General features: G+C 42.9%; 3 protein-coding genes across 12 annotated transcripts; all 3 read right to left on the bottom strand.

Annotated features, from left to right (window-relative positions):
- Positions 1 to 4,042: 4,042 nt before the first annotated feature.
- LOC129822975 (SPRY domain-containing SOCS box protein 3-like) lies at positions 4,043 to 21,358 on the bottom strand. 10 transcript variants are annotated; one of them, XM_055881642.1, is made up of 7 exons: positions 21,265 to 21,358; positions 12,905 to 13,043; positions 12,306 to 12,564; positions 11,921 to 12,108; positions 11,475 to 11,577; positions 8,051 to 8,176; positions 4,043 to 6,953 (listed from the first exon to the last, which is right to left on the bottom strand). In XM_055881642.1, exons 2-7 carry the CDS (start codon positions 13,028 to 13,030, stop codon positions 6,544 to 6,546), a joined length of 1,212 nt encoding a protein of 403 aa, XP_055737617.1. In that variant the 5' UTR covers positions 13,031 to 13,043; positions 21,265 to 21,358; the 3' UTR covers positions 4,043 to 6,543. The 10 variants fall into 10 exon arrangements, with proteins under 10 accessions (XP_055737617.1, XP_055737632.1, XP_055737599.1 ...); XM_055881657.1 differs by having other exon boundaries at positions 21,261 to 21,353; XM_055881624.1 differs by lacking the exon at positions 21,265 to 21,358 and adding an exon at positions 20,906 to 21,254.
- A 1,050-nt stretch (positions 21,359 to 22,408) lies between these two features.
- On the bottom strand, positions 22,409 to 39,031 carry atp6v0ca (ATPase H+ transporting V0 subunit ca). Its single transcript, XM_055881847.1, has 3 exons — positions 38,558 to 39,031; positions 23,797 to 23,980; positions 22,409 to 23,461 (listed from the first exon to the last, which is right to left on the bottom strand). Exons 1-3 carry the CDS (start codon positions 38,628 to 38,630, stop codon positions 23,257 to 23,259), a joined length of 462 nt encoding a protein of 153 aa, XP_055737822.1. The 5' UTR covers positions 38,631 to 39,031; the 3' UTR covers positions 22,409 to 23,256.
- A 19,896-nt stretch (positions 39,032 to 58,927) lies between these two features.
- LOC129823073 (noggin-2-like) lies at positions 58,928 to 60,615 on the bottom strand. The gene has a single exon (XM_055881803.1). It carries the CDS (start codon positions 59,940 to 59,942, stop codon positions 59,322 to 59,324), a length of 621 nt encoding a protein of 206 aa, XP_055737778.1. The 5' UTR covers positions 59,943 to 60,615; the 3' UTR covers positions 58,928 to 59,321.
- Positions 60,616 to 63,719: the final 3,104 nt, after the last annotated feature.

Here is a 63,719-nt window from a genome sequence, read left to right as displayed (position 1 = left end):
AGCATGCCCCATTCAAAAAATGCAGAGCTAAGAACAGATACAGCCCTTGGTTCACTCCAGACTTGACTGCCTTTGACCAGCACAAAAACATCCTGTGGCGTACTACATTAGCACCGAATAGCCCCGCGATATGCAATTTTTCAGGGAAGTTAGGAACCAATATACACAGGCAGTTAGGAAAGCAAAGGCTAGCTTTTTCAAACAGAAATTTGCATTCTGTAGCACAAATTCCAAAAGGTTTTAAGACACTGTAAAGTCCATGGAGAATAAGAGCACCTCCTCCCAGCTGCCCACTGCACTGAGGCTATGAAACACTGTCACCACCGATAAATTGACGATAATCGAGAATTTCAATAAGCATTTTTCTATGGCTGGCCTTGCTTTCCACTTGGCTACCCCTACCCCAGCCAACAGCCCTGCACCCCCGCTTCTGCTTCACCCAAATCCAGATAGTTGATGTTCTGAAAGAGCTGCAAAATCTGGACCCCTACAAATCAGCTGGGCTAGACAATCTGGAACCTCTCTTTCTAAAATGATCCGCCGCAATTGTTGCAACCCCTATTACTAGCCTGTTCAACCTCTCTTTCGTATCGTCTGAGATCCCTAAAGATTGGAAAGCTGCCGTGGTCATCCCCCTCTTCAAAGGGAGAGACACTCTAGACCCAACCTGTTATAGACCTATATCCATCCTGCCCTGCCTTTCTAAAATCTTCGAAAGCCAAGTTAATAAACAGATCACCGACCATTTCGAATCCCACTGTACCTTCTCCGCTATGCAATCTGGTTTCCGAGCTGGTCATGGGTGCACCTCAGCCACGCTCAAGGTACTAAACGATATCATAACCGCCATCGATAAAAGACAGTACTGTGCAAAGACCTTCATCGACCTGGCCAAGGCTTTCGACTGTCAATCATCGCATTCTTATCGGCAGACTCAACAGCCTTGGTTTCTCAAATGACTGCCTCGCCTGGTTCACCAACTACTTCTCAGACAGAGTTCAGTGTGTCAAATCGAAGACCTGTTGTCCGGACCTCTGGCAGTCTCTATGAGGCTGCCACAGGATTCAATGCTCGGGCCGACTCTTTTCTTTGTATATATTAATGTCGTTGCTCTTGCTGCTGGTGATTCTCTGATCCAACTCTACGCAGACGACACCATTCTGTATACTTGTGGCCCTTCTTTAGACAGTGTTAACTTCTTATGGCTGCAGGGGCAGTATTGAGTAGCTTGGATGAAAGGTGCACAGAGGTGCCCATAGTAAACTGCCTGCTCCTCAGTCCCAGTTGCTAATATATGCATATTATTCTTATTGGATAGAAAACACTCTGAAGTTTCTAAAACTGTTTGAATTATGTCTGTGAGTATAACAGAACTCATATGGCAGGCAAAAACCTGAGAAGTTCCACTTCCTGTTTGAATTGTTTCTGACGTGGCAGATTTTCAACCAAGCTCTCTTTGAAATTACAGCGAGATATTGATGAGTTTTCACTTCCTACGGCTTCCACTAGATGTCAACAGTCAATAGAACTTTGTCTGATGACTCTAATGTGAAGGGGGGCTGAAGGAGACGGGAATTAGTAATCACTGCCATGAGGTGACCACGCATTGAACATGCACCTTCACATGAGAAGGACCTCCGTTCCACCGCTCTTCTGAAGTCAATCTAATTCTCCGGTTGGAACGTTATTCAAGATGTATGTTAACAACATTCTAAAGATTGATTCAGTACATCATTTGACATGTTTCTACTGACTGTTACGGAACTTTTGGACATTTTGTATTTCGTCACGTTATAGTGGATGCGCTTTGTGACTTTGGAATTGTTTACCGCTAACGCGCTAACCAAAGTAGCTAATTGGACATAAATAACGGATATTATCGAACAAATCAAGCATTTGTTGTGGACCTGGGATTCCTAGGACTGCATTCTAATGAAGTTCATCAAAGGTAAGGAAACATTTATCATGTATTTTCTGGTTTCTGTTGACCCCAACATGGCGGCTAATTGTGGCTATTGTTCTGAGCTCCGTCTTGCATGATTTGCTTTTTCCGTAATAAAAAAAAAAAATCTGACACAGCAGTTGAATTAAGGAGAGGTATATCTATAATTCCATGTGTCTAACTTGTATTATCATCTACATTTATGATGAGTATTTCTGTTGAAACGATGTGGCTATGCAAAATCACTTGATGTTTTTGGAAATAGTGAATGTAACGCGCCAATGTAAACTCAGATTTTTTGTTATAAATATGAACTTTATTAAACAAAACATGCATGTATTGTGTAACATGAAGTCCTATGAGTGTCATCTGATGAAGATAATCAAAGGTTAGTGATTAATTTTATCTATATTTCTGCTTTTTGTGAAAGCTATCTTTCGCTGGAAAAATGGCTGTGCTTATTGTGGTTTGGTGGTGACCTAACATAATCGTTTGTAGTGCTTTCGCTGAAAAGCATATTTGAAATCGGACACTTTGGTGGGATTAACAACAAGATTACCTTTAAAATGATAATATACACGTGTGTTTGAGGAATTTTAATTATGAGATTTCTGTTGTTTGAATTTGGCGCCCTGCACTTTCACTGGCTGCTGTCTGATCCCGGTAGCGGGATGCAGCCATAAGAAGTTACAAACCTCCAGACGAGCTTCAATGCCATACAACACTCCTTCCGTGGCCTCCAACTGCTCTTAAATGCTAGTAAAACTAAATGCATGCTTTTCAACTGATCGCTGCCTGCACCCGCCCGCCGACTAGCATCACTACTCTGCACGGTTCTGACTTAGAATATGTGGACAACTACAAATACCCAGGTGTCTGGTTAGACTGTAAACTCTCCTTCCAGACTCACATTAAGCATCTCCAATCCAAAATTAAATCTAGAATCAGCTTCCTATTTCGCAACAAAAGCCTCCTTTCACTCATGCTGCTAAACTTACCGTCGTAAAACGGACTATCCTACCAATCCTTAACTTCGGCGATGTCATTTACAAAATAACCTCCAACACTCTACTCAGCAAATTAGATGTAGTCTATCACAGTGACATCCGTTTTGTCACCAACCCCCCATATACTACCCACCACTGCGACCTGTATGCTCTCGTTGGCTGGCCCTTGCTTTATATTCGTCGCCAAACCCACTGGCTCCAGGTCATCTATAAGTCTTTGCTAGGTAAAGCTCCGCCTTATCTCAGCTCACTGGTCACCATAGCAACACCCACCCATAGTACACAGCAGGTATATTTCACTGGTAATCCCCAACACTTCCTTTCGCCGCCTTTCCTTCCAGTTCTCTGCGGCCAATGACTGGAACGAATTGCAAAAATCACTGAAGCTGGAGACTTAAATCTCCTTCACTAGCTTTAAGCATCAGCTGTTAGAGCAGCTTACCGATCACTGCACCTGTACACAGCCCATCTGTAAATAGCCCACCCAACTACCTCCTTCCCCAAATTACTTATTTTTGCTCTTTTTGCACCCCAGTATCTCTACTTGCACATCATCATCTATCACTCCAGGGTTAATGCTAAATTGTATTTATTTCACCGCTATGGCCTATTTATTGTCTTACCTCCCTAATCTTACTACATTTGCACACACTGTCCATAGATTGTTCTATTGTGTTATTGACTGTACGTTTGTTTATCCCATGTGTAACTCTGTTGTTGTTGTCGCACTGCTTTGCTTTATCTTGTCCAGGTCGCAGTTGTAAATGAGAACTTGTTCTCAACTGACCTGTCTGTTTAAATAAAGGAAGAAAAAAAAATAACTTTGATAGATCAGATTTGCTGAATGTACACCAATCTGGGCAATGGAACGGTCTGAGTTCCATTGACTCCTTTTCCGCATCTATGGTCATCTGTTGTCATGTCACCTGCTAGGTTGGGAAGCGACCTCTGCTTAGACTACAAATATGAATACCAGTAGAATGTTTTTGTCAATATGATTTTCAGATCACAAAAATATATTTTTTGGCCAGAGCTGCCTCAGCTGATACTGCTGTCTGTACTCTGAAAGTGGCATTTGTTTTGATTTGCAAAGAAAGGTTTATTTGTATTTTATTTGATGTTGATATGCCAAGGTATTTGCATTGTGCCATTGTAGGTTCTTTAGACCAACAGACATTCGCAAACATTACTTACTTAATCCTGGAGGAACATTGGTGTGCAAACATAAGATTTATATTGTTATTGCAACCTAACAGAGAAGAGAATACTGAATGTAAATGATTATTAAAGATTAAACATTTGCTGGAACCAGTGGGGAAAAAAGGCAAAAAGCACCGATAATGTTTTGAAGAAAAAAAAAAACTTGCCAATACAGCGATAGTTCTGTGCATATTTCACCTATTCATCTTAGTTTTAGTCAAAGGCCATGCTTTAGATATACATTATTGGAGAGAAAGATTAAGACAGATCAAGATAAGAATAAAGGCCTATACATACAGTATGAACATTACACAGCATAGAAGATCCATTTATATATCCTGTTTATACAGTGCATTGGGAAACTATTTAGACTCCTTCACTTTTTCCACAGTTTGTAACATTACAGCCTTATTCTAAAATGTATTTAAAAAACACAATACCACATAATGACAAAGCGCAAAAAGTTGTTTTAGAAAATGTATTCAAAATAAAAAACAGAAATACCTTGTATACATAAGTATTCAGACCCTATGCTAGGAGACTCGAAATTGAGCTCAGGTGCATCCTGTTTCCATTGATCATCTTTGAGATGTTTCTACAACTTGATTGGAGTCCACCTGTGGTAAATTCAATAAATTGGACATGATGTGGAAAGGCACATTTATATTATATTATATATTTAAAGGTCCCACAGTTGACAGTGCATATCAGAGCAAAAACCAAGCCATGAGGTCGAAGGAATTGGATTGTGTCGAGGCACAGATCTGGGGAAGGGTACCAAAACATTTCTGCAGCATTGAAGGTCCCCAAGAACACAGTGGCCTCCGCCATTCTTAAATGGAAGAAGTTTGGAACCACCAAGACCCAAGAACCCTGATAGAGCTCAAGAGTTCCTCTGTGGAGATGAGATAACCTTCCAGAAGGACAACCATCTCTGCAGCACTCCACCAATCAGGCCTTTATGTATGGTGGTGGCAGCATTCTGGAGGGATGTTTTTCAGCGGCAGGGACTGGGAGAGTAGTCAGAATTGAGGGAAAGATAAACAAAGCAAAGTATAGAGTGATCCTTGATAAAAACCTTCTCCAGGGTCTGAATACTTATGTAAATGTGATAGCAAATGTATTATTATTATTATTTTTTAAAGTTAACATTTCTAAAAACCTGTTTTTGCTTTGTCATTATGGGGTATTGTGTATAGATTGATGAGAAAAAATAACAATTTAATCAATTTTAGAATAAGGCTACTGTGGAAAAAGTCAAGGGGTCTGAATAGTTTCCAAATGCACAGTATATACAAGTGCTTTGATGCATAAAATAAACATTGTACACTGAAAAATAATAACACAGATATATTTATTATAATATGTGGACACCCCTTTGCCTTTATTCAGTACACTGTCTGCAGCCTAACCATTGGATGCACAGGGTGACAACTAAATCAAATGTCCGTCTGACTAACAGACATGAGTCTACCATCAAGCAGAAGGAGATCATAACAGGGAGGTCAGTATAAGAACGGTGCATGACAACTCACAGCTCAACATAGAGGGTGTGTATAACAGTCATCCCTCCCCCAACCAATATCTAATACGACAGCAGTATTGAGTGAAAAATGAATCAGAACCCCCCCCTAAAACATTTGTTAAAAAAAATAATAAAAATGTCTGGTGTCGATTTGACAAAAATAATTCAGGGGAATACATTGTCAAGCTGATCTAAATAAAAGAAAGAATAAAAGTTTGTTCCTGCTCCGAAACAAATGTGTTGATTAACAACAAAATAACTGTTTCACTGAGTATTCATAACTGTCAAACTGATGACTTGAACTGTGTATTACCTGCAGAGCAAGAACATATAAATGTAACAAATAAATGTCTTGGAGACGACATTTTGACAACTCTCTGGACTCAACTTTTGTTCTTCGGTCAGCTAAAACAGAAACTTAAAATATGGCCCTACAGGCCACTCCTATAGCAATCCAACCAGCTTTTCATGTACAAGGAGAATGCATGGTGACAATTCACATAATGCTGCACTTGGTCTCTTTTCATTGATTCCATGTCATTGTTGTTGTTGCATATACTGTTAATGTACACTGAAGTTTGGCCATCGATCTTTGTTTGATCTTGATTAAAATGTTTCCACAACACTGTCCCCAGGTCCTGGGTTCACCCATTAACGGTAACGTGTGTGCGTGCGTATGTGTGTAAGGGATTATAACTTGAGTGTGTCTCAGGGAGGGGACAGGGATTCAGTCCAGTACATGGCTGCATCCAAATGGCACCCTATTGACAAGAGTCCTATCGGCCTTTGACTAGTAATGCACTATATAGGGAATAGGGTGTCATTTAGGACCCCAACGTGTTTATATTGGGGGTCACGTCGGATACCCGTCACGTCCAACGACATCTCTTCCTCTGACACGCCTCAGGGTCCGACGAACACCCCTCAGAGTCATCGCTTTCAGAGGACAAGGCCCCGGCCAAGGGGGGCGTAGGGGGTGAGTCAGACCCCAAGCCCCCCACCCTCCCTTCCTCCCCCTCTGGGGCCCCCAGGAGGCCGTTGTTGAGGCTGAGGACCCAGCCCAGCTTATTGTGCAGCAGGTGGCGCAGGCCAGGGGGCAGCGGCAGTACGCTCAGGGTGTCTGGGCACTCAGGGAGGAGCTGGCGGAGGCGGGCACAGCACAGGTACTGCAGGGAAGTGGGCGTGAAGCAGGAGCGGATCATTTTCATGCTGCTCTTGGCTGCTGTGGAACACACCATGGGGTAGAAACGCTTGTTCTGTAGCGCCGTAGCCGCAACGCCTGCAGAATAGAATACACACTTTACTGTCCAGTTTAGAATGGAAATGGTTCCATTTGCTGTCACATCACCCAACGTCACACACAAGCAAAAGGCTAGGCACAGCACAGGGGTAACTAGATGGGTACATGCAGAGGGGGAATATGAGAAATCCTAGGTACGTTCCATGTTAATTTGTTCTAGAAGTGATTTATAGGGCCAGTTTTCCCATCCCAGATCAAGCCTAGTCCTGGACTAGAAATCACTTTGAATGGAAACTTTCCATAGAGCATGCATTGTAGCCCAGGACTAAGCTTAAATCAGTGTCTGGGATACTGGCCCCTAATGCCCATCTAGTTACATGCTGCCTAACCACCCATCTAACATGCAGTGTTGGGGAAGCTACCCTGAAAATATAGTTTATCAAGCTACCAATTACTTCACACTGGAGAAAGTTAAGCTACCCTTAAAGAAAAACTTCACCCAAAAACGATCTTTACCGGAAGTATTTCTGTAACTTTTGCTGACATGCAAAACATTTTGGATCTAAATCAACAATGGACTAATTAAGAAAATACCAAAAGATAGTTTGGGTGTAATTCTCCCTTAAGAAAAATATAAACGTCCCTTTTTCAGGACCCTGTCTTTCAAAGATAATTTGTAAAAATCCAAATAACTTCACAGATCTTCATTGTAAAGGGTTTAAACACTGTTTCCCATGCTTGTTCAATGAGGCATAAACAAGTAATGAACATGGACCTGTGGAACGGTCATTAAGACACTAACAGCTTAAGACACTAGGCAATTAAGGTCACAGTTATGAAAAATTAGGACACGAAAGAGGCCTTTCTACTGACTCTGAAAAACACCAAAAGAAAGATGCCCAGGGTCCCTGCTCATCTGCGTGAACGTGTCTTAGGCATGCTGCAATTGGTAGGTTGATAAACAATATTTTCAGGGTAGCTTCCCCAACACTGCATGTTAGATGGGTGGTTAGGCGTTACCAAGATTTGAATTTAGTTCAACTAGCACCAAGCTACTGCAAAACGTAATTAAATTACTATGTGTAGATCACTACTCACCCCACCTGGTCCCCTTTACCTGTGACCCCTGTAATTACCTATGCACTTGCGGTTCTTAAAGAAGGTGAGTGTTCCGTGCCATGTGTCCAGGTGCACTCCGATGATTGAGCCCTGGCCGAAACGTGAAGAGAAGTTCACCTTGTCTCCTTCATGATGCAACAGACCTAGAAGAAGATGACCATATTAGTATTATAAGGGAAAAACAAAACAGGCTCACACACAAAATTATTTAATGTTTCAAAATGTCTTTATCCAGATGAAGGGTACTATTATGGAATCCCCTATGGCTCCTAATTGTGGTAATTTGTATGTGGGTTACAGTCCATTCTCAACCCTCTCAAAAAAAAATCGTTTTTTTTTGCCCAACATTATTTGGAAATGGTACATTGATATCTTGGTTCCATTCTGGAATTTTCCATTCCAGTTAGCTCATCAAATGCCAACTAGCGTTAGAGCAATGACTGGAAGTCTATGGGAACAGCTTACCGACCTACCTTCATACTGGATGGTCATGGCTTAACAGCTTTTGTCAAATTGACATCAAAAGTGATGTTTTTGCATTTTAGTTAACCCTTTTCATAACCTTAACACAAATCTCCTAACCTGCTACAAAAAGTCAAATCTGACAGAAGCTGTATTCCTTCTAGTCAAAACCATACTGGACGAAGAGACATAAAAATTATATCCACAAGTTAATCTGACTCTGGATAAGTAGATAAAAGGTCTTCATTGCCAAAATCCGAAGTATCCCTTAAACTCTTGTTCGGAGCACCAAAGATTCATTATGCAATCTTACACACATCAAATCAGTTTACTTGATATTTTGATTATTTGTGAGGTTAATGTTCTATACACAGACCTTTACAAGAAACCCACTGATCATAACAGTTTGCTGAAGGCTGATAGCTGTCACCTGCTTCCTTTGAAAAACTGTTTGCCTTATAGGCAATTTTGCAGAATCAAAAGAATTTAAAACAACTCATTGAAGTAGAAATCTTCATTCAAATCTAGGTTTGTGATCGCTGTTCTAATGTCCAGAAGCTCTTTTCGGTCATAGGAAATGGAAGAAACATTATGTACAAAGAATAGTAGAGTTTGTCAGGAGCCTGTAAAAAGGCTGCTGTCCATTGCAGTGCCGTTCTTATTCCGGGAGCTAATTACTTACCGAGACTGATCTCTGAATGTGCCAATGTTTTTGAATGATTCCTTTAATTTGTTCCGAGCATTTTGAGTAGCGCTTAGGGAGAATGCAATAATTTTTATTTTTGCGAGACTGTCCTTGAAAGAGATCATGTCTCTTTGTTTTTTATTTTCTCGATGGCAGTATTGATCTGACAATTTTTGTATCCCCTTCATAGAATTTTGTTTATCTCAGGACATACTGTTCAACCGGGACCAGGCCATAATCCCTGAGACTCAGAAAAGGCGGTGGCGGCATGCCGACTCCCTGACGAAACTACGTTGGCGAGTACATAAAATGCCTCTACCCGCCGTTCTATTGGCAAATGTACAATCAATGAAAAACAAACTGGACGAGCTCCGTTGGAGACTATCCCATCAATGGGACCTGAAGAACTGTAATATCCTATGTTTCTCAGTCCTGGCTGAACAAGGCCAGGGATAATATACATCTAGCAGTTTTTTTGTGTCGGCTGGACAGAACGGCAGCATCGGGTAAACTCAAAGGGTAGGTGTGTGTCTTTGTTAACAGCTGGTGCACAATCTCTAATATTAAAGAAGTCTCGAGGTTCTGCTCGCTTGAGTTAGAATACTTCATGATAAGCTGTAGACCAGTGTTCCCCAACTGGCGGCCCGCGGTGGTTTTATGTGGACCCTAAAGTATTTTTTTGTTGGACAGAGTAAAAAGATCAAGAAATCAGCACTAAATTATTTTAATTTACTAAATCTGTTCCCAAGTATTCCCAAGCAGAATAGAGAAAGACACGTGATCGTATACAAATGTAAGGAAGGTTTGAAATGATTGTTTTAGTCAAACATACAGTACCAGTGAAAAGTTTGGACACCTACTCATTCAAGGGTTTTTCTTTATTTTTACTATTTTCTACATTGTAGAATAATAGTGAAGACATCAAGACTATGAAATAACACATATGGAATCATGTAGTAACCAAAAAAAAGTTAAATAAAAATAGTAGCCACCCTTTACCTTGACAGCTTTGCACACTCTTGGCATTCGCTCAAACCAGCTTCACCTAGAATGCTTTTCCAACAGTCTTGAAGGAGTTCCCACATGTGCTGAGCACTTGTTGGCTGCTTTTCCTTCCCTCTCCGGTCCAACTCATCCCAAACCATCTCAATTGGGTTGAGGTCGGGTGATTGTGGAGGCCAGGTCATCTGACGCAGCACTCCATCACTCTCCTTCTTGGTCAAAGAGCCCTTACACAGCCTGGAGGTGTGTTGGGTCATTGTCCTGTTGAAAAACAAGTGATCGTCCCACTAAGCGCAAATCAGATGGGTTGGTGTATCGCTGCAGAATGATGCGGAAGCCCTGCTGGTTAAGTGTGCCTTCATTTCTAAATTAAGTGTCCAAATACCTCCGTTTTATTCACGTGTTTAGGTCACTATTCCAAAGGCACAATGCGCAAGCGCAAAATCCAGACGAAGAGTCAAAAGAGTTCCATTACAGTTTGTAGAAACATTTACAATCAATCCTTAGGGTCTATTTATAATAAATCTCAATAATATTCCAACCGGACAATAGCGTATTCATTACAGAGGAAAAAGAAGGAACGGCGCGCCTTTCGTGACCACGCAGTAAACAACTCATTGGCCTCAGCCTAGTCCACTTGTTGAAACAGCTCTTATTCGACCCCCTTCCACAATAGAAGCCTCAAACAACTTTCTAAAGACTGTTGACATCTGCTGGAAGCCTTGGGAAGTGCAATCTGGCCCCATAGACACAGCATATTGGATAGGCAATCACTTAAATGAAACTACAAACCTCAGATTTCCCACTTCCTGGTTGGATTTGTCTCAGGTTTTTGCCTGCCATATGAGTTCTGTTATACTCACAGACATTATTTTAACAGTTTTGGAAACTTTAGAGTGTTTTCTATCCAAATATACTACTTATATGCATATCATAGCTTCTGGGCCTGGGTAACAAGCAGTTTACGCTGGGCACCTTATTCATCCAAGCTACTCAATACTGCCCCTCTTTCCCAAAGAAGTTAAAGAAAACAAAAAAACAGGCAACACTGGGTGATGATTTCACTGTGTATATTTCGTAATCAGGGGCATGGGTTCAAATAGTATTTGTTATTTTGAGCTATGCTTGATTGAGCTTGCCTGGTACAAATACGATAGCTCCAAAAGTGAAAACCCTGTCCAGCAGAGGAGGCACCACTCAATCAAACGCTGAACATATCTGAAAGAAACGAATACTATATGAACCCAGGAATGTTTGTGATAAGTACTATCTGATGGATTATATGGTTTTACCAGTGTAGGACAGACCCCAGCTGTCATCATCTTTCCCCAACAGGCTGCAGAAGGTATGTCTGTACTTATCCAGGTTCACGTCACAGGTTCCGATGCCTACCATCTACACAACATCAAAAGTCTTCATTCAACATGTTCACCTTAATCACATATAAAAATAGAACAGTAATCAACATGCTCACCATCATACAAAAGGTTCACAAAATAAGCTTTAGGAAAGAGAAACCACAAAACTTCCTAAGGTCTTACAAGCCTAAGCCCCAACCCCCAGCAGTGGAGGCTGGTGAAGAGAGAAATTAGAGGACAGGCTCATAGTAATTGCTGGAATGGAATGAAAACAGCTCCATTCATTCCATTAAATATGCCCGTTCTCCTATTTAAAGTGACACCAGCCTCCACTGATCATTATAATCCTGTCTCCTGAGTAATGATGGGTGGAGCCTCACCATATCTGTCCCGTACACTGGTGATGTCATCTTGATCTCCCAGAAGTGCTGGCCATCTGCCAGCTCCTTGGAACCTCTGATGGCTGCTGTGCCGCAGCTGTACTCCGTGTGGAAGTTGACTTTGCGGTTGTCGCAGGTCATTAACGTGGCCGTGGAGCGGTTACTGTCGTCCCACACCCAGTCGAAGTCTGCAATGTCAAGAGGTCAATGACAGTTGACCTGCAACATCTCAGACACTTAGATATTTTAATAAGCAAATAATGGTGAGAGTTTAACTTTGGGAACGTCCTGATACAGCCTGGGCATGAAACAGATGAAAGCCCTCAGAAACCGTGTGAAATACCTGAAGGGACTACCTGAACTTGACCGATAAAAAAAGACCCACTTTCCACTTCAAAACGTTTTGCTATGGTGTGCCCTTCTGAACACCACCTTAGTTTCTCCTCCCTGCCCCTCCCATTCTCACCCTGGTCTTCCTCTCCACAGTGGCAGTCTTTGACACGGTGGAAGCCCCGGAGACGTGGGTTGTAGCTGGGCTCGGCCTGGGAGTCGCAGGTGCAGTACGACTCTCCGGTAACGGGCACGGCACTGGGGACCGGTGGCACCATGAGCCGGTAGTCTGGCTCAGAGTCTGAGTCACTGTACTGCAGAGGGTACAAACACTATTTACAAACAGTACCTAACAGTGCTCAAATATGTCAGCTGTGCTTGACTCCACATTTCTGGCACAATGGAACCATCTACGTCAGAGGTGTCAAACTCATTCCATGGAAGGCCAATTGTTTGCGGATTTCCGCTCCTCCCTTGTACTTGATTGGTCAACTAGCCTTAGGTCCGTGATTAGTTAGGAACTCCCCTCACCTGGTTATCTAGGTCTTAATTAGACACAAATTGAAAGGAAATAACAAAAACCAGAAGACAATCTGCCCTCCATGCAATGAGTTTCACACCCCTAGTCTACGTCCGTCACAAAATGACCCTTACCTGTAAGCGTTCGTAGCCCCACTCCTGACTCTCTGAGGCCAGTACCAACACTCGGGAATCAGCGTCTCGCCGTATTCCACTCCATACGTAACGCCATGCCCGGCTGTTCCTGCTCCGCCTTGACATTGCAGCAGGACACCTGGGGGAGGGAGGAGTCAGGAGAGTTGGATGGACAAAGTTTGTGTCCAAAATGGCACCCTATTCAGTGCATTACTTTTGACCAGCCCTATGAGCTCGAGGAGTTGACATTTTTATAAAGTAGGCAAAAATGTAAAATGCAGTGCATTTGCTAAGTATTCAGACCACTTCACCTTTTCCACATTTTGTTACGTTACAGCCTTATTCTAAAATTGAATAAATCGTTTCCCCCCTCATCAATCTACACACAATACCCCACATTGACAAAGCAAAAACAGTTTGAAATATCACATTTACATAAGTATTCAGACCATTTACTCAGTACTTTGAGAGCGCCGACGCTCGGTCTGAACATTAACACGCATCGCTTGTGGTATGGTTTTGGAAGCATAAGGACTTTATATTTCATATCAGCGAGAAATAATTTTCAAAAAACAAAAAGGATAAATTGATACACACACGCCTTTATAGGGTTAGTGTTTCCACACCGCCATCTCCATGTTACAGTGTGTTACGGAAGACAGAGGGACCACCTGTGCTAATTAGCTCTCTAGCATGCTCCTAACACCTGTGTGTAATGGAAGAAGGCCGCAAGTAACGTGTTGTCACTGAAAAACACTGGAGGCTGCAACTGTGATAAAGCCGGTTAAAAGTGTATACTTTGCATTTGTGAAATTATATTGATGCGTTATGAAGGTAAAGGGCTTTATGTTTCTCGAACCATATCGCAATTTAGAATAAATTCAGGTTTAGATAAGAGTATTTGGCTGTTTTGGCTGCCAGAGCCAGTCTACCTCTTAAGATACTCTGAAGGTCCTTGGACCTTAAGGAGTAACGGTAGGCTCCTTAACCTCAAAGTCTAAGCCAGGGATCATCAAATAGATTCAGCCGTGGGCCGATTTTATCTTGAGTGGATTTGTAGACTGCAAAATTTTGCTGCTTAGCTAACCAACAATCGTAACCATGTGAGACAACAGGTGCTCATTGTGCAAATGTATTTATGTTTTTGACAAACATTGGAGACAAAATACAGTTTACATGTTGTCAACAATCTAAGCCAACCCTGTCTGTTTTGCCTCATAGTTGCGCACGTGTTGGTTTTGTTGCTAAACAACCAACCTGTCTATTAGTTTGTAGGCCAAACCGTTTGGATGCTACAGACGCATGTTTTTGTGAGATGACCGATTTTCTGGATTTCTCCTGGTCTGACAAACAGTGATGTAGCTCTGCCACATTCCACAGCAGATGCAGAAAGCCGACATAGGCGGATGTGGCGGATTGAGTCCATGTAAAAAAAAAAAAAAAACATTTCTATCTTAGACGGATTTTGATGGGGACATTTTTATTATGTTAGACTGATGCACGGGTGCATCAATCGACTAGGGGGGGTAACAGTACATCTAGGGCTAACTGATGCCTAGCCACACCAAAAATTATGCATAAATTAACATTTCCCATTCAGTCCTTTTACCATTTAAAACAAATTGTCACAGTTCCGGTTTGCTAAAGGGGCACCAATGCAACGGATAGAATAATGAGCCAGATATTTCATCGGCTGTATAAATATGAAGCATCCAGTTGCCGTCTCCCCTCACTACCAAATATGGTGATGAGAGGAAGTTCAGTGGCCAGCAGTGTGAGAAGATGGCGCGAGATGGATTTTGGCCATCATTCTGCTAATTTTCTCATCGATTAAACATTTGATCACCATACAGTTTTGTTTCCAAAACTAAAATCTTTAACAGAATATACTTTTTTGTAGACTTCAACCTTTGCCAAAGTTTAAAAAAATTGCATGGTTTAGAAGTTCAAGAGCGAATTTACTTATTGCACACGCACTTCCGAGTATGCCGTTCCCCAACATAAATGTGCAAATAAAATGCTAGAACGCGGCAATAGGATCTCATTAGCTTGTGCTTGGCTCTGCCCACCTCCTTGCTTGTTCTGCCCACTATAACTCTTTTACTCCCATTGGAAAACTAGTGGTGCACGACTCCAGGATTTTGAGTCGAAAGTAGTCGACTCTCGCTCGAATCCCCAAATTATTGCAGTCCTACTAGGAAGACGACATTTGCGTTCTAGAGGACTGACATGAGCATGATGCTGCCCACTTGCCTATAAAAGGCCCATTTTATTTGAAGATAGGTGATGTGTAGGAACTAGAAAATTTCTGTGATATGTATCTGTGTGCAGCCTAGACGGATCCCATGGGATGATGTGGCGCACTACACTGATAAACTTGTTCTTTGCCATGTTATAGCCCTATTCGGTCGGGTATTACTGGAGAGATTGTTTCATCTTCCGGCATTTCTCTTAAAAATATATATTTATTTCGCTGTGACCTATTGCTGACTGTTAGGCAATGAGTCAGGCTGATGCTGAGTGAGTGATTGGTGGGGAGGGCCAGAGGATGTTTGTTTGTTGAGAGAGCACTACAGTCATGTGAGCGAGAGCAGCACGTTGTGCCAACTTTTTACCAGTTATAGGTAGGCCTGTAGATTGTCATTATGGAGACAGCTATTTCTAACCCTTTATTCATAATCATAATAATATGCTAGAATGCACATCAAGAAATAATGGAGACAAAGTGTAACAGATGTCAAATATATTTTCACCGAAAATCCCTCATTTATTTTAAAGCTATTTTGAGATGCATTACACTAACTTTCAAGAGTGAACCATTTTATTGTATTTATTTTCTAAATTGTGATGTCATCAACAGGAGCCATGATTGTACTCCTCAGTTTGCTCAAAGGGTGATGAGGAGAGGTATGTGTTTATTTCTGTCTTTTGAATGTACATGTTAGCAAATGTTCACAAATGAACAACATGCAATACATTTTGTGTTGTTGCACTACTGTCGGTAGGAATATACACTGCTCAAAAAAATAAAAGGGAACACTTAAACAACACAATGTAACTCCAAGTCAATCACACTTCTGTGAAATCAAACTGTCCACTTAGGAAGCAACACTGATTGACAATACATTTCACATGCTGTTGTGCAAATGGAATAGACAAAAGGTGGCAATTATAGGCAATTAGCAAGACACCCCCAATAAAGGAGTGGTTCTGCAGGTGGTGACCACAGACCACTTCTCAGTTCCTATGCTTCCTGGCTGATGTTTTGGTCACTTTTGAATGCTGGCGGTGCTTTCACTCTAGTGGTAGCATGAGACGGAGTCTACAACCCACACAAGTGGCTCAGGTAGTGCAGCTCATCCAGGATGGCACATCAATGCGAGCTGTGGCAAGAAGGTTTGCTGTGTCTGTCAGCGTGGTCTCCAGAGCATGGAGGCGCTACCAGGAGACAGGCCAGTACATCAGGAGACGTGGAGGAGGCCGTAGGAGGGCAACAACCCAGCAGCAGGACCGCTATCTCCGCCTTTGTGCAAGGAGAAGCACTGCCAGAGCCCTGCAAAATGACCTCCAGCAGTAGGCAGTGGGTAGTTATTAAAGTGACTATGCATAGATAATAAGAGTGTAGCAGCAGCGTAAAAATGAGGGGGAAATGCAAATAGTCTGGGTAGACATTTGATTAGATGTTCAGGAGTCTTATGGCTTGGTGGTAGAAGCTGTTTAGAAGCCTCTTTGTACCTAGACTTGGCGCTCCGGTACCGTTTGCCGTGCGGTAGCAGAGAGAACAGTCTATGACTTGGGTGGCTGGAGTCTTTGACAATTTTTAGGGTCATCCTCTGACACCGTCAAGTATAGAGGTCCTGGATGGCAGGAAGCTTGGCCGCGGTGATGTACTGGGCTGTACGCACTACCCTCTGAAGTACCTTGCGGTTGGAGGCTGAGCAGTTGCCATACCAGGCAGTGATGCAAACCGTCAGGATGCTCTCGATGGTGCAGCTGTAAAACCTTTTGAGGATCTGAGGACCCATGCCAAATCTTTTCAGTCTCCTGAGGGGGAATAGGTTTTGTTGTGCCCTCTCCATGACTGTCTTGGTGCGCTTGGACCATGTTAGTTTGTTGGTGATGTGGATGCCAAGGAACTTGAAGCTCTCAATCTGCTTCACTACAGCTCCGTCGATGAGAATGGGGGCGTGCTCAGTCCCCCTTTTCCTGTAGTCCACAATCATCTCCTTTGTCTTGATCACGTTGAGAAGTTGTTGTCCTTGCACCACACGGTCAGGTCTCTGACCACCTCTCTATAGGCTGTCTCATCATTGTCGGTGATCAGGCCTACAACTTATTTGTCATCTGCAAACTTTAATGATGGTTTTCGGAGTCGTGGTTGGCCATGCAGTCATGAGTGAACAGGGAGTACAGGAGGGGACTGAGCGCGCACCCGAGGGGCCCCCGTGTTGAGGATCTGTGTGACGGATGTGTTGTTACCTACCCTTAGCACCTGGGGGCTACCCATCAGGAAGTCCAGGATCCAGTTGCAGAGGGAGGTGTTTAGTCCCAGGGTCCTTAGCTTAGTGGGTCTAGGGTTTCTGGGATAATGGTGTTGATGTGAGCCATGACCAGCCTTTCAAAGCATTTCATGGCTACAGACGTGAGTGCTTACGGGTCGGAAGTCATTTAGGCAGGTTACCTTAGTGCTCTTGGGCACAGGGACTATGGTAGTCTGCTTGAACCATGTTGGTATTACAGACAGACAGGGAGAGGTTGAAAATGTCAGTGAAGACACTTGCAAGTTGGTCAGCGCATGCTCGGAGTACACGTCCTGGTAATCCGTCTGGCACTGCGGCCTTATGAATGTTGTCCTGTTTAAAGATCTTACTCACATCGGCTGCGGAGAGCGTGATCACACAGTCATCCGGAATAGCTGATGCTCTTATGCATGTTTCAGTGTTACTTGCCTCGAAGCGAGCATAGAAGTTATTTAGCTCGTCTGGTAAGCTAGTGTCACTGGGCAGCTTTCAACGGTGCTTCCCTTTGTAGTCTGTAATAGTTTGCAAGCCATGCCAGATCCGACGAGCGTTGGAGCCGGTGTAGTATGATTCGATCTTAATCATGTATTGACGCTTTGCCTGTTTGATGGTTCGTCGGAGGGCATAGTGTGATTTCTTATAAGCTTCCGGGTTAGAGTCCCGCTCCCTGAAAGCGGCAGCTCTACCCTTTAGCTCAGTGCGAATGTTGCCTGTAATCCATGGCTTCTGGTTGGGGTATGTACGTACAGTCACTGTGGGGACGACATCATCGATGCACATATTGATGAAGCCAGTGACTGATGTGGTGTACTCCTCAATGCCATTGGAAGAATCCCGGAACATATTCCAGTCTGTGCTAGCAAAACGGTCCTGTAGTTTAGCATCTGCTTCATCTGCTTTCATTTTTGCTTATAAGCAGGAATCAGGAGGATAGAATTATGGTCATATTTGCCAAATGGAGGGCGAGGGAGAGCTTTGTACGCGTCTGTGTGTGCAGTAAAGGTGGTCTAGAATTTTTTCCCCATCTGGTTGCACATTTAACATGCTGATAGAAATGAGGTAAAATGGATTTGAGTTTCCCTGCATTAAAGTCCCAGGCCACTAGGAGCGCCGCCTCTGGATGAGCGTTTTCCTGTTTGCTTGAATTTGTGCCAGCATCAGTCTGTTGTGGTAAGTAGACAGCTACGAAAAATACCAGAACACAACGCAAAAAGGTACCAGTACAGAACCTGTTACAAAAGCAGTGGAAAACCCACTAGAGCGCATTACATAAATTAGCTCGGAGGTGGTTTAAACTCCATTCTAACGTTGACTACTTAAAGAAATGGGTATCAAGCGAAGTGCTTTATGCATGCTCAGTTCTTGGGTCTCGGGAGCTACCCGAGTGGAAATTTGAAATGGAAGTTATGAAACTCCCTCATGTGGTTCTTTTTATGGGGACAAGTCCTCATTGAAACTAACTTTGGCTAAATGTGGAGAAATACAAATTTGCCTCTGTTGGCCATCAAGTAGCCTATTCATATATATGTGATCGTAGGCTACCATTTGATACAATAAATATGCTGAAATTAAATGACAATATCACTAGAGTCATTGCAAATCAATTTGTGCCACCTGGACCTGGCAAAGCAATTTAATAAATAGCCTATGACTTCAGTTTGTTGTTGTAGCCTTGTGTTATTATGAACACATTAGATTGACGGTAACAGTTGTCAGATTAGGCTACAGGTAAAACAAATCAAAATGAAACACTGGCTTTTGTTGACATGCATATTCAGTTCATATGAATATTATTAATATTTAACTGAGTAAATGAAATTATGACCCCATCCTCAGTAGCCTATTCCAGCAGGCTATCGGGAAACAAGCACTTATGACGAAATCGCCTCGCTATTCATTAATTAGTCTTAATTTGAATTTAGCAAGCTGCTAAATCGTTCAGTTTACAGCTTGCCTACATCTTGTCTAGGATACTGTAGACTATCTGAAATTAGATGTAGGCCTATATGGGGCTATAGGATACCAGCCTTTAGCTAAGCAAACTGTCATTGCAAATGGGCCATTAATAATGGTTTGCAGTCTTAATATTTGGCACATAAAAGCACAATTTCCAGAAAATAGCCTAACAGTTGTTTTATGTTCATCCAAGTGTTTCTTGCTCAGAGATTGAGATGCTGTCTAACTTTCATCACTCAAACTCTCCTGTCGGATTTATCTATAGTTATGCACATGCGCAAAGGTTCAAGGCCTGAATGCTGATTGGCTGAAAGCTGTGGTATATCGTGGTTTGGTATGACAAAACATTACTTTTTACTGTTCTAATTAGTGGTAACCAGTTTATAATAGCCATAAGGCACACCGGGGGGTTGTGGTATATGGCCAATATACCATGGCTAACGGCTGTCTGCAGGCACTCCGCGTTGTTTTGTGCATGAGAATAACCCTTAGCCATGGTATATTGGCCATATACCATACCCCTTGTGCCTTATGACATAAAAGGAATTTGAATATGTGGCAAGAGAAAATATAATTAACCCTTATTAAACTCGGCAGATTATTTTCCATCAATGGATGTCGATTTGACTGCTATGATTTAGCAATATCATAATTTCCGATAATTATTTTGAGGAAACCCGAATTATGCTTCTAACGTCGTTATACGTTACTATGATAATCCTCCTTAATTGTCTCGATAACGTTATGGAAAATTGATTATTTAAGAGATTTGGCAACTCTTCTCTTGCTGGGGTGGAAAAAATGTGGGTTAGTTTTCCAAGCCTTTTGGGTGGGATTTGAGTGGTAATTGGGCTAACATTTTAGCTTCACCTGGCAACCCTGCCTACTGTACACTTAACACACCTTCAATTGTCATGCACATATTTTAGCTAGCTATATTTTACTTACCTAGTTGCTGTGCATAAGATATCTGATCAAATTAAGTGACTAGAACACACAAATGTAGGCTAGGCTACTGATTAGATCATGCAATCAATCATCTCGTGCATTTCGTCGGGTACGTTTTGGGCCTAACGTTAGCTGGCTCGCGGAACAGCCATAGCGTGCTGCAACATTTTGTCAATTTAACTAACGTTAACCGGCTAGCTGTGCCTCCTTGGTCAAGAACTACACATTTACATCATGGCAAAACAACATGTTTTTGTTGACGTTAGCTAGCTAGCTAGTTTGCTGGCTAGTTAGCGTGATTGCTAATGTACCTGTACTGTAACGTTACCAGCTTGCCAGTCGTCCGTTTCCCGTTTTACACTTAAAAAGAATCCCTCAATCTTCGTTAAACATCACAGGACTGAATACGCCAATATCTTAATCAAACATTTGCAGCTCAGTACTTTCTTTACTAGCATGCTAGTCGGCCAACAGAGTAATGAGAGTTTCTCAGCCTAGAGTCGCAACATCGCGAGACTTCCGGGAAAACTTGCAAAACAAACCAGGCCTGGGTTTGAGATTTCAATGAGATACGTACATTTTTTTCCCTTAGTTGACATTTTTTTCCCTTAGTTGTCAATCTTCTCAAAATCTAAAGGCACAACCTGGATTAGAGACAATGTTTTAAGTACTTCCAACATGTTATTATTCCAACCTCGTGAGAGTGAGAAACTGACACGTGTTCATTTTCATCACAAATTACTTTATATCTATATCTTTGATTTGACGGCCTGTACATTCGCAGTTTGGCGCGAGACGACCGTTAGACGGAATGCCGTGTTCCTTCGCATGCCAAAGTCGCCATGACATCCCTACAAGTGTGATCCGGGATTTCTATTGGAGAAGCAGTTTTTGCCCAACTTCATACCTAAAATTTTACCTAACTACCCTACCTACGTCAAAATAGACCAGAGGCTGTCGTGTCCAATGGGAATAAATTAATCCGAGTGGAACAGGCAAAGAGATGGGCAGAGCCAAGCACCAGCTAGTGAAATCCTATTGGCGCGTTCTGGCATGTATTTCCATTTTTCCGTTAGGGGACGCCCACTCTGAAGTGCGCGTGTGCAGCAACTCGATTTGCCTTTGCACTTCTAAAAAAACAATTTTTTGAAACTTGAAAAGGGTCAAGCCTACAAAACGCAGTCCACTCTTACATATTTTAGTTTTTCAAACAGAAAACTGTATGGAGATCAAATGTTTCTTCAATGAGAAAATTTTAAGAATTTCGGCCAAAATCCATCTCGCTACACCTTCTCCCACTGGGCTTCCTCATTACCATGTTTAGTAGTGAGTTTGAATGCTTCACATTTATACATCCGGTGCAATTTCTGGCTCATTGTTCTGTCTTTCACGATCATGATTTACTTTCAGGACACTGGCATAAAACAATACATTGTCAAACCCTCGCCGCACCAATGATTGGACACTTGTATTGTCATGCAACTGCCGTGACGTGGGATCTTTTCCCCTCCAACTATAGAGCAGTTGTATAGATGTGAAGATGGTGAACGCAATTAACCCCGTGCTGCTTCCGGGTTGAGTACTAGAACATAATGGATAAAGAGCTATTCTTCCATTGTTTCAGAAAATCATTAAATAATGCAAGAAAATATGTGGTTGAGATTTAATTGGATATTAGACAGACGAAGCCCGCCAGTGAGCAACTGCAACCACACGGCTGGGGTTTACTTATTACGTCTTGCAATGGAAACCATTTACGAATGAAACGGGGACCTACCTGAATCTGTCCAGTTTTCATTTGGAATATTGATTATACCCCAGTACTACAGGCCAACTGTACGAATGAGAATGATGTCTTAAGAGTTAACAGACACACACACTTTTACATGCCAGCCACCATAAACACAGTTAACTCCCACTCCAACATCTGTACATCAAGAGACAGTCTCCATTGTAACCACTGGATACATGCATCCAGAGGAACTCAAAGCCCTTAGAACAATTACCCACAGTGCAATTAATCTAGCTATACAGATATTTATTAGATAGAGATATAAATACACACACACACCTCTCCATCTCATTGGGAACTCGATAAAACAGTTTTATTAACATTTCAAAATCTTCATAAATAATTTGTGAAAATACAACCAAACCAAAAAAATAGTTATCCATGTCCTCGTAATAGTTAGGTCCTTTAATGTGAAAATGGTCCCCAGAAAAATAAAATGATTTGTCCAAAAGTCCGTTCTTCGGACATTAAAAGAAAAAACAAAACAAAGGAACAATAAAAGCCATTTAGCAGACCCACAAATGAGAAGAAATTGGGAGGAAGGAGGTAAACCGATACTCAAGCACGCACAGGACAAAAGCGTCACTACATTTACAAAGCGCATTTATAAGGGGTTGGCTAGTGGACTCAACGACGACTGTACAGGAAAAGAGATACGACTGGAATAGGAGACTCTTCGCTTCACGCCCAATCTCAAATCAACCCCATGCCGTGTCCCAAATCGCACCCTATTCCCTATTGAGCGGACTACTTTTGAGCAGAGCACTATAGCCCATATAACTCTGGTCAAAAGTAGTGCACTATGTAAAGAATATGGTGCCATTTGAGACACAGTCCTTAACACCTCAAGATGCCTCCCTCGTAGATCTGACAGGCATGAATAAGCAATGTAGGTAGGTTTGTGGCTTTACCATTACCATATTGCTAACACTTATTCAAACCTAATAGATCTACAAAGGACTAAGTAGTGTCACTAGGAAAGAAGTGGCTAAAGGGAGTCGATTTGGAACCAGGCGTAAAGGCATGCTCTCAAATTTGTTCTTTATTTCTTAGTTGTTTATATATGGAATGGATGACGTAGCATTGACTCGACGTACACGGACGGACAGATGGACTTTGCTCTTTTCTTTCTTTCTCTATTTCGTGGAGAGGATGAGAGCCACAATAAGACCGTAGAGCCCCAGGACCTCTGCAAAGATCAGGATGAGGATCATGCCCACGAAGAGCCTGGGCTGCTGGGCCGTCCCTCGAACACCTGCATCGCCCACAATGCCGATGGCGAAACCAGCCGCCAGCCCACTCAGCCCCACGCTCAGCCCAGCACCCAGGTGGAGGAAACTCCTACAGGAGAGAGAGGTGAGAGATGGAGAGATGGTAGAAAAAATGAGGGGGGATGGAGATGGGTTGGAGAGAGGGAGAAAGAGATGGGGAGGGAAAGAGAGGAAGATTTATTTAAAACAATTGCAGTCATAGCATCCCAAAGAGATTGCAGACCATCAGTTTACAGATGTAGTACATTACTAAAACACTTCTAAAAAAACAATTGTGAAAAATCCACCAATCCTATCAAGTGGAGCCAATACAATATTACTACCAATCAGATCGTTTCAGGCACACAGTGCCTAGCGGTAGACTTGAGAATGGGTAACTAGCATCTGCAATGTCTGAGCTCTTACTTGTAGAGGGTGATTTTCTCTGAAATGTTGTTGGCGATGAGCACCGCCACCACGAGCCCGTAGATGGCGATGATACCCGCCATGACCACAGGAATGATGGACTTCATGATGAGCTCCGGACGCATCACCGACATAGCAGCGATGCCCGTTCCGCTCTTAGCCGTGCCATAGGCCGCCCCCAGTGCTGGAGGAGAGAAGGAGAATTTAGAATTTCAAAAACACATAATTCCATCCTACTTGGTCAACAGAACACACTTGAAACACACAAAAAAAACATGAGAACCAGAGATTAGATTGTTATAGAGCGTGGGAATATTAAAAGCAATGGAGTTGACAGTACGGTGTGCGCTTCTTGATCAAAACCCGTTTGTCACAGGTGAGCTTCCCCTTCAATGCTTCGTAGATTTCAGTTTTTCCTAGAGCTATGAGGAAAACTCAATAGATCAACAAATGCGTTAGCACAATGGTAATGCCCATCACAATGGTTTCAGGAGTTTGTGTGCGTTTAAAGGGATAGTTTGGGATTTTGGCAAAGAAGCCATTTTACTTCCTCAGAGTCAGATGAACATGTGGATACCGTTTTTAATGTCTCTGCATCCAGTATGAAGGAAGTTATAGGTACAGTCGTGAGCCAATGCTAACTAGCGTTAGTGCAATGTCTGTTCCCATAGCAAAATTGGTAACTAATGTTAAGTCTAACGCTAGTTAACAACTCCATTCAAACTGAATGCAGAGACATAAAAATGGTATACACAAGTTCATCTGACTTTGGGGAAGTAGATAAAGGGCTTCCTTACCAACATCTCAAACTATCCCTTTAACTCTGAGGCTCACACCCATCTGTGATTGCAAAGGTTCCCAAATTCTTGAGAGCCTATATGGCTACCTTAATAGCTTAAAAATCAGTCCTCTTCTCCCCTTCAACTGTACTAATTGGCAAAGACTTGACAGGTAAACAATATGGTGAAAACTCAGCTCATCATTAGGATGGCTTTCACCTGGTCCGTTCTTTCAGCGAGGAGAGAGGATGCGAGGATTTAAGGAAAAACATTTAAAAAGAAGCATTGTCTTAGAGGCATGGGAAAGAGGTAAACTGAACAAAAATAAACGTAACATGCAACAATTTCAAAGATTTTACTGAGTTACTGTTCATAGAAGGAAATCAGTCAATTGAAATAAATTCATTAGGCTCTAATTTACAGATTTCACATGACTGGGCAGGGGCGCCTCAGAGGGCATAGGCCCACCCACTTGGGTGCCAGGACCACCCACTGGGGAGCCAGGCCCAGCCAGTCAGAATTAGTTTTTCCCCACAAATGTGCTTTATTACAGACAGAAATACTCCTCAGTGGCCTCCCGAGTGGCGCAGTGGTCTAAGGCACTGCTTGAGGAGCCACTACAGGCCCGGGTTCTTACCCAGGCAGTGTCACAACCGGCCATGACCGGCAGTCCCATAGTGAGGCACACAGTTGGCCCAGCGTCGTCCAGGTTAGGGAAGGCTTTACTTGGCTCATCGTGCTCTAGCTACTCCTTGTGGCGGGCCAGGCGCACGCAGCCTGACTTCAGTCATCAATTGAACAGTGTTTCCTCCGACACATTGGTGCGGCTGGCTTCCGGGTTAAGCTGGCGGCTGTTAAGGAGCGCAGTTTGGCGGGTCATATTTCGGAGGACGTATGACTCGACCTTTGCCTCTCCCGAGCCCGTTAGGGAGTTGCAGCGATGAGACAAGATTGTAATTGGATATCACGAAATTGGGGATTAAAAAATATATATACACTGCTCAAAAAAATAAAGGGAACACTTAAACAACACAATGTAACTCCAAGTCATTCACACTTCTGTGAAATCTAACTGTCCACTTAGGAAGCAACACTGATTGACAATAAATTTCACATGCTGTTGTGCAAATGGAATAGACAAAAGGTGGAAATTATAGGCAATTAGCAAGACACCCCCCAAAACAGGAGTGATTCTGCAGGTGGTGACCACAGACCACTTCTCAGTTCCTATGCTTCCTGGCTGATGTTTTGGTCACTTTTGAATGCTGGCGGTGTTCTCACTCTAGTGGTAGCATGAGACGGAGTCTACAACCCACACAAGTGGCTCAGGTAGTGCAGTTCATCCACGATGGCACATCAACGCGAACTGTGGCAAAAAGGTTTGCTGTGTCTGTCAGCATAGTGTTCAGAGCATGCAGGCGCTACCAGGAGACAGGCCAGTACATCAGGAGACGTGGAGGAGGCCGTAGGAGGGCAACAACCCGGCAGCAGGACCGGTACCTCCGCCTTAGTGCAAGGAGGTGCACTGCCAGAGCCCTGCAAAATGACCTCCAGCAGGCCACAAATGTGCAAGTGTCTGCTCAAACGGTCAGAAACAGACTCCATGAGGGTGGTATGAGGGCCCGACGTCCACAGGTGGGGGTTGTGCTTACAGCCCAACACCGTGCAGGACGTTTCGCATTTGCCAGAGAACACCAAGATTGGCAAATTTGCCACTGGCGCCCTGTGCTCTTCACAGATGAAAGCAGGTTCACACTGAGCACATGAGCACATGTGACAGACGTGACAGAGTCTGGAGACGCCGTGGAGAACGTTCTGCTGCCTGCAACATCCTCCAGCATGACCGGTTTGGCGATGGGTCAGTCATGGTGTGGGGTGGCATTTCTTTGTGGGGCCGCACAGCCCTCCATGTGCTCGCCAGAGGTAGCCTGACTGCCATTAGGTACCGAGATGAGATCCTCAGAGCCCTTGTGAGACCATATGCTGACACATGCACATTTGTGGCCTGCTGGAGGTCATTTTGCAGGGCTCTGGTAGTGCTCCTCCTTGCACAAAGGCGAAGGTAGCGGTCCTGCTGCTGGGTTGTTGCCCTCCTACGGCCTCCTCCACATCTCCTGATGTACTGGCCTGTCTCCTGGTAGCGCCTGCATGCTCTGGACACTACGCTGACAGACACAGCAAACCTTTTTGCCATAGTTCGCGTTGATGTGCCATCGTGGATGAACTGCACTGCCTGAGCCACTTGTGTGGGTTGTAGACTCCGTCTCATGCTACCACTAGAGTGAGAGCACCGCCAGCATTCAAAAGTGACCAAAACATCAGCCAGGAAGCATAGGAACTGAGAAGTGGTCTGTGGTCACCACCTGCAGAATCACTCCTGTTTCGGGGGGTATCTTGCTAATTGCCTATAATTTCCACCTTTTGTCTATTCCATTTGCACAACAGCATGTGAAATTTATTGTCAATCAGTGTTGCTTCCTAAGTGGACAGTTTGATTTCACAGAAGTGTGATTAACTTGGAGTTACATTGTGTTGTTTAAGTGTTCCCTTTATTTTTTTGAGCAGTGTATTTTAGAAAAATTAACATTCAATTATCTGGCCACAGATTAGTTGGATATTCCTGCAGTCAGAATGCCAATTGCACACTCCCTCAAAACCGGAGACATCTGTGGCATTGTGCTGTGTGACAAAAGTGGCCGCTCACTAACAGGGACATTCATTTGTATTTTTTCACCTTTATTTAACCAGGTAGCCCAGTTGAGAACAAGTTCTCATTTACAACTGCAACCTGGCCAAGAAAGCAAAGCAGTGTGACAAAAACAACAGAGTTACAAACAAACGTACAGTCAATAACAATAATAGAAACAAATTGAAAAATCTATGTACAGTGTGTGCAAATGTAGAAGAGTGGGGAGGTAGGCAACAAATAGGCCATAGAGGCGAAATAATTACAATTTAGCATTAACACGAGTGATAGATGTGCAGATGATGATGTGCAAGTACATATACTGGGGTGCAAAAGAGCAAGAATCTGCTATTTTAAAATTGGCTGTGTACAGGTACAGTGATCAGTGAGCTGCTCTGACAGCTGATGCTTAAAGCTAGAGAGGGATATATGACTCTCCAGCTTCAGTGATTTTTGCAATTCGTTCCAGTCATTGGCACCAGAGAACTGGAAGGAAAGGCGGCCAAAGTAAGTGTTGGCTTTGGGGATGACCAGTGAAATATACCTGCTGGAGCGCGTGCTATGGGTGGGTGTTGCTATGGTGACAAGTGAGCTGAGATAAGGCAGGGCTTTACCTAGCAAAGACTTATAAATGACAAACACATTTGTGCCCAAAATTTGAGAGAAATCAGCTTTTTGTGCATATAGAACATTTCTGGGATCTTTTATTTCAGCTCATGAAACATGGGACAGACACATTGCATGTTGCATTTATATTTTTGTTCAGTGTAAATAGCCACAAAACAAGGACAAAGTCTCCCTTCAGTAGAGGTTTGTTTTAATTGAATTAGATAAACTTTTATGCCTGTGTGCAATGCTTCTAAAAATGAATCTTTCAACTCAGCTCTTCACATGCTGTGTTGAAGCACGAGGTGGGATAGGCTATAGGTTTTGTAGTGCTTTCGCAATTGATTTACCAGCTACGCAACAAAACAGCAGAAATGCTTTAAAAAAAGCTTCTGCAGAATTAATTTGTCTAGAATTGTGATCAATTGTGTTTTTGATGTTAATTTTAGTCCCTGAATGAGAGATAATGGGGACAAAGCCATGCAGTGCTGAACCCCGAAGGCAGTAGAGCTAGTCTAGCCAAACTAAAGTGAAAAAATTCCAGAGAGCGATGCCAGTCTGGTTTAACCAACCTAGAGCCCACACTACAATCATGGCCAAAAGTTTTGAGAATGACACAAATATGAATTTTCAAAGTCTGCTGCCTCATTTGTATGATGGCAATTTGCATATACTCCAGAATGTTATGAAGAGTGATCAGATGCATTACAATTAATTGCAAAGTCCCTCTTTGCCATACTGAATCCCCCAAAAACATGTCCACTGCATTTCAGCCCTGCCACAAAAGAACCAGCTGACATCATGTCAACCATGTTGACAGCATGCCAGGGCAGATTGCAGAGGTCTTGAAAAAGAAGGGTCAACACTGCAAATATTGACTCTTTGCATCAACTTCATGTAAATTGTCAATAAAAGCCTTTGACACTTATGAAATGCTTGTAATTATACTTCAGTATTCCATAGTAACATCTGACAAAAATATCTAAAGACACTGAGGCAGCAGACTGTGAAAATTAATATTTGTGTCATTTTTAAAACTTTTGGCCACGACTGTACTTTAATTAGCCTATTCTCACACCACCTCCACAAATATCAGTGTGGGGCACACACACAAGACATTGGGCTTGGACAGTATCCAGACTGTCATAACAACCTTGTGCCATACCGGGATATTCGGTAATATCGTCAATGAACACAAGGGGCGCATTTTCTAAACACGTCTAAAACACATCTAATCAGAAGGTTAGCAATGCTAACAAGTACATGAATGAGAATGCTAACGAGTGCACTGCAGACATTTTATACAGTCTCTGACCTAAACAATTTGGAAGAAGGACATTTACAGCTCAAAGTTTTACAAGTAACTCAAAAGATGCTACTCACAGTTTACTGCACACACAAAGCAAATATTAGACACAGCAAGGCTCTTGATCCAGGAGGGAATTCTCTGCTGTTACCAAGCGAAGCTCGATTTTGGAAGAAGCTAAACACTTAGCTAGATAGCTAACTAGCTACTAAAGCTGCAAACCAAATGCACAACTGCAGAGCCTTTAGCACATTTTAGCCAGTTATCTTATAACTATTAAGTTATCTAGCTGGCAAAATTTTTGTTGTGAATTCCATACTGTAACTCGATCACCTGCCGCGTGCTACACAAAAACTTGTGAGTGACTCACAAGGCTCAGGTCTCTCGTCGTTGTGTGCTTGTAAACAACCACCATGTGACTGGGGACTACCGGTAAGCCTCATAATGAAAAACTATGTGACCGATGAAATGAAGAACGCAATGTTCTTAATCTCCTAATGTATTGCAAAAGTTGACTTATGACTTAAGGTATTTACTTAAAAAGTAGCTACAAATATTCAAACGTATAAATAGTTTCAATGGTACTGACACAGTAAGACTAAGTGACTGACAAGCAATCTAATACAGCACCTGACTAGCCATATTCAATCAATAGCCAAGATGGTGCTAAATTCATTCGAGTTAGGGTACCATCCTCATTTGATCAGAGCCGTCGCATTAATTTCCTCTCCGTTGGTAGAGCATGGTGATTGCAACGCCAGGTTGTGGGTTCGCTTCCCACGGGGGGGGGGGGGGGGGAGTACGAAACTGTATGCACCCACTACTAAGTCGCTCTGGATAAAAGTGTCTGCTAAATGACTCAAATGGAAATCTACAACACTTTATTTTCCAAGGTCAGGGATGAAACATTGTAGCATTAACCAAAAAAGTTAACCTGTTTGGGCTGCAGGGGCAGTATTGAGTAGCCGGATAAAAGGTGCCCATTTCAAACGGCCTCGTACTCAATTCTTGCTCGTACAATATGCATATTATTATTACTATTGGATAGAAAACACTCTCTAGTTTCTAAAACCGTTTGAATTATATCTGTGAGTAAAACAGAACTCCCTTTGCAGCAAACTTCCTGACAGGAAGTGGAAAATCTGAAATCGATGCTCTCTTCTAGGGGCTGCCTATTAAAGTCCTTGATATTTATTTGTTTACATGCACTTCATACGTCTTCCACTAGATGTCGACAAGGAGTGAGAGAAGAAATGGAGTGTGTAACTTGATCTGGACTCGTATAATAGCTCTTTGTATGACGTGTCACCAGTTTCCTGTTTTCTGGAGAGCGCGAGGAGGGACCTGGATTTGCCTTCTGATAAGCTGACGTTATGGACGACTAATATCTCCGGCTTTGATTTTATTTGATACATGTGACAATATCATCGTAAAGTATGTTTTTTCAATATAGTTTCATTAGATTATTGAAATTTTTTTCGGGACTTTTGCCGTTTTCCGTTCTCTTCCGTTTGTTGACATGGAGAGATTCGCGCCACTTGGCAAGTGTGCTTGCTAAATCGAGAGGGAAAAAGGCCGTTCTAAAGCCAAACAACGATTGTTCCCGACAAAGGACCCCTTGTACAACATTCTGATGAAAGATCAGCAAAAGTAGGACCCATTTTATGATGCTATTTCATATATCTGTCGAACATGTTGTGCTAGTCGTTTGCGCCCAGCTTTTAGGTACTCTCTCGCTATACCTAAGCTGGATGTCGTAATGAAGTTATTTTTAGAATTCTAACACAGCGATTGCATTAAGAACTAGTGTATCTATCATTTCCTATACAACAAGTATTTTTTAGTTTTGTTTATGAATAGCTATTTGGTCAGAATATGTGTGTCAGAAAAAGTGTCAGAAAAATATCCGGACGTTGTGGGAAAAAGATGCTACGTTAGCACAATGTATAACCACTGATTTCAGCTCTAAATATGCAAATTTTCGAACAAAACATAAGTGTATGTATAACCTGATGTTATAGGACTGTCATCTGATGAAGCTTATCAAGGTTAGTCAAAAATTATATATCTTTTGCTGGTTTGTTACGATCGCTAACTTTTGCTACTGGGAAATGGCTTGTGTTTCTGGTTATTGTGGTAAGCTAATATAACGCTATATTGTGTTTTCGCTGTAAAACACTTAAGAAATCGGAAATATTGGCTGGAATCACAAGATGCCTGTCTTTCATTTGCTGTACACTATGTATTTTTCAGAAATGTTTTATGATGAGTATTTAGGTATTTGACGTTGGTGTCTGTAATTATTCTGTCTGCTTTCGGTGCAATTTCTGATTATAGCTGCAATGTAAACTATGATCGCGCCCTGCACTTGAAGTGGCTGTTGTCATATTGTGGCCGGCCTCGGGCTTGCAGCCAGAAGTTAATAACGTTGCCCTTCTGCCGCGTTCAAAACAATTGAACTCTGAAATCTCAGACTTCCGAGCGCTCAAGACAACTGTGAACTCATAAAAAAATATATATTGGAACGGTCATCCACGTCGGAAACTCTGGCATCTTTCTAGAGCTCCGATCTTAAGATTACTGATGTCATGATTTGGGAACTTTGAGCTCCCAGTTGTCTTGAATGCACCATTCACACTGTCTTTGACCCACTCGCCAGAACCAGTCATTCACCCGCAGTCATACGACTCACGAGCTTAACGGCGGCCAGGGAATTTCCACTAGGGATGCACGATATATCGGTGAACATATCGGAATTGTCCGATATTAGCTAAAAATACCAACATAGGTATCGGCCCGATATCTAGTTTAACGCGGAAGTCGAGGCTGACGTGGATACCTATATAACGTAGGTACATGACGTAATGATGCCACGTAAAATGTTGCGCTACACGTGCAACACAGAATTCCTAACCTAGCCCACAATGTCTGCTGTGTGGATCGAGAAGTCAACAAGTCGTGCAGTCATTTGAAAGAGTAAGAACATTTCAGCGGGACAACTCAAAGGCGAAATCCATTAACGCCTAGATAATGGGATTCATTGCCCTTGACAATCAACCCTTCTCTGTCGTGGGTGATGTTGGCTTTCGCGACTGGTCGAGCACCGGTAGACACTAACGTTACCAAGTACGCTATTGTTCAAATGTTTCTCTACCGGAGTTACACAGTAATAACGTCACTGCTATTAGTTTCATGACATACTATGGAACGCAGTTTGGGTATTTGCGTGTCAAAAAAGACACACGTCAAATAACACTATTTGATGTGTTAAATGAGCTTTTTAATTTGACACGCCAAATAACACTGTTCTATTATAGAATGTTGTGTGTTCTGAATTTGCACGTGCAAGCCAAGCGCCACCACTACTATCAGTAGCACTGTCAAAGCTGTACAAAGAAGTCTGCTAACAAGCAAACACCGGCCACGAACGATGTGTTTACAATACCACATTGGTAATAAAGCATTATTTGTTCGACAGCAACTTCTGGAGTAGCTAGTTAGCTTTAGCTTGGTACCAAGCTAGCACCAATACAACAAGCCTGAAAACAATGACAAGTAGAAACTGCAGTCATTTTCACTATTCTTAGCAATGATTTAGGAATCCTTGTAAGTATTAGCTAGGTAGCGACTTGTTCGCCTATTGAAATTGAACTTCAGTTCATGAACATAAATAGCTAGCCAACTACTTAACCCTGTTACCCAAAGCTAACATTATAAGCAGCCAGCTAGCTTAATCTGGCTAGTGAGGCTCGATCTGACCAGGTTGTGTTGTGAAGCTAGCCACAATAAGGATAAGGCACAATAGTGGGATTTGCAGTTTGCATTAAAAAAATAAAAATAATACCTCTTTGAAAGTGATGCAGAAGGTTACAATTGGTGGAATCATGCCATATTTAGACTAAATAATGTTAAACAAGGTTGAAACGTGAAGCAATGAAATGGAGTATCAGTCTTCTCGGTGACACCCACAGAACACCACTGTGAAGAGTTGATGCAAAAATTAGTGTTGTAGCTCTTATCGCGGGACTGTTACTGAAATCAGCTCCCCAGTCAGCCTATTGTGTGTATTGACATTCAAATTGCACTGTACAGCTTTACCTAAGGATTGGGGATCAATGAAATGGCTTATCAGTTTACTCAATACCCAATATATTTTTCCCCAACGTCCGTCCTCCTTAGAGTTAGACTCCAAAACATCCACGCAGTATTGTTTTTCCTCAGGAATAGTGTTCAATACACATAGTTTGACAAATGTGGCTCAATTCACAGTCCCGCAATAAGAGCTGCAATGCTAATGTACTCTTGGTGTCACCGAGTAGACTGATGCCATGTCATTGATCCACAATCCATACGTAAAGGCTGAACCAGTGAAATAAGTATGCCCCCCAATGCAATTCTAAAGTATAATACATCAGTGTGATTAACAAATTTAACAAATTAGTCTTTTGTTGATTTTATATAACATTCCAAACTTGTTTAGCATGACCTATTCAATTATGGCACAATTCCACTATTTGTATTAATTTGCATCACTGTCAATGACATACTTTCATTTTGAAGGCTAACCACAAAGTCCACTATTGTGGCTAATCCATAGTGGCAAACTTCACATAGATGGGTCCAACCACCACTAATCAAATAAGAACTGTCTTATAAATTAACGTTAATTTATATGACACCTAGTTATATAGTATACCGTCTTATAAATTAAGGTTATTTTAGATGACACCTAGCTATATAGTTAGCTAGCTAACTATAGCTACTGAAACAGATTGTTGTTTTGCTATGTTTTTGGGGAAGAACATTGTTTGCATCCATGAGCTAGCTAGCTTTTTTTATGACCAGCACTGTAGGTGCGCGAGACAACTTACCAGCATCATAGCATACGTATCGATGAATCATCGTGACATATGAAATACGAGTGATAGTGTAATCAATGTGTAATAACTACGTAAAAATTGTATGAACAAGTTAAATTATTATGTGACATGCAGTCATTTTCAGGTCCTGATTGGTCAACAAGCTTATTTGACACGGCAAATAGTGTTATTTGACGTGTATCTTTTTTGACATGCAAAGACCCAAACAGCGTTCCATAGAAATCCTGCTTGAGAACGAAACGCCTGAACAACGAAGCAGCAAGTAAGTGAAAGAAATAGGTTTTGATTATGTTTTACTGGTAATGGGGACATATGTAAATGCCATCAAAATAACTTTTTGATCAGGGTGGTGTGTGTAACCTTTATTTGACTAGGCAAGTAAGTTAAGAACAAATTCCTATTTATAATGACGGCCTACCCCGGCCAAACCTGGACAACGCTGGGACAATTGTCCGCCGCCCTATGAGACCCCCAATCACGGCCGGATGTGATACAGCCTGGATTCGAACCAGGGACTGTAGTGACACCACTTGCACTGAGATGCAGTGCCTTAGACCGCTGCACCCGTATGTGTGTTAACTATAGTAGAATGCTTTAAAGGCCGCTAAAATTGTAAATATCGGTTATTGGGTTTATTGGCAAGGAAAATATTGGATATCGGTATTGACCAAAAATGTCATATTGGTACATCACAAATGTAAAACTAAGTATATGTTCTCTAGAGTGCATAAAAATAAGTCTAATGATTTAAGCATGTGTACTTTGGATGGTGTCCATATTGATTGTGTCCCTGCTTACACATATCTGGGCATCTGGTTAGATGAAAAAAACTGTCTTTTAAAAAGCATATTCATGAGTGAAGAACCTGAGAATAAAAATGGGCTTCTTCTATAGAAATAGGTCCTGCCTCTCGCTAAATACTAGAAAGTAGATGATTGATTCAGTCCATGTTGCTATCTGTCTAATACTATACGCAGCTGCCACTTCATTAAAGCTGTTAGATGCAGTTATCCTACCAACGTGACATTAAAAACTGTAATATCCTACGTTTCACCGAGTCTTTGCAGAACGACAACATGGATAACATACAGCGGGCAGGGTTTTCAGTCCATTGGCAAGATAGAACAGGTGCCTCCGGTAAGACAAAGGGTGGCGGTCTGTGTCTATTAGTAAATAACAGCTGGTGAATGAAATCTAATATTAAGTAAGTCTCAAGGTTTTGCTCGCCTGAGGTAGAGTATCTCACGATAAGCTGTAGACCACATGATTTACCAAGAGAGTTTTCATCTATATTTTTCATAGCTGTCTGTTTACCACCACAAACCGATGATGGCAATATGACAACATTCAGAGCTTTATAGGGTCATAAGCAAACATGAAAATGCTCATCCAGAGGTGGTGCTCCTAGTGTCCGGGGACATTAATGCAGGGAAACTTAAATCGGTTTTACCTCATTTCTACCAGCATGTTAAATGTGCAACCAGAGAGAGAGAAAAAACATTTACTCCACACAGAAACACGTACAAAGCTCTCCCTCGCCCTCCATTTGGCAAATCTGACCATAACTCCATCCTCCTGTTCCCTGCTTACAAGCAAAAACTAAAGCAGGAAGTACCAGTGACTCACTCAATAAGGAACTGGTCCGAGGACACAGATGCTAAGCTACAGGACTGTTTTGCTAGCACAGACTGGAATATGTTCCGTGATTTTTCCGATGGCATTCAGGAGTACACCACATCAGTCACTGGCTTCATCAATAAGTGCATTGATGATGTCGTCCCCACAGTGACCACACGTACATACCCCAGCCAAAAGCCATGGATTACAGGCAACATCCGCACTGAGCAAAAGGGTAGAGCTACCGCTTTCAAGGAGCGGGACTCTAACCCGGACGCTTATAAGAAATGCTGCTATGCCCTCCAACAAACCATCAAAGTGTCAATACAGGACAAAGATTGAATCATACTACACCGGCTCCGACGCTCATCGGATGTGGCAGGGCTTGACGAGCTAAATGCTCGCTTCGAGGCAAGCAACACTGAAGCATCAGCTGTTCCGGACGACTGTTTTGATCACACTCTCCGTAGCCGATGGGAGTAAGACCTTTAAACAGGTCAACATTCACAAAGCCGCTGGGCCAGAAGAATTAGAAGGACGTGTACTCCGAGCATGCGCTTACCAATTGGCAAATGTTTTCACTGACATTTTCAACCTGTCCCTGACCGAGTCTGTAATACCAACAGGTTTCAAGCAGACTACCATAGTGCCTGTGCCTAAGAACACAAAGGTAATATGCCTAAATGACTACTGACCCGTAGCACTCACGTCTGCAGCCATGAAGTGCTTTGAAAGGCTGGTCATGGTTCACAACACCATTATCCCAGAAACCATAGACCCACTCCAATTTGCATACCACCCCAAAAGATCCACAGATGATGCAATCTCTATTGCACTCCACACTGCCCTTTCCCACCTGGACAAAAGGAACACCTACTTGAGAATGCTGTTCATTGACTACAGCTCAGCGTTCAACACCATAATGCCCTCAAAGCTCATCAATAAGATAAGGACCCTGGGACTAAACATGCCCCACTGCAACTGGATCCTGGACTTCCTGACGGGCCACCCCTGGTGGCAAGGATAGGTAGCAACATCTGCCATGCTGATCCTCAACACAGGGACCCCTCAGGGGTGCATGCTCAGTCCCCTCCTGTACTCTCTGTTCACTCATGACTGTATGGCCAGGCACGACTCCAACGCCATCATTAAGTTTGCCGATGACACAAGTGGTAGGCCTGATCACTGACAATGATGAGACAGCATATAGGGAGGTCAGAGACCTGCTAGTGTTGTGCCAGGATAACAACCTCTCTTTTAACGTGATCAAGACAAAGGAGAGGATTGGGGACTACAGGAAAAGGCGGACCGAGCACGGCCCCATTCTACGCACTACCCAGAGGGCAGTCAGAGGAAGGCCCCAAAAATTGCCAAGGACTTCAGCCACCCGTGTCATAGACTGTTCTCTCTTCTACTGCACGGCAATCGGTACTAGAACTCCAAGTCTAGCTCAAAACGGCTTCTTAACAGCTTCTACCCCCAAGCCATAAGACTCTTGGAACATTTAATCAAATGGCTACCCGGACTATTTGCATTGTCCTCACCCCACCCCCCCATTTTTACCCTGCTGCTACACTCTGTTTTTTATCCACACATAGTCACTTTACCTCTACCTACATGTACATATTACCTCAATTACCACGACTAACCGGTGCCCCCGCACATTGACTCTGTACCAGAACCCCCTGTATATAGCCTCGCTACTGTTTATTGTTGCGCCTTAAATTGTTATATTTCCCCCAAAAAATATTACAACTGCATTGTTGGTTAAGGGCTTGTAAGTAAGCATTTCACTGTAAGGTGAAACTTGTCAAATTTGATTTGATAATTTTTGTGAAACAATCCTCAAAATGTTCTTAAAATTTGATGTTATGGTGCAATTCAAAAGGCTGATTGAGGACCTTATTACTGATGAATGTGATCTTTTATGACCATATTCTTTCTGCATGCATTTTATATTTATATTGATGTGTGTATTTCCTGTAATTCTGGGCTCATCTGTAAAATAGACATTGGTCCAAGTTTGACTACCTGATAAAGTACAGGTTAAATAACATTTATTTAAAATATATATTTTTCTAATCACCATATTTGGTTGAGAGGAAATGACAACTGGATGCTTCAGATGTATACATCCGGTGAAACATATGGCGCATTGTTCTGTGGTTGAGTAGCCTAGGTGAGCAAGCTAGTTAGGCATCTTGCTGCTAGTCGACACGATGACCAACCCCACGCGCCAAAGGTCGTTACTTAATGTATCGAATGTCTCCATTGAACTTAGTTAACACACAAATACCTACATCAAACTGCATCAATAGAAATTGGCCAGCTTGTTACGTCAATGTACATGGAAATCTCAAGTCCGAATGCCTACTCTCTCATCACTAGCGGTACTGGGGGGGGGGGCCCTGTGACAACAATTCTGAACCCCCTTGTGGCACCCCTATATGTGGAGTATGTGGAGTATGAAATACTTTTAACACAACTCATTTTTGCTATCTTTGTTTTTTTACATCCGTTATTAGACAGTGGCAACGATGATGATTATGAACATGGTCTTTTGCCTGATAATGCAGTGAAGAAAAACGATATGACAACAATAACGTCTAATGTAACTGGCCCCTCTAACTACAACTGGTCCCAGCTTGGCCCCCCCAGTTGAAATGGTCTAGAACCGCCACTGTCTCTCACATCACAGTTGTGATGGCCAGTTGATCTAACAAGCAACCGCATCCTCTTGGCTTTTTTGACTTGCCCGCTCCATATTCAACACAAAATTCCTTAGTAGACATTTCGGGCGAGTGTAAAACACACACACACACGTTATGATTGAACAAGGCATATGAGACATATGACTGAACGAGGGTCTTGTGATAGTTAACGTTACCGCTGAAGACCATAGCCGCAGATGCTCCCATCACTGCGAAGAACGGGGAGTATTCGGGACTTTCTGACGACATTCTTACAGGAAAAGCTACTGACAGTGAAAGCGCGCAACCGTGTATTTCCTTTCTTTTAAACGTAAATGTTTCTGTCGATTCTCAACACTGTCAATTGCAAGGCCCTTTCATGCAGCACAAGGACGACAGTCGAAGAATCCACCTCTTCACAGAAACAGTGGCGTAACGGTAGAAAATGGCGACATGGAAAATGTCACATGATCAGTCCACTGGGCATGTCCCATTATGTCAATGTAGGCTTATCCAAAACATCCTGCGTGTCATTTCTTGCCCATTTCGTTAACGTAAGAATTAAAATAATATAATTTGTTGCCAAGAAAGGTACATCATTTAATCATCAAATAAATTAGATGATATCCCTAATTGTATCGTAATAGTGGTATGGTCCGCTGAAGGCTGTCTATGCCTGCCTGGTTGTAGCAGAGGCTGAAAAAAATATGGACGAAGCCATCGATGACGTCACCCCATTGTTTACTATGAGAAGGCTCAGTGGCGCATCTGAAGATCATAAAGTGTCGTTTCAGCGTGTCACCATCTTGCTAAATGGAGTTTTTTGAAACATCGCATGCACAGTTTGAGCTACTTTAGGAAGTGACGTTGCAGGCTAGCTCAGTGCTGCCCCGTCTTATTGAGTATATCAAATTGAAGGCCGACCGAGGTACTGCAGGCTGACATTAGCGACTTCGTCTGTGTGTGATTTTAAAGTAATCGATTGAAGGACATAGAGTGCCTTCGGAAAGTATTCAGACCCCTTGACTTTTTCCACATTTTGTTACGTTACAGCCTTATTTTAAAATGTATTTTTTTTTAAAATAATGTTTATCAGCAACCTACACACAATACCCCATAATGACAAAGACAAAAATATTTTTATACATTTGAGCAATAAAACAGAAATACTTTATTTAAAATTTCTGCAGCTTTCAAGGTCCCCAAGAACACAATGGCCTCCATCATTCTTAAAATGAAGAAGTTTGGAACCACCAAGACTCTTCCTTGAACTGGTCGCCCGGCCTCACTCATGCACAGACCGTAGGTGCAGTCAGCCTTTCTCCACAAGTTGAGGTTGTCATAGTACTCTGTGTGGTTGGCAGCTCGGTGGCCAGCCGCACGTACAGGGTGAAGGCTTCCATGGAAAGACCCTTCTGAGGGATACATGTCTATAGATGAAATGAAAGTAGGTAGGGGAGAGTGGGGTAAGTTTAGACATTTCTACATTCAGCATCACTCCGTCAAGGGAAATATATTATTCTTTCTAACAAAGATATCTACATACAGTATATTTTAGGATGCTGTGTATCCGTGGAAATAATCCGAATTCATTCAAATTGTGCCAAGTGGTCTCTGGGTATGGGGTAAGTTGAGCCGCGGGATAGGATAAGTTAAGGTTGTTAAAACATAAAAATCTCAACTGTTAAGCAAAAGTTAATACGTGTTGCCCCTCGTGGATAGTATTGGAGGCATCTGGACAAACGTTGAATACTGAGATCTATCTGTTGTGATCTCCCTGCAACAACAGGGATACAAGGCGCAAAGAGTGAGAGAATAGTGCTGAAGCGCAAAATCGGTTGTGTGTACGTCTGATATGCGATGGATTTGGTGTTATAATGTCACAATACTGGTCACAATAAACAGTGTGGTAGTCTTTTCAATGTTTTATTGAGCAAAATCTGTGTGCATTAAAGAAATAGACGCCTGGCTCAAATAAAAGCCAGCCTCTAATAAGCGCCGGTTGTGTACAGTGATTGAAGTAAATAAGCAAATGGCAGCGATTACAGCCTAGTTGTCTTGGGTATGACTCTACAAGCTTGGCACACCTGTATTTGGAGAGTTTCTCCCATTCTTTCTCTGCAGATCCTCTCAAGTTCTGCCAGTCCCTGCCACTTAAACACAACCCCACAGCATGATGCTGCCACCACCATGCTTCACTATAGGGATGGTATTGAACAGGTGATGAGCGGTGCCTGGTTTTCTCCAGACATGACACTTGGCATTCAGGCCAAAGAGTTCAATCTTGGTTTCATCAGACCAGAGAATCTTTTGGAAAAACTCCTTTTGGAAAAACTCCAAGCTGGCTGTCATGTGCCTTTTACTGAGGAGTGGCTTCCGTCTGGCCACTCTACCATAAAGGCCTGATTGGTGGAGTGCTGCAGAGATGGTTGTCCTTCTGGAAGGTTCTCAGATCTCCATGGAGGAACTCTGGAGCTCTGTCAGAGTGATCATCGGGTTCTTGGTCACTACGCTGACCAAGACCCTTCTCCCCCGATTGCTCAGTTTGGACGGGTGGCCAGCTCTAGGAAGAGTCTTGGTGGTTTCAAACTTCTTCCATTTAAGAATGATGTAGGCCACTGTGTTCTTGGGGACCTTCAATGCTGCAGACATTTTTTGGTACCCTTCCCCAGATATGTGCCTCGACACAATCCTGTCTCGGAGCTCTACTGACAATTCCTTTGACCTCATTCACTGTCAACTGTGGGACCTTATATAGACAGGTATGTACCTTTCCAAATCATGTCCAATCAATTGAATTGACCACAGGTGAACTCCAATCAAGTTGTAGAAACATCTCAAAGATTATCAATGTAAAAAATACTTTTTTTCAAGAATTTTGAGTCTCATAGCAAAGGGTCTGAATACTTATGTAAATAAGGTTATTTCAGTTATTATTTTAATTTTTTTAAACCTGTTTTTCTTTGTCATTATGGGGTATTGTGTGTAGATTTGAGGAAAAAAAACTTTCTTTAATCAATTTTAAATTAAGGCTATGTTAGGTTCTAATTTTCACAGTAAATAACTCACGGGCACTAGAGAAACTTAACCAAGTTGAATTCTTCCCAAAGGGTCGATACAGCTGTAATTCAGACAACCGACATTTCACACAAGCACTGATATTTAACCCTTTCTCCTAGGCTGAGTCTCCTCCTCCACAAATGAACAGTCAATGCATCTCTGTTGCTAGACAGAACCATAGTGATATCTGTTTGTCACGCCCTGACCATAGAGAGCCCTTGGTTCTCTATGGTGTTGTAGGTCAGGGCGTGACTAGGGGGTGTTCTAGTCTTTTCATTTCCATGTTGGTGCTCTTGGTATGGTTCCCAATTAGAGGCAGCTGATGTTCGTTGTCTCTAATTGGGGATCATACTGTCAGGACCCGGTGTGAGAAAGTCACTAATAATCGTCAGAACCCAGAAGATGAGGCAGACACAGCAGTACTAGAGACGGTGGTTTAATCAAAGGAAAGATCTTCCGGCAAAAATATAAATCCACAACGTCCAAAACAAAAGCCAAGAGACAAAAATAGATATCTTCCAAAATACAAAGAAAATCCACAAAGTGGTAAGAACAGCAAGGGAAAAAACAAACCTCAAAAGACTAATCCAAAATAAACAAGAACAATACCAGAGAACTTCTGGAAACGCCAACAAGAGAAAAAGTTAACAGCAGGGCTGGGTGCTAACGTACAAACACTGAGCAAAGAACTGAGGAACACACAGGGTTTAAATACTAACAAGGGAACGACATACAGGTGCAAACAATAATTAGAGCAAGGAAAAAACAAAAGGTTCAAAAAAGGTGCAATGGGGACATCTAGTGACCAAAAACCAGAACAGTCCTGGCCAAAACCTGACACATACTTTAAGGTGTCCCTGTTCCCACCTGCTTTGTGGGATATTGTTTAGTGTATATGCATGTTGACCCACTACTTTCACGTTTTGTTGTTGGTTTATTGTTTGGTAGAAGTTTCACTTAAATAAAAGATGTGGAACTCTAATCACGCTGTGCCTTGGTCCGTGTTTTATCACAAACGTGACACTGTTATTCCTCACTTCATCTAATCTGACCTCTACCCCAAAGTGCTTACTCCTCCCTAACTCAAGGCTGTCATGGTTATTGATACCAGACTGTGTCTCTTCTCCTCCCAGAGGATCCCTGATGGCTAACAATAACATATCGTGACATAATGTAAACGTTATACATTACCCTCTCTCCCTCAGTAACATTGTTAGTTTCTAAGATCTCCATCCGTCTCCCCTTATCAATGTCTGCCACATGTAATCGCTTCCCTGCACTCAACACATTCCAAGCTTAGTTGCACACACTATATACCTTCCTCCTATAACCCTTAAATGTTGGTGTAGACCCTCTAAACCTTAGCACTCCATCAGTGACATGAATAAGTATATTTCACATTCTCAAAACCCAACAGCTGTAACATAACAAAATGGTGAAAAAGTGAAGGGGTCTGAATACTTTCCAAATGCACTGTAGGTCTCAATAAAAATTCATTAAATTCAACCACTGGAAACCCACTTGCTGGCCAACCGATTCTCTCTCTTCATTCAATAGGGTTTTCAGTAAATTTATCTTAAGCCATCCTTTTAAATACAATGTACCTTTAAATATAAATTTGCCTAGAGAATACACAGGGAGAATGGGTTCAGAATATTGGGATCAATGAAAGAAAGTGTTGTGGAAATTCACCACTGAGGACTCAAAGTAAATGAAGCAATCTTTAATATCACATCCGGAGAGGTTCACAAACTCAATAGAAGCTTAATGAAAACTCCAAAGGGGAGGTTCCCTTTCAGTTCCTTTATACTGTGACACACACAAGTCAAATAAGCATGGTTGGTTCCTGCATGTGACTGACTGATACCACATCAGGTTTCTTACTTTGAAACTGAGACATTGTATCACTCCTTCTAGTTCCCAGAGCAATGTGCTGGGCATACTGCCAAATTGCTTTACTCCTTTGTGCAGTCAACTCGCCACTCGCATGAACCCAACCAATACAGATTATTACAAAAGCAGCATTGTGCTAAACATACGACTACATACACACAATAACATTTCCATTCAGAATGAACATCAACCATTTATCTCCCCACACGATTTGTTCTCTTTGAATTAACAAATTTTTCTCCCCCTGATTTGCTGTGGGGTCTCTATTAATTGAAGAATAACATCAACTGCTAACAAGCTGCACCATCGAGAGCATCCTGACCGGTTACATCACTGCCTGGTATGGCAACTGCTTGGCATCTGACCGAAAAGTGCTACAGAGGGTAGTGCGTATGGCCCAGTACATCACTGGGGCCAAACTTCCTGCCATTCAGGACCTATATACTAGGCGGTGTCAGAGGAAGGCCCAAAACATTATCAAAGACTCCAGTCACCCAAGTCATAGACTGTTCTCTCTGCTACCGCACAGCAAGCAGTACCTGAGCGCCAAGTCTAGGTCTAAAAAGCTCCTTAACAGCTTCTACGCCCAAGCTATAAGACTTCTGAACAGTTAATCAAATGGCAACCCGGACTATTTACATTGACACTCCTCCCACTATGTTTTTTCACTGCACCTAAACCCTGTTCATTATCAACGCAAAGTCGCTTTACCCCTACTTACATGTACAAATTACCTCGACTAACCTGTACCCCCGCACATTGACTCAGTACCGGTACCCCTGTATATAGACTCATTATTGTTATTTTATTTTGTTACTTTTTATTTTATTTAGTAAATATTTTCTTAACTCTATTTCTTGAACTTCATTGTTGGTTAAGAACTTGTAAGTAAACATTTCACTGTAATGTCTACACCTGTTGTGTTCGCAGCATGTGACAAATAACATTTGATTTGATATTGAGGAAACTAAATTTGATACCATCAGTAAGCACACATTGTGTCCTATCCGTTAGATAGTTCTTGAACCAATTGCAAAATGCCTGATCTAGGCCTATTTCAGACAGCCTTTGAACAAAAAAAAGTGTCAACTGTATCAAAACACCTTCGACAGGTCAATAAATAAGACAGCGTAATGATTTTTATGGTCTAAACAATATCGCACATCATCTAAGACAAGTATAGCCACTGAAACAGTGCTATGTCAAGGTCTAAAACCAGATTGCTGCTCATTAAGAATAGAATGAGAAGTTCTCAGCTGAGAGTTGGCTTGGAAATTGGATGGTAGTTATCCAAGTCAGAAGGCTCTCTGCCTTTGTGTAGGGGAAGGACTTTTCCAGATTGCAGGGAAAACCCCAGAAACAATTGTAGAGTAAAAAATAGAGGTGAATGATTCTGCAATAAGTGGGGCAGAAATCTGCAGTAAAAAGGGATGAAGTGAGTCAGCCACAGTGGATTATTTTACATTGATCTTCAATTAGGCACTTGGTGCATCATAGACATCAAATGTTGAAATTGTATTGTTCTTTGCAACCTATCCGGGAATCTATCGTTCTCTGCAACCTGGATGCGTGAACTATCACAGAAACTTCAGGAGAGAAATGTAGCTTTGGCTTAGGGACACCCTCTACTGGGATCACAGTTTTCAGAAGCTATTCTATCAAATAGGTGGCCCGCTGAGGCAAAGGGGTTATTAAAAGTACCACACATTTCCATCTTATCTGTTATGGGACCAGAAGCTGTCATAACCTGCTGGGGTAATGAGGGCGTGAAATTTTGTTTCAGAGATTTGGTTATCTTCCTGAAGGCAGTTGGATTCCCACCATTCTCAGATACACAGTTCAAGAAGTATGTAAATTTTGCTTTTCTAACCAGGGATAGACATCTATTTCTCAAGTGTCTGAAGGACTGCCAGTCAGACATAGAATCAGTCGGCCTTAGCCCAAGCTAAATTTCTTTCCTGAAGTTCATCTGATAGTTCATGCGTGAAACAGGGAATAGCACTATGCCTTACCAATAGTTTTTTGAACGGTGCATGCTTATCTGCAATAGAGTTGAACAAAGAAGTTAAACAATTTTGGGCCTGATCCGAGTCAGAGATATCTGACACAATCCCCCATCCACACAATCCCAGATCAGACAAGAATTATTGCTCATTAAAATGTCTATAATCTCTTCCTAATAATACCATCACTGAACTCGTTAGCAAAAATTCCATTGACTGTATACCTATGAGGGGTGTTTGTAGATTTTAAAGATTTTACAGTTGGGGTGGGTTGGTTCAGTTATCGGTTGAGTTACATTTAGCTCAATGCAGATATGTTTCAGCCTACCAGAAGCTGGCAGCAAACCAATCCAAATTAAGATCACTCAAAATTATAAGGAAATTTCACTCTGGTTCTGCCATGGCATATACAGTTGAAGTCGGAAGTTTACATACACTTAGGTTGGAGACATTAAAACTCGTTTTTCAACCACTCCACACATTTCTTGTTAACAAACTATAGTTTTGGCAAGAAGGTTAGGACATCTACTTTGTGCATGTGTAACGGCAGCCTTCCCTCTCTTCACGAGAAGAGAGGGTGTAACAGGGATCGGACCAACATGCAGCGTAGCCAGTGCTCAACATGTTTAATAAAACGATAAACAGTGAACACTTAACACAATACAAAATAACAAATGTGGCAAACCGATCCAGCCCTATCTGGTGCAGAGAAAACACAAAGACAGGAAACAACCACCCACAAACCCCAACACAAAACAAGCCACCTATATATGATTCCCAATCAGAGACAACACAAAACACCTGCCTCTGATTGAGAACCATAATAGGCCAAACATAGAAACAGACAAACTAGACACACAACATAGAATGCCCACCCAGCTCACGAGGGAGGTGGCGCCGGATATACCGGACCGTGAAGGCGTACAGGAGCTCTTAAGCACAGAGCCTGCCCAACCTTACCTGGTTCAATGCTCCCCGTAGCCAGGCCGGCGAGGTGGAATAGCCCGCACTGGGCTGTGCTGGCGAACCGGGGACACCATGCGCAAAGCTGGTGCCATGTACACCGGCCCGAGGAGACGTACTGGAGACCAGATATGTTGAGCCGGCTTCACGGCACCTGGCTCGATGCCCACCGGCACCTGGCTCGATGCCCACTAGCCCGGCCGATACGTGGAGCTGGGATGTACCGCACCGGGCTATACACACGTACAGGAGATACCGTGCGCCTTTCCGCACAACACGGTGTCTGCCCGTACTCTCGCTCTCCACGGCAAGCCCGGGAAGTTGGCGCAGGTCTCCTACCTGACTTCGGCCACACTCCTCTTTACCCCCCCCCCCCCCCCCCCCCAAGAAATTTTTGGGGTTTCTTCTCGGGCTTCCTGGCCAGCCGTGTTCCCTCATAACACCGGTTCCCCTTCGCGGCTGCTTTCGCTCTCCTAGCTGCCTCCACCTGTTCCCATGGAAGGCGATCCTTACCAGCCAGGATCTCCTCCCATGTGTAGCAACCCTTTCCGTCCAACACCTCTTCTCAAGTCCATTCCTCCTGGTACCGCTGCTGCTGCTGCTGCTGCTGCCGCTGTTGCCCGTTGCTACGCTGCTTGGTCTGAGATTGGTGGGTGGTTCTGTAACGGCAGCCTTCCCTCTCTTCACGAGAAGAGAGGGTGTAACAGGGATCGGACCAACACGCAGCGTAGCCAGTGCTCAACATGTTTAATAAAACGATAAACAGTGAACACTTAACACAATACAAAATAACAAATGTGGCAAACCGATACAGCCCTATCTGGTGCAGAGAAAACACAAAGACAGGAAACAACCACCCACAAACCCCAACACAAAACAAGCCACCTATATATGATTCCCAATCAGAGACAACACAAAACACCTGCCTCTGATTGAGAACCATATTAGGCCAAACATAGAAACAGACAAACTAGACACACAACATAGAATGCCCACCCAGCTCACGTCCTGACCAACACTAAAACAAGCAAAACACACAAGAACTATGGTCAGAACGTGACAGTATCCCCCTCCTGAGGTGCGGACTCCGAACGCACCCCCTAAAACTCTAGGGGAGGGTCTGGGTGGGCATCTGTCCGCGGTGGCGGCTCCGGCGCTGGACGAGGACAGCACTCCACCATTGTCTTTGTCCCCCTCCTTAGCGTCCTTTGATTGGCGACCCTCGCCGCCGACCTTGGCCTAGGAACCCTCACCAAGGGCCCCATCAGACTGAGGAGACAGCTCCGAACCGAGAAGTAGCTTAGGACAGAGAGGTAGCTCAGGACAGAGAGGTAGCTCAGGACGAATGGCAGCTCCGGACTGAATGGCAGCTCCGGACTGAATGGCAGCTCCGGACTGAATAGCAGCTCTGGACTGAATGGCAGCTCCAGACTGAATGGCAGCTCATGACTGGAGGGCAGCTCATGACTGGAGGGCAGCTCATGACTGGAGGGCAGCTCATGACTGGAGGGCAGCTCATGACTGGAAGGCAGCTCATGACTGGAAGGCAGCTCATGACTGGAGGGCAGCTCATTGCTGGAGGGCACCTCATGACTGGAGGGCAGCTCATGACTGGAGGGCAGCTCATGACTGGAAGGCAGCTCATGACTGGAAGGCAGCCCATGACTGGCGGGCGGCTCATGACTGGCGGGCGGCTCTGGCAGTTCTTGACTGACTGGCGGCTCTGGCAGCTCCTGACTGGCTGGCGGCTCTGGCAGCTCCTGACTGGCTGGCGGCTCTGGCAGCTCCTGACTGGCTGGCGGCTCTGGCAGCTCCTGACTGACGGACGGCTCTAGCGGCTCCTGACTGACGGACGGCTCTAATGGCTCGGGACAGACGGGCGGCTCTGATGGCTCGGGACAGACGGGCGGCTCTGACGGCGCTGGGCAGACGGATGGCTCAGATGGCGCTGGGCAGACGGATGGCTCAGATGGCGCTGGGCAGACGGATGGCTCAGATGGCGCTGGGCAGGCAGGCAGCTCAGATGGCGCTGGGCATGCAGGCAGCTCAGACGGCGCTGGGCAGGCAGGCAGCTCATACGGCGCTGGGCAGGCAGGCAGCTCAGACGGCGCTGGACAGACGAGCAGTGCAGGCGGCGTTGGACAGACGGCCGACTCTGACCTGCTGAGGCGCACAGTAGGCCTGGTGCGTGGTGCCGGAACTGGTGGTACCGGACTGGAGACACGCACCTCAAGGCTAGTGCGGGGAACAGGAACAGGGCACACTGGACTCTCGAGGCGCACTATAGGCCTGGTGCGTGGTACCGGAACTGGAGGCACGCACCTCAGGGCAAGTGCGGGGAGAAGGAACAGTGCGTACAGGGCTCTGGAGACGCACAGGAGGCTTGGTGCGTGGTGCCGGAACTGGAGGTACTGGGCTGTAGATACGCACCATAGGGAGAGTGCGTGGAGGAGGAACAGGGCTCGGGAGACGCACTGGAAGCCTGGTGCGTGGTGTAGGCACTGGTGGTACTGGGCTGGGGCCACGCACCATAAGGCGAGTGCGGGGTGCTGGAACTGGAGGTACTGGGCTGGGGCGGGAAGGTGGTGCCGGATATACCGGACCGTGCAGGCGCACTGGCTCCCTTGAGCACTGAGCCTGCCCAACCTTACCTGGTTGCATGCTCCCCGTAGCCCGACTAATGCGGGGAGGTGGAATAACCCCCACTGGGCTGTGTAGGCGAACCGGGGACACCATGCGTAAGGCTGGTGCCATGTACACCGGCCCGAGGAGACGTACTGGAGGCCAGATATGTTGAGCCGGCTTCATGGCACTTGGCTCAACGCTCAATCTAGCCCGGCCAGTGCCGGCCAGTGCGGGGAGGTGGAATAACCCGCACCGGGCTATGCACACATACAGGAGACACCGTGCGCTCTTCCGCATAACACGGTGTCTGCCCGTACTCCCGCTCTTCACGGTAAGCATGAGAAGTGGGCACAAACATAACATTTTCCATCACACTGCCTTCTGGAATTAGAGATGAGAAAGGTAATCTCTTCTCTTTGCAAGACTAATGATCAGCCTGTCTTTATGTTCATTGTTTTTGGTTGATCTATGTCATTTCTATGAATTCATCTCTGTAATTTAAAAATGTATATGTTAAAACTTTCTTATTCTAGTTGGAGCGTCAGTGCTCGGAAGACCTCGGGACACTTCACACGGATGAAGGCCTGGTTTAGGGCGCAGGGAGATTTTTATTTAGTGTTTTCATTTTTTTGTATCATGTGCGGTTGGGATATGTTTTTAACATATTTGTTCTATGGGAAGTTTAGTGTTCTAAGACTAACAGTCGTTCACTTTTTTTGATTCGCTAAGCAGTGGCTATCAGAAATGCATTGATTTAAAATATTCTAATACACGTCACGTTTTGGTAATAATATATTTACAACCTTTCAGATATGATTACTGATTACTAAAGTTACATCGTGGAATGTGAATGGATTAGGTTCATATTTAAAAAGACAAAAGGTATGGAATTATCTCAATTCTTCTTTTTTTTAAACACAGACGTGATTATGCTCCAAGAGATCCACCTACTGGAAAAGTATGCTCCTAGGGTGGGAGACAGATGGGTGGGCAGTGCTTACCATAATACATTCAACTCCCAAAAAAGAGGTGTCTATTCTGAACGTTAAATTGGAAAAAATGTTTTAGGACCAAGACAGACAAATCTTTATTTTACTTGTAAAGGTTTCAGGACAAAATATAATATTTGGAAAAAATGTATGCTATGAATGAGGAGGACCCAGACATCTTCTTTCAATTCAACAAAATAATACTGGATTTTGGTGATTTTCCTCTGGTACTAGGGGTGGATTATAATCCGGTCCCTGATGCATTTTTAGATAAATCCAAAACTGGTCTAACTAGGACTCAATAACTCAAGAAGCAATTAAAAGCTTTAGGCATTAACTTTAATCAAATTGCAATTTAATGGGAAAAAACATTCATTGCTACAGAATGTAGTAATTTTATGTCAAAACACATATCAAATGAGATTTTGTTTTACTACAATGTAAAAACAATTTAAACTGAGCCATGTTGGTTTAAAAAGGCTGACTCTTCCAAATGAATATTGAATATTGATCACACCAGGATTGTGCTGGTCTTTATGATTTATCGAGATTGATCAATCCAACCACTCATGATTACACATTATTTTCGAATAGGCACACTGTTTATTCACACATCAACTACTTTCTGATCTCACACTCTCTCATAGATAAAGTGGGTGCTTGCAGTGTGGGCACGATAGCTATGACAGACCATGCACCCATTGATCTGACTGTTGGAATAGGAGAAGAAAGAGAATGAACACTAGCCTCTTACAGAATTCCTTAAAACACACATTACAATATTCTTGGTACATGTCTGGGAAGCTTTTAAAGCTTACAAACGAGGAGTAATGATACAATGATCAGGTACTTTTAAGAAATTTGATAAACAGAAAATGTGTAAACTCTATAATGCTGGAGAGGGAATATTTGTCAAACTTAAATTTCACTCCTTGACAAGAGTCACTAGAGTCATAGCCACAAGAGGGTAGAACATCTTTAAAATTTTGCTTGTTGACCGACTGACATGAATCACCTCTTGAAACAGACGGAATCTCAGAAAACCTACATGATCTTTTATTGGTCCAATCGTAACAGCATTTCTCTGGTAAATCTGACAAAAACCAAATAAGAGCTGAATATTTTATTGAGTAAAAAAGCTGAATATTCCCTGCACTGGCTGAAGCAGAGATGGTACGAATCAAGTGAAAGGCAGGAAAACTGTTGGCCAGTCAATTGAAATTTAGAGAAACAGATTGGCAAGTAGGTGGAATCAGAAATAAGACAGGCAAGCTGATTACCAATCATAAAGAAATAAACAACAGCATACTTCAGACGGTCCTTTAGATATGCAGAAAGCAGAGGCATTCCTTCAGAATTTGAAACTACGTAAACTAACAAAGGAAGACAGGAATTGGCTCGACCGCCCCATTACTTTGGAGGAATTGACCGAAACTGTAAGACAAGCACCCAGTGGTAAAACTCCAGGGTTGGATGGGATACCCAGTGATTTCTATAAAAGGTTTGCATAGCAGCTTAGCCCAGAAATATTGAAAAAATATAACACATTGATTGACACAGATGATCTCCCACCTTCTATGAGTGATGCAGTAATCACCCTAATCCTCAAAAAGGGAAAGCATCCCTATGAGTGTGGGAGCTACCGTCCAATTTCTTTGATTTATTGTGAATGAAAATTGTTTACAAAACTTCTGGCTGTGAAGGTGAATCATATCGTTAAGAAAATCATAAATCCAGGTCAGGTAGGATTTAAAAAGGCAGAACTTCATCTGATAATCTAAGACGCCTATTGCATGTCATCTGGAAGGCCAATGATTTGGATACTTCAGTGGCAGCCTTATTCCTAGAAATAGAGAAAGCCTTTGATAGGGTGGGCTGGGTCTACAGCACATTCAGAAAGTTTTCAGACCCCTTGACTTTTTCCACATTTTGTTATGTTACAGCCTTATTCTAAAATGGATTAAATCAAATAAGTTCCTCATCAATCTACCGTAATTTCTGGACTATTAAGCGCACCTGAATATAAGCCGCACCCACTGAATTTTTTTAAAATATGTATTTTGTACATAAATAAGCCGCATATGTCTATAAGCCACAGGTGCCTACCGGTACATTGAAACAAATGAACTTTACACAGCCTTTAAACGAAACACGGCTTGTAACAAAAATAAGTAGGCTTTTAAACGAAACACGGCTTGTAACAAATATAAATAGGCTTTAACGAAACACGGCTTGTAACAAAAATTAAAAAAATAGCAGTAAACAGTAGCCTACGAAGAAAGTCATTGGTCACTATCTTCCTCCTCCTGTGCACTGAAACCACTGAAGTCATCTCCTTCGGTGTCGGAGTTGAATAGCCTCAGAATTGCTTCATCCGATGTTGGATCGTTTTCATTGTCGCTCTCGTCACTTTCATCCGGAGGCAAATTCCCCGCTGAGCTCATGCTGCCCTCTTCAACACGCAGCAGTCCAGCCTTTCAAAACCCGTTGATGATAGTGGATCTTTTGACAATGCTCCACGCTGTCAGGACCCACTGGCAGACTTGACCATAAGTTGCTCTTCGCATGCGACCCGTTTTAGTGAAGGATTTCTCCCCACTTGTCATCCAAGCCTCCCACTGAACACGGAGCACCACCTTAAATGCACGATTTACACTGATGTCGAGTGGCTGCAAATACTTTGTTGTGCCCCCAGGAATCACAGCTGGAATTGAGTTTGTCCTCTTGATGGCTTCTTTCACAGAATCTGTTATGTGGGCCCTCATGCTGTCCAACACGAGCAATGCCTTGTCCTTGTGAAAGAATCCTCCCGGTCGCTTGCCGTAACACTCCGTATGCCATTCATGCATTAGGCCTTCCGTCATCCATCCTTTCTTGTTGACTTTCACAACAATTCCTCTCTGGAATTTTTCTTTTGGCATCGTCATGCATTTGAAAATCAACATCGGTGGAAGCTTTTCTCCCGATGCCGTGCAGCTCAGAACACAGGTGAAGTGCGTTTTTTCATGCCCAGTTGTTTTCAGCGTGACGGATGATTCGCCTTTCCTGTTGACAGTCCGAGTGAGAGGCAGGTCAAACGTCAGAGGAACCTCGTCCATATTTATGATGTCGTGCGGGCCGATGGAATGCTCCGCTATCTTTGCATCAGTGAATTTGCGGAAGTTTGAAACTTTTTCCTCGTAGTCGGGAGGAAGCTGCTGACACAGACTCGTCCGTACCCTGATGGACAGGCCTTTACGTCTCGTAAATCTTAGACACCACGATGGTCCACCTCTAAAATCCTCAGACTTCAATGCGGTGGCGATTGTTTTGGCTTTCAGTCGGATCTGCACAGTTGAAACACCTCGGCCGTCTGCTCTCTGTGTGTTGACCCAGTCTTCAAGCTCATTTTCTAGTTCGGGCCATCTGCTTAACTTCCCTCTGAAAGCTTTTGTTGTCTTTCTGCACTGAGTCAGTTGCTCACGCTGCTGTTTCCAACGTCTTATCATAGACTCATTAAGGCCAAGCTCCCGTGCAGCAGCTCTATTTCCTTTTCCAACAGCCAGATCGATCGCCTTCAACTTGAAAGCTGCATCATATGCATTTCTCCGTGTCTTTGCCATGACGAGGGTGACAAAATGACTACCGTAATCAGAATGATGGGAAGTTTGAGCGCGCTCGATTTATGTCACATTATGTGACGGTGCTCAGTTTTTTGGCGGCATGAATTTGTGAAAGTGGGAAAAATCCATAAATTAGCCGCGTCATTTGTATAAGCCGCGAGGTTCAAAGCGTGGGAAAAAGTAGCGGCTTATAGTCCGGAAATTACGGTACACACAATACTCCATAATGACAAAGCAAAAACACGTTTTTAGAAATGTTTGCAAATGTATTAAATATAAAAAACGGAAAAAAATTATTTTCATAAGTATTCAGACCCTTTGCTATGAGACTCGAAATTTAGCTCACATGCATCCTGTTTCCATTGATCATCCTTGAGATGTTTTTACAACTTGATTGGATTCCACCTGTGGTAAATTAAATTGATTGGATATGATTTGGAAAGGCACACACCTGTCTATATGAGGTTCCACAGTTGACAATGCATGTCAGAGCAAAAACCAAGCCATGAGGTCGAAGGAATTGTCCGTAACGCTCCGAGACAGGATTGTGTCGAGGCACATATCTGGGGAAGTGTACCAAAACATGTCTGCAGCATTGAAGGTCCCCAAGAACACAGTGGCCTCCATCATTCTTAAATGGAAGAAGTTTGGAAGTACCAGGACACTTTCTAGAGCTGGATGCCCGGCCAAACTGAGCTATCGAGGGAGAAGGGCCTTGGTCAGGGAGGTGACCAAGAACCCAATGGTCACTCTGACAGAGCTCTAGAGTTCCTCTGTGGGGATGGGAGAACCTTCCAGAAGGACCACCATCTCTGCAGCACTACAACAATCAGGCCTTTATGGCCAGAAGGAAGCCACTCCTCAGTAGAAGGCACATGAAAACCCTCTTGGAGTTTACCAAAAGGCACCTAAAGGACTCCCAGACTATAAGAATCAAGATTCTCTGGTCTAATGAAACCAATATTGAACTCTTTGGCCTGAGCGTCAAGCGTCACATCTGGAGGAAACCTGGCACCATCCCTATGGTGAAGCATAGTGGTGTTAGCATCCTGCTGCCACTGATGTTTTTCAGTACAGAGAGATGCATGATGAAAACCTGCCCCAGAGTGCTCAGGACCGCATACTGGGATGAACTTTCACTTAACTTTCAACAGAACAATAACCCTAAGCACACAGCCAAGACAACACAGGAGTGGCTTCAGGACAAATCTCTGAATGTCCTTGAGTGGCCCAGCCAGATCCCAGACTTGAACCCGATCAAACATCAGCCCAGTAAAATCAAATAAAAGAGCTAATTATATATATGTATATTCACTCAGCTGAGCCTCGAAAGTAATTCAACAACTGATATATTACCGGTGTGATCATATAGCTTACCTCAAATGTTGAAATATCGATACTTTTTTTAATAGTCTGAGAAGAACAACAATGCATTGGGAGGGCAATTCAAGCAAAGCCATTATACAGTGATAATGTTTTGGCCTAAAGCCTAGTGCACAAATCTCATTACTACAGTTTTTAATAGGTAAAACAATTTTTTACGGCACATCTTGGCATGCATTTTAACTCCAAAAGTAATCTCGACTCAAAGAGGTTGGTGACCACTGCTGTAGAGCATCTTCTGTTTCCAAAAGGTGTCAAAGTTATCCACAAAAGTAACTCCAAAATAGCTATAGTAGACTGGTAGCCAGTCGTGTAGTGCCAGCAACCTACTGAATCCTTCGCTGCCAAGAATAACTGGACGCTTGTTGGAGTCTTTCAGAGTTCCAACCAGTTCTTTAAAATCTGAGTCCTAGACAGAATCCAGGGCAGAATCCCCCTGGGAAGGAGTCCAGATAGAGGGCGATGGCGCGGGAACCTCTGAAGCCAGGAAGGCGAAGCTGTTTGAAAACTGAATTTGGGCCGGGCTTTTCAACGCCAAAGAAGCCCCACAGGCCACTTCCCTTCATTTGGCCTTTGGCAGGTGACGTGCTTCCATGGCTGGGCAGCAGGGTTGGTGACAGTATTCTTCAGGGAGGGTTCCCTGGAAGACATTTGGCCATTCAGTCAAGGAGTGTTGACATGGCGGTGATACTTTCAACACATCGGAACAGCGTACTGTCTGTGGTGTAGCCTTTAGAAGGAGAAGGTGGGTGGGGGTACTTTCCCCAGTAGATTGTGCAACTTCTTAATCTGTTTGCTAAGAGTAGCCACTTTTTCCCTATAGTCCTCAGCGAGTAAACAGTTGTTACATCAGAATTCCGGTCGGTCCACATTGTCCCGGAAGAGAGCATAGTAAATACAGCTCCTGCAGTGCATGAAACGCTTGCTCTTTCCTCTGAACGGGGAAGCCTCCATGAGAAGAGACATAGCAACTCAATCCGATAGTGAGGACAAGGGTTTATTTCCAGTGATTTGTTTCTGTTCTTGTTAGCTAGGCAGCTGGCTAGCCATCCGTTTATGTCAAGAACTGCAACACTGCTGGGTTTTTGACATCAGCCCTGGTGAATCAGACGCTCATCCAGATGTTTAATTTTCTCAAGTAATGTAATGATCTTCTTCTTGGCAAAATTTAGTTCGTGGCATTTGACACAGGTGAAGTTTTCAGAAAAGTCCTTCACTGGGATGACTGTGAACAAGTCACATAAAAGGCATTTAATGGCCTTATAATCAGCGATAGAGTCAAAGGAGTTTTTTTGTAGAAGCAGGAGAACACCCTTTACTCAATTCAGCCATTTTGCTTGCTAGCCAATAGGCTACTAAAAGGATCCAGGGACAATGCTAACGGTCCCAGCGCTGTGGCTATTCAAGTCGCTGGATCTAAAATGAATAATAAAAACTGGATATAAAATACAAGATATAAAATAAAATGAAATAATTATATAATTATCAGATAATTAAAAGTCTTTACTAAAACCGTTTGTCAGAGGACCACCACGGCAGCATTCATCAGCTGCTTCAGATGATAAACTGGAAATGTGGAGTATATTACAATGATAATTACAAAAATAATAAATATGTTATTATTACAAATATTATAATTATAATATATTTTATTTTAAGTGCTTTTCAAAACACCCAAAGTCAGTTTATAATAGTCAGCTAGAAATGAATAAATAACACAAATGAGATAGAATGCGTGGACAGTCAAACAGAGAAGTGACGTTCACAGAAATCGAATGAGAGACACCAAAGATGAGAAGAGTTGCCAGCAGCCCCATTTGATCTGACAGAGCCTGTAAACACAAATACATTATAAATATACATAAATATAAATATAATATAAATAAATTACAGCAGAGACAGTTTTATATGTTTTTATGTATTTTTCAGGTCACTACAAAGTAATATGATTATATACAATACACACATGAACGTAAATTACATTTGGGTTTAACGAGATATTAGGTAATTCAGGAAATTGAGTTGTCTACTTTCCATTGTTGATCTGTCTTATCAAATGTCTACTGAGTGAAGGTGCCTCTCATACACACTGAGTGTACAAAACATTAAGAACACCTGCTCTTTCCAGGACATAGATTGACCAGTTGAATCCAGGTGAAAGCTATGATCCCTTATTGATGTCACTTGTTCAATCCACTTCAATCAGTGTAGATGAAAGGGAGGTGGTCCACCACCTAAACAACATCCAGCCAACTTGACACAACTGTGGGACCCAGTGTCAGTGGCATATTAGCTAGCCACTAGATGGCCTAGTTGCTGTTTAAGCTGTCTATGTCCCATAAAAACACCCATGTTATATCCAAAATGGGACCCTATTCCCTTTATAGTGCACTACTTTTCACCAGAGCTCTGGTCAAAAGTAGCTCACTATGTAGGGAATAGGTTAGCATTTGGGACAAAGTCATAGACAATCATGTTACTTTACCTGTTTATATCCTAATCAAACCCACCACCCACACACACACACATTCACACACACACACACACACACACACACACACACACACACACACACACACACACACACACACACACACACACACACACACACACACACACACGCTTGTTTCCTTTGTTTATCTATTATGTGTTTACACACACAGAGAACCAGTCCAACGGCCTACCTGAGCCATGTTCACGCTTCTGTTTAACTTCAGAGTTACTTTTTTCTTTCTGAAGGCTAATCTGGGAAAAGCAAGGGCACAGGCACAGGGGCAGGGCAGACACTTTCATTACAGGAATCATGAGGATAATGCACTTCACTGTTTGACCAAATCATGGTTTTAGCCACCCAAGAAATAGGAGTTTTTTTCAGTGAGGTGATCATGGCGAATGTGCTCTTTCTATGTTTATAGGAAAATGTTCCGTTTTTTACAATCCGTGATCTTGGCCACTGATCAGCAAAAAAGCTCATTGTAGATTAGTATACCAGAGAAATTGCACAAAAATCTTTAAAAGGCACACTTTTGTCAAAAATATTGTGTGTCAATTCGATCAGCCCACCCAACTAAAAAATGTTCCAGCCCATCTGGCATTAGATGGCCAATCCAATGTTAAAGGAGAAAAAATATTTAATCATGATCTCTAACAACCCCAAAGTTAATCAACGTTAATAAAAGTAGGCCAATTTAAGTTAGTCTAACAAAGGCACAATCTGCATTTTCAAAAGCCTGACCATGACACTTTGTTTGGTAAACTGAGTGGTTCGCTGGGGACAGAGCTATGGATGTGTAACAGAGGTGTTTTGTTGAAACTGCCTAACCCAATTCTCTCCCTCTCTGTAGCTGACAGGTCGTCACGTAGTATAATACATCCAGTAGCCTATTTATGTAATAAAAACCACACCGCGGATATAGCCTTATCAGCATCAGGCTCTGCAGCCGAGAACCGTACCATGCATACTGTATGTTTGCGTCAGACGGAGAGAGGGGCGGAGAGGCGTTTGCTGGCACGATTCTCACCATTAGTTTTTTCGCACATAGTTTAAAATGTTTGAGACATGTTTGACTATTATGGAAACATCTCAGGAATGGTGTGCCTAGTCTACACAATGCATGGCCTCATTGGCGGTTCACATTCATTATTTGCTCGCTCTCTCCCTCTCGCTCTCTCTCTTTCTCTCTCTCTCCTCTCCAAGCCTCCGTCTATCAGCTGTGTTTTTCCACGTGTCAGGAACAAGGTTGTTTAGTGCTTAAGAGTGGTGTTATCCCAAATGGCACCATATTCCCTTTATAGGGCTCTGAACAAAATAAGTGCACTATATAGGGAATATGGTGCCATTTGGGTTAGAACCTCAGAAAGTTATTGAGCCCATATAATGTCATATTTTCACGCCAAAACGCACGTAAAAATGATTGTATTGGATGCTCTTAAAAAGTTAACAGTTGTTGCTGTCATACAATTCGGGCCCTTATGGAAATATGACTCTCTTGGCAAATTAAAGACACAATTAACCTCTTAACGAAACCATTTTTTATTGATACTTTTTATTAGCCGTCAGAGAAACACTCATATAAACATCTATACATAATCATAGTTTTATACTAACAATGGCTGTGGTAATAAATAAAATAAATAAAAACTGTTAACAGTAGCCTATACCGTGATACACTCTCCATCCCGTGCCAGACATAAAAAACAAAAAAACGCACAAACTTTGTCAAGACAACTTTGTGAAGACGTTCATGCGTTCATGTACATGTTCCATTTTCCAATTCCAATTGAAATTGCCCCTTTACGCTTGATGTAAGCTCTTGTAGCTAAATGTTTACATCTGAAACAATATGTTAATTTATCATCTTTTTAATTAACAAAATCCGATTTTGTATGATGAGGGTTTAATTAAAGTTGAATGGAAATACTTTTACCCCGAGTTAGATAGGCCTATTCTACACAGGAACACTTGCATTCGGATATGATGGGGTATTGGACCTGTATCCACATGCAGTATTTCTTTTTGAGAAAGCCCTGGCAGTACCAGCGGAGGAATGTCTTGGTGACTGACTTGTCGGGCATGCAAAACATCCCCGCCGGGAACGAACAAGAGCGCTCATTCAGACACTGTCCCTCCTTGACGTAACGCGGCCAGAACCTCACGCCCAAGTCCTTCCATACATAGCCCACGGGGCAGTGCGTGTATGCCCACAACCACTGTGCAAACTTCCGACGGGCTTTCTTGCCCACTGTCACCCGGTCCAGCTGTTTCAGCAAGTTGGGAATAGGTCCCATCAGTCGGGACTGTGCTTCAAGGGCAGTCCGGTTCTCCACAACAGGGGGGCTGTTGATTGACATGAAGACGGGGTCAAAGTTTCTCCCGAGTTTCCTCTTCAGTGTCCGTTCGGCCAGGTCCTGTTTCCCCGGGTCGTATTTTGGGTCAGGGTCCTCTTTAAGACCGGGCACTGGGAGATGCTCGCTGGGCGAAGGGCGCAGACGCAAAAAATGCTGAGAAACACCGAGGTGGATGGTCGCTATGACATAGAGCAGAGCCGCCGGAGAAATCCCCATGTTCTATAGCTCGAGCTGTTATTTACGCAAATTATTTTCACTTACAGCAAAAGAGCAAGTGCTGCATTAGTATCCCACTTTGACATTTAGATTGGAGAGGTGGTGTGTGCTTAAATAAGATATCCGTCCCAGTTGTAGCGCAGAAATTGCCAATGTATTTTTTGTTTGTTGACAAGTTACTAAGTGAGGAAGAGAACGGTAACCATCACTAAACTTAATACATCAATACGGACCATTCCCTTGGACCATAGAGCGCATGAGCGTCCTAGTTCATTAGATGGATATAACGGATTTCCATCAATGTTCCACCACACACAAACTCAGTAGAGTTTTCTTTTTTTCTCTTCTCATCTGTGCCTCCTCTCAGTGCTTTGAGGATAAATAAGCCAAAACCTCCTAAACAAACATGCCTTTAGAAAACTCAAAATCCTTATCACCGGAGGAGATGCCACCCGAGATTAAGATGCATTACACCACTGTTTCTGAAAGTAATCCATTCATGGAGAGTCGTGTCGTGAATGCTGTAGCCTATAGGATAGTTGCTTCTATTTTATAATTATATTTTATATTTTGCTGAAGCTCCTAGACACCTTCACCCATTCCCAATGCGGGAGAGTAACTGCTTCTGTAGAAAGTGGACCCCACTCTCAAGTTAAATATCCCATTCCGAAGTGTCAAGCAGTCAACGCCGTCACTTTCACTATGATTGACAGCGCGCGCGGCTACATGGTCCTAAACACAGACGTGTTACAAACGGCGCGCTTCTGGAGCTTGCTTAATAGTGGTCCTGAGGTTGACATGGCGCTTAATAGTTACCACCTTATTTTGGTGGTATTGATGGAGTTTAATATTTGTATATTCATGACAATTGGGATATATGGTGAAAGTTAATGGGGAAATTATAGGGTTTTGGGATACACACTGAAAATAAGGTCAGGCTTAGGAGACCTCTTACGTTTTGTTCTATGAGATAATATCAGTTAGTTAACACTTCCTTTTTGAATTCTGAAGCCTTTATGTGCATTTTTACATGACATAAATGCTTTAAAATTCACAAAAAGTAAGGTTAGCTGATGAAGATTAACTCAGAACAAAACGTTATAAGATCTCCTAAGCCTGTGTTTACCACAGACCTAATTTTCATCGTTTACCTCCTCCCCCCCCAAAAACACCATACATTTCCACGGAGGCTTTGTCCAATGAACCATGGCTATAGTATGACAAAATATGGAAAAATTACACAATGTGGCTTTAAACATGACACTATGAATGGTCACAGGCATGTGAAAACCTGTCCATATAAAACAGTGTGTGTGTGTTTGTTGTGCTGCATATTATAGATAATATGGTGCAAAATAGAATCACTAGAGGGGACTGTTCTTTCGCAATGGTTGACACACCTCCTTCATCATACCTCACGGTGGGAAATACACATGCATTGATCATCCGTTCACCTACTCTGCGTCTCATAAAGACACGGCGGTTTGAACCAAAAATCTCAAATTTGGACTCATCAGACCAAAGGACAGATTTCCACCGGTCTAATGTCCATTGCTCGTGTTTCTTGGCCCAAGCAAGTATCTTCTTCTTATTGGTGTCCTTTAGTAGAGGTTTCTTTGCAGCAATTCGACCATGAAGGCCTGATTCACCCAGTCTCCTCTGAACAGTTGAGGTTGAGATGTGTCTGTTACTTGAACTCTGTGAAGCATTTGTTTAGGCTGCAATTTCTGATTTCGGAGGATGGTAACTCTAACAAACTTATCCTCTACAGCAAAGGTAACTCCGGGTATTCTTTTCCTGTGGCGATCTTCATGAGAGCCAGTATGCGATTAATAAACTTTTTGATTAATGATTTTATTTCTATGGAATCAGATCTCTCTGTACTTCTGACCAGGCCAGATGAATCTTTCAGGGCTATTTGTGGAGTTTTCTGGAATGTTTCCCAGAGGTGTATTGGAGGGTGCCAGGAACTGGAATTAGCATTATGCCTCATCCTGCCTCTTCCTGGACTAGACTACTAATTTCTAATTTAGAAGGTGTCAAAGTTTGCACACAACCCACCCAATAAATGTACTGATCCCATATATTTTTGTGTGGTATAAATTGTGACCTGTTATCTGATCAGATAACAACCAACATATGACATCCAATGGGTTACTTGATGAGGAAGATGTTGATGAAGATTTCATTTAGATGATGATTGCCAATGTACCGCTCTTTTATTCTTCATATGGCAAACTATGAATTATTTCATCAAGATAAGGACCTGCTGTACTCTTTCTTCTCTTCAAGCTCAGAAATACAAGAACAGGTATGCATTGAGATAGCAGCGAGTCCAGTCTATTTGGCATGACAAAGCCAAAACAGACTGACACCCAGGTTAGACAGCTAGTAGACCTATTCCTGGCTACTTGAAGCTTCATTTCATAGGTTAAACTTAACAGAACAGGGCTGCTATGTAGCATGTTAAATTGTAGCAAGAGATTAACTTTGTAGTAAAGTTAAAAAGTTGGACATAAGTTGTAGCAGGAGAGAAGCAGAGAGGGCAGAAGGGAGTGGATGAAGGAAAAGTCAGTAGGTAAAGTAAAAAGGTAAAGTGAAAAGGAGAGTAAAAAGATAAACGAGATGCTGCTGCTGCTGAGGTGGTTAAATGAGAGAGAGAGAGAGAGAGAGAGCGACGAGAGGGTGAGGGGAAACAGATATTGTGTCTTGCTCTAAATGTGGTGGTTAGAGGGAAAGTGAAATCTGATACTTGGCACCAGACAGACTGGAGGCAGACACACACACACACACACACACACACACACACACACACACACACACACACACACACACACACACACACACACACACACACACACACACACACACACACACACACACACACACACACACACACACACACACACCCTGAGGGGAACACACACATAGTCTCTGAGCTCATGTTGTTTGCTTATGATGCTGGAGACCCAATTAGTCCCATTCTAGAGAAAAGGTCACGCCTGTCTCTAGCTGGGTCTGAAATAACATCTACTTTTAGGCCTCTGGTCAAAATTAGTGCACTATATAGGGAATAGGGTGCCATTTCAGATGCACCTCTGTCTCCAACAGTGTCATACTTCACTACTCGCAGAATGATAGAGGCTTTCTTTCATTTCTCAAAAGTTTCTCCTCAGTATTGTACCTTGAGTACCCCTGCATTAGGGCCCCCTGCATACCTAGGAGGACCACACAAGCCACCAAGAAGGCCCATTGATGAGGCCCACTTTACCACCTAGGTAGCTCTTTTTTTTCATCAACAAGGAGGCACACTCTAGTCACCAAAGTAGCTCTCTTTACCTCACTGAGGAGGACCACTCTAGCCACCAAGGTAAATCTCTTTACCTCACTGAGGAGACACTCTAGCCATCAAGGTTGTCTTTATCATGACTATAATTGCATTGGGTCATTTCACGTACCTACACTATACAGTGTATATACAAAAGTATGTGGACAGCCCTTCAAATTAGTGGATTCTGCTATTTCAGCCACACCCGTTCTTGACAGGAATATAAAATTGAACACACAGCTATGCACTCTCCATAGACACACATTGGCAGTAGAATGGCCTTTCAACGTGGCACCGTCATAGGATGCCACCTTTCCAACAAGTCAGATCGTAAAATGTCTGCCCTGCTAGACCTTCCCCGGTCAACTGTAAGTGCTGTTATTGTGAAGTGGAAACTTCTAGGAGCAACAATGGGTCAGCAGCGAAGTGGTAGGCCACTCAAGCTCACA

This window comes from Salvelinus fontinalis, chromosome 2 (assembly GCF_029448725.1).
Source record: "Salvelinus fontinalis isolate EN_2023a chromosome 2, ASM2944872v1, whole genome shotgun sequence".
NCBI classification, from domain to species: domain Eukaryota; kingdom Metazoa; phylum Chordata; class Actinopteri; order Salmoniformes; family Salmonidae; genus Salvelinus; species Salvelinus fontinalis.
Note: the sequence above shows the minus strand (reverse complement) of the source record. Positions and strands in the feature narration are given on the sequence as shown.

What these genes read in the sequence shown, in the direction of transcription:
- LOC129822975 (XM_055881596.1), bottom strand. Translation starts at nt 14,949, where the DNA reads ATGAGATCCTATTGCCGCGTTCTAGCATTTTATTTGCACATTTATGTT. An exon ending in GGGGCTACGAACGCTTACAG is followed by an intron (nt 12,565 to 12,904) that starts GTAAGGGTCATT and finishes TACCCTCTGCAG; the next exon opens with TACAGTGACTCAGACTCTGA. An exon ending in TAAGAACCGCAAGTGCATAG is followed by an intron (nt 6,954 to 8,050) that starts GTAATTACAGGG and finishes TCTATTCTGCAG; the next exon opens with GCGTTGCGGCTACGGCGCTA.
- atp6v0ca (XM_055881847.1), bottom strand. Translation starts at nt 38,630, where the DNA reads ATGTCGTCAGAAAGTCCCGAATACTCCCCGTTCTTCGCAGTGATGGGA. An exon ending in TGCGGCTATGGTCTTCAGCG is followed by an intron (nt 23,981 to 38,557) that starts GTAACGTTAACT and finishes TCTCTCCTCCAG; the next exon opens with CACTGGGGGCGGCCTATGGC. An exon ending in GAGAAAATCACCCTCTACAA is followed by an intron (nt 23,462 to 23,796) that starts GTAAGAGCTCAG and finishes TCTCTCCTGTAG; the next exon opens with GAGTTTCCTCCACCTGGGTG.
- LOC129823073 (XM_055881803.1), bottom strand. Translation starts at nt 59,942, where the DNA reads ATGGGGATTTCTCCGGCGGCTCTGCTCTATGTCATAGCGACCATCCAC.